Genomic DNA, 72,089 nt, shown 5'->3' with positions numbered 1-72,089 from the left:
GAACTTTATTTCCAAATGATATAAAAACTTTCCTAAAACGTTCTCCATACATATAAGGCAAATGTACTTTCAGACATATATGGAGCTTAAAGCATATTGAATTATTGATACAGAAAATCGAAACTTTTATTACACGAAGAAATAGCAATACAAACATACTTGTGCGTGCCCATACAAACAAACCTTACCATAAGGAAGTACAATATGTAAAAATAGAAATAACGATTAATTAAAGGTAGTACAATCTGCTGGAGCAAAGGAAACTTGCTTAGCTTGTAAATCATACCCGACCTCGAAATTAACCTGAGCAATGTTCCCAAATATCGGAGTACTATCCGTAGCTACCATTGCCAAGCAACTAACATCTTCCTCAATTTGCGTAAAAGTGTTGATTGCCTTTAACACCACTTCGGCCCCTTGAAATTGGAATGCAACGTCTGGAGGACTTAACTTCCCTGAATCCCCTGTATTGTAACAGAGGTCGTGACCTTCGATTAGGCTCGGTACCTTGTTAAGTCCAATGGCATCCTCCAAAGCATCCCTTAAGTCGTTGTAGATGCTCGATGGAAGCATTGTAAGAGTGGTACCAGAGTCGATGATCATGTCCATACCTACCGGGATTTGGACCGGGCTATCCCTACCCTTGACGCTAATGCTGTCGAGGGTAAGCTGGTAGAATGTGGGAAGTTCTCCTATTTGGAAGGGGGTTGACACTACCTCGGAGCCTTTTACATCGGCTCCAAAGGTAAGCTTGCTTGAGACGTCGGAAGTTAAAGGAGCTAAGCAGTAGGAGAACTTGTAGTTGATTTTTGAACCAAGTTGCGATATCAAGGAAGACGGGCCTGCCCCTAGTCCAACGACTCCCTCTCCTTGGATGCCAAGAGAGCCTTGTTGGTGCGACCCACACCCGAAAACGGATGTGGTCGAAAGACTCGACGAGGTACCATCAGGAGAGGGTAAGGTAAGTGTTTCAGTGGCTAAGATGCCCATAGTTTGAGTATTATCACCGTAACTATTTTGATAAGCACACAGTGATGATGACTCGTAACTGTTGTAATTATTATTATTAATCGAAGCACAACTAGTAGCGAGACCTGGTTGGGCGCAATCCGAAGAAGGGCAAGGGACTAAATGAAAGGACGAAGATTTGGATGGATCGAAGAGTGGAGATTGTTGTTGGAAACAATTGTTACAAGGTTGACATTGGACCCAAATAAGGTCACTACCCGTGTCTGCCACGGCTAAAAATTCGACTTCTGGGGTACCAAGGGCAATTTCCAAGAGGTATGATCCACCATTAGGAACTAAAGCATATGAATTTTCATCATTTAGGCTATAATATTTTGAGGATAGTTGAATATTGTGGCCATGTGATATATAGCCTAGGGGTGCTTTCTTTAGGCGCTCTTGTGGTGTCATGGAAGAGTTGTAGTAAGGCGAAAGTGGTGAATCGCGATGGATTAGATTGACCTTGAATACGCCATTAGAAGTGGCTAATTTTCGAGCCTCTACTGAGACCGAATAAGGGGGTTCGAAGAAAGAGGACGATGCTAGCAAAAGAATTAGGAAGATATTAGGCAAAGTAAAAGCATGCATGTTGTTTGCTAATTAAGTAACGTTTATGAAAATGCTTAATAAGTAAGAGATATGTTATGGTTAATTGGTTACATACATCGGTTTATATAATCGATCGTATCCTTGTCAAGGCAAAACCATACAATCTGCTCCACTAGTTGCAAAGTTTCCCTTGTTTACTATGCCAAGTCGTCTTTAGTCAAGGTCTCTGTTTTCTTGTGTTATAAGTTTCCCTCGTTTACTATGCCAAGTCGTCTCTAGTCAAGGTTTCTGTTTTCTTCCTTCTGGGTAGGGTCTGCGCAGGGTCTAGTAATACCTGGACTCGTATCTATCTATAACTTCTTTCCTATAACCATACCCTACCCAGACCATTAGGGTCTAAATTTTTAAGATCCTTACCCGGACCATATGGGTTTTGTAGGGTCTTACCTTTTTTTCCCATAATTTTTTATCGTCTTTTTTTAGTAAACGATGACATATATGTATATAGCATGCAATAAAAATAATGATAATAATATTACATGAGAACGTTATAATTAATTTGACAAATCATACAACAAGTATGAAAAAAATACTCGTAACTTAAGTACGTAGCTCAAAATATTTGTTTAGATATGAAACCCGTCAAAATGTGCGTTCCTTTGTATATTATCCTATGATCATTATACCTGTAGCAACATGCATTAAGCAATACACACCTGTATCCATATTGGTACCTGGTACTTTGAATGATATTTTGAATAAACAAAGTGCACATGATCATGGTGAACAATATAAATTGCAATATACATTTAATTGCCAAGACATAACTTTTATCATTAGAACTCATTGCGTTAATTCTTCATAATTTTGTCGCTATTAAAATCTTAGGAGGTTCCATAGCAAAAAAGTAATTTATATTTTAACGATACATACTTCGTATGTCTTTCTTTATTGACAAGTAGTGGAATCTTGTTGTATTTTGTTTTTAAAACATCACTATCATAATAACCTTTGTGGTAGAGATGGAAATAGGTTGAGCTGACACAAGAGTTGGTTAGAACTGACACTAAAATGGCTCGATTTGGCACAAGCTCGCGCTCAAAGTAAGTACATAAGTAGAGTGAAATGTCAAAAAGGGTAAAAATATTACTTCGTATGAAACAAAGTGTATGTGCTTTTAGCTTGTAAAATTAGTGGATATTCTACCATACCGTTAAAAAAGGGAAGCAACTTGTTTACTAACGACGTACGACGACCAAGACTTGCTCTTAAGTCGTTATCAAAAGAAAAATATATATATGAATAAATAAATAAAGAGAGAGACTTTCTTTCTTTCAAAAAAAAAATAAAGAGAGAGACGTGCTTCCACATAATCAATTATCGAACAACAATAAATTTTAGTTATTGTTAATGCTCTCAAATTTTAAATCGAAATCGTTTAACTGTCCGAAACAAACCGATCTATATGAGAACCGAACTAATTAAAAATCGTTTTTTTTTAAACCTAAAATCGACCCGAATCGTATATGAATGAACCCGAAACTGAGCCGGTCCGAATAACGTAACACCGTATAAGAACCGAACCAGTTCTAAACCGAACCAAAAAACAACCGAATTGTTTCTAACCCGAAACCGCTTTCAACCACCGTTTGAACCGGGATAAAAACAGTTTACACCGAACCGTTAACAACCCGCGACCTGTTTGCACCAAACTGTATATAAGTCGAATCGTTTATAAACCGAACCGCTTGCAAACCGAATCATTTATAAACCAAACCGTTTATAAATCGAATTAGCTACAAACTGCTTACTATAAAGAGAATATTAAAATCAAATTAAACAGTAAAAATTATAAAAAGGTGATATTAATAAAATATATAATGAGACAAATTTATAAAGATCACTCATGACTAAATTATGTTTTACTGTTTTATAGATTAGTAGTAATTTATGGTCAATGACCCCAAAAATGATAAAGGGACGGAGGGAGTATAAAAATTAAAGTTAGTGATGGTGTAGATCATTATACTACTTAAACTACACGAACAATGATATTTACCTAATCTTAAAATTACAACTCAAATTATTGATCCAGTCAAAATAATGTTTACTAATCTATAACTTTGTACTAATAAATACGAAGTATTTAACTATGAGATGGTTAGATGCTATGTGTACGTATGATCGATTGAACGAATCAATATTACCTTGTTATTCATTAATGTTTTCTTTCATTATACAAATCAAACTCTTTTGTAATATCTTCATAATTTTATGAAAATATATAATGATAAACGAGTCATTATTATCAGTCTTGTTGATTAATCAAGTATCGAATTACCAAATTGTAAATTTCGATTTCACAAGAACTCATCAAATCATGACTATGACACTATTAATTAAATGATTAAATCAGAAGCAGGTAATAACCTAGTTGTAAAACAATACTCCGTAATACATTAATACACTAACTTTTATAATCTACTTCGTAATAAACTAGTAAAATCAGTATGACACTATGACTAAACTTGAAACAAGACATGATATGTATTTATTAGATCAATGAGAATTTGTATATAATATGATGCCTAAATATGAAGTGATAATTTCTGGACTTAATATAAAACTTGTTGAGCAACAAAAAGTTGGCAAGTACTATCAAGTTTCAAAACAAAAAAATTTAATTGCCCGAATCCAAACGACTTGATAAACAATCGATTTTTTTGAAATAAAAAACCAACTCAAACCGTAATTTAGTAAACTCAAAATGGAACCGATCCCAATGATGTTAAACCGTATAAGAAATTAAGAACCGAATTAGTTATAAACTGAACCGAAAAAGAATTAAACCAGTTATAAACTAAACCGAAAAAGAACCAAACTGTTTCTAACCTGAAATTGTTACTAAATCGAAACTGTTTGAACCGGGATAATAACCATTTATATTGAACCGTTAACAAACCGCAACCTGTCTGCACCGAACTGTTTATTATCCAAACTGTTTACAACCCGAACCGAATTAAAACCGCTCAAGAATAAACCGAAACCGAATCGAACCGATATTATTTAAACCGAACTGAAACCGACCCGTAAGACACTTGAACCCATTTGAAACCGACCTAATTTAAAATCGAACCGAACCTGAACTGTCAAACCGTTTTGACAGTACTAGTTGTTGTTACGAGTTACGACCCATCTATCACTTTTGAGTAGCATAATAACTAACTTTATCAAATTATTGTGAACAATTAGTAAGTTGATTCTTCCAACAAGAATTGTTATGATTTACTCGATTATAATTGGATGGTGGATGCGTATTATAGTGCATCCTATAAACATCATATCATATCATATAACTAATATATAAAGCTAAAATTTTAGTCAGGCGACTGTTTATGCTAAATTTCGTCAAGTAGGATTTGATGTGGGATACGGGCTACGGATCAACTTAATTAAAATAAGGAGCATGGAATGCAGAATGTAAATAACAGAAAAATAAAGGGAGAGGAAGGAGACATGATATGGTGACGCGGAAAACCCCAATGAAGATGGGTAAAAACCGCGGGTGGCAATGAGGCCACCAATCCACTATAATATGGGCATAAAGCCAATGATTACAATTACATTGCATACTCAATATGTAGGAAATATAATGTAAATAAATACAAGTAGGCGTAGCAAGTGACTTTCATAGTACGGTAAGGAGGTATGCGGAACATTTGTGTTAGGGTTATATGTTTATATGGTTGCTCTTGGGGGAATAAAATATAGTAGATGGTTAGTGGACTTTACTATGGCATAGGAGAAGCTAAGCTATGAATTATACTAAGGTTGTATGGATTTTGTAGTGGAATACACATGTGGACAATGGACTAGGCTCATGGGGGTATTTCGTATGAGCCGCATGTAATAATAGTATGGGGAGGCTTGGCTATATCTCCTTAGTGGAATGTCTACATGGATATATATATGAGTAATAGTGTAGTTTTGGGGAGGTTAATACGTGGGATTGGAGTGGGTTTAATGAGAGTAAGGCTTCTCTATTTATAAGGCATTTGAAAGGTTGGAGGATAGTAGGGGTGAACTCCTTGAAAGTAGGAGGTGGCGGTTGACATCTTTACTTGGTCTTCCGACGAACTTGGACTTCATTAGGGAGTACATACATCGTAACAACCTTGAGTACTTATTCTTGTTGACCTATTATTTCTCCTTGACTTTAGGGACCACTACTAACTATCTTGACATGGTCTTGTATATCTTGGTCTTGAATGTCAACGTCGGTCAACAGTTGTACAAAATGTCCCATAACAATAGCCCCCATTTTCTTAGTTGGAGCACGGCGAAACTAGGAAAATTATACTTACTTTAATTTTGACTCCGTCTTCATTTCGATATTAGTATCATTGCCTTTGTGTCTTGACTCTTGATGCCTTCGTCATTGGTCTTTTTAGAGGTCATAATTTGTTCATATGTAAGCTTAAGTTGCTGCCATATCAATGTCAATGATGTTATTGGACGTTGTTCGTCGAGTCGAAAGCTAGTGTCAACTTTATTTGGAAGCAAGTGTCGCCAGGACGAAAGATGGTCGTCGACGGACAGAAGCATATGTCGTCGACGAATTAAAGATGTTCGTTGACGAACAGAAGGAGGTTGTCGACGGACGGAAGGCGGTCTCCAACGGACAGAAGCCGATGTCGTTGACGGACGGAAGCCGATGTCGTCGACGGACGGAAGCCGATGTCGTCGACGGACGGAGGCTAATATCGGTGACGGACGAAAGCTGATCGTCGACGGACATAATTTGATGTCGACGACGTCGGAAGGACTTTGTCAATGTTGAACGTTGGTTGTGATAATGGTCACGACGTTAGTCGGAGATTGTCAACAAATAATGAACTGGCTACAAGGCCAAAATAGGTGATTCGGGTGCTAAGACCATTGAAGAAAGAGACGATGTCTATGTACACTGGCGATAAAGCCAAATCTCTAATGTTGTAACATAGATTAAGTACTTGGACAATTAGATGATAGAATTACTTTAAATATGGATAATAATTATAGAAAGACAATAAATATACTTACTTTTGATCCTGCATCAACATGTCGTTAGAGGATAATATAATAATTCATTAATATGAAAGACATTAAATTAAACTAAACATGTTGATGATAGTGATGTTGCTTTAGGGTCGCTCAATCCGAGGGTAGAGCAATTGAATCGTTGTCATTATAGCAATAACCACGATGATACGTTAGCTCTTTGTTATGACCTATGGTGTCGAACTCGGCCCATTTAGGCGACAAAAACTCTTTTCAACATGGTGTCTGGCGACGAGGCCGCATATGTAATTTGAATGCAATCAATAAGGGATTTCTTAATGTGTTAACTCATTTTATGGCGTTAAGGCCAATCGGAAAACTTTGTTGCGATGTCCGACACTAAGTTTGTTGAATGTATTTAGTGTTCACACTTGGTGTCACAACCAAGTGGCGCTTTCGTCATAATAAATTCAGGCGTCAAGGCTATTAACATTTCAAACGTTTTCTTTGTACGGAGATAACATTCGATCGCTTTGTCTTGCACTTTTTAAAGTACAAAATATTTGTCGTATGTGATAACTTTTGTAACATCGTTGAGAACAAAGACTTGTGAGCAAATATAATCATTGCATGACTTTGTATCGGAGGGTAGTTCCTGATCTGCTGACATTGGACATTATGTGTCTATGTTACCGATGCATGACAAAAACAATTTAAATTAGAGAACAAAAAATAAATGTTTCATAGATAAAATATTGAAGACATGCAAATAAATAAAAGAATGTTTTTCTAAAATGATTTTTTATCGACACTAACAATACTCTACATGCTTATGACACTTTGTAGACTTAAGACATTGTATGTACTTTAGGACTTGCTCGTTTTGCAGTGTTTCGTTTGTCAATATGATCAATCGTTACGACCAATCCTTTCGGTGTACTTTTGAAGAATAACTTTAAAAAAGTTATACTATCGTTGTATGGCCATCATTACATTGTGCGCCAATACCCCTTGCGCCCTGGCTTCTGACGCTGAACACTGAGGATTAAACTGGTAGTTCAGGTACCGGGCGTTTGGCGTCTGACGCTAAGGTCTATTTTTCCCGGGATTCGTTTGCTACGATGTTCTTTAAGCGGCAGTTTTCCTTATCCCTTTTAGAGATGTCAGTGTAACTGACGCCTTTGTGAGTAACCGTTGTTTGGAGCTTTGGTCATGAACTTTTTTCCTTTGACACCGTCGTTCGTTGTATTTTTTGTGTCGTCATGACCCTTGATCATAATTATCAGATGTTCCGATCCTTTGTCAATGTCGCTACAACTTGCTGGTGTGACCCTTGGTTGTCATCGCCATGACATTGAAGTTCCCTATTCACACATGTCGTCATGATCTTTATTTACGTCATCATCTTCATGGCGTCGAGGTGTATGATGTTTTCATACATAATATTGAAATCGTTATGCTTAATCTTGGCGTCGAGTAACCTGTTCGTCATCACTCTAAACACTAATGTCGAATTTTTGCATTAAGTCATAAATAAATTGAAAATATGAATTGTAAACGATGCGTAAAAAGATTTAGATATTGCATATGATGTTGATTCATAAACCAAGATGTAACCACATGTTTCATCACAAGAATTACTGATAATCAATTAATAAAAATAAGTAAGCCAAATAACGAAAACATAAATTAACTATGTGTATTACTACATCAACAAAGATGATAGACATAACAAGTAAAACTGTAAGGCGGTAGAATCATGTCAATGACAATGCTTATTAGAAAATCAAAGTAATAATACGTTAATGAATATGATCAATGGAAATAGAAATAAATACTTTAAGCTAGGCAACAAATTAAAGAGCATGATCATGACAATATAAATGTAAAAACTAAAAGCGATAATCTGGTGTACCTCAATAGTGTCGGTGACTACCACGGTTTGTGACAAGATTGATGGAATTCGACATACATTTTAAATAATAGAAAGTTACCTTGATAAGAATTGATGTCATTTAAATCGAGCCCCCAATGTTGGATCACTCGGAAAGATTAAATCAGGTTTAGCCCCCGATGTCACATTCTAGATTGGTGAATTATCTACAAGAGCATTCTCATATATACCAACTCGTTTGTTAATTATTCATGAAATAATAACAAATAACATTATCCACCATATGTAATCGATAAAGCGTTAAACATTCATAATTACGTTAAGAATGAACCATTATCAAAGCATCGACAGTTAATCAAAGTATAATGATCAAAGCGTCAAAAACTAAGGAAAAATAATCATAATAACCAAAGCGTGATGTATCGAAGCATCAGGGATCAAATAACAAAATTTAATCAAAGCATTAGATTGATAATCAGATCATATTATCTTGCCCCCTTGTGGCAACTTCATGAAAAAATGCAAACAATATGTAATGAAGTTAGCCACAAAATATAATGCTACCGTCAACTTGTTGTTGTCGACGACAATACTCCGATGTCACAATCAATTAACATTATAAATCTCCACCTGTAACGTTACTTTATCTAAAAATACGCTTGGTACGACATAAATTAGTCATGATAAAATATAAAAATCTAAGTGCTACATAAGCTAATGTCATGAGTTATAAATAAAAGTCAATGAAATTATTTTTAGAATCGAATAGTCTTTATAATAAATCTGAATTTTGCATTTAGGCAAAAGCTTACTTGCATCGTCGTTTAAAGCTACATTTGTCTTAATGTTGTCGCCACTGACTGATGATATTAGGCTGCTGAGGACGTTACTAACTGGTGTCGTCGAAACTGATTGACGTCGTCGTCGACATTGGCTGTCGTCGTCGGAGCTGACTGTCGTCGTCGGAACTGACTGTCGTCGTCGGAGCTGATTGGTGTCGTCGTCGAAACTGGCTTTCGTCGTCGGAGCTGACTGATGTCGTCGTCGACACTGGCTGTCATCGGAACTGATTGTCGTCGTCGGAATTGACTTCCGTCAAAACTTTAATACTGTTTTATTTAGCGACAACATAGCCTAAAAATAATGTTAGTTAAACAAAAAATAATATTGTGAATGACGACAAACCCTGAATTTTTATGGCATCATGAGACCCATGACTTAAAGAAATGGTTTCCACAGCGTCCTTCCCTTTAAGTGTGATATTTACTTTTTGATGACGATATAATCTGTCATAGCTTAAAGAGACACAAAATAGTTAGTTAAATTAAACCACAAAAAAGAATATTACCAAATGTCTTGAGATCGTCAAAGATAATCGCCTATGTTGCAGCATATTGAGTTAAGTTTGCGTCGATCACCAGTTCTCGTCGCCGAGACCACGAACAAAAGTTCTTATAAAGTCGCTTTACGGGATTAGATATATCTTGATGATGGGAATGTGTTTGAATATGTTTGGAAAGGAACTTTTGTTGGGTTGATATTTCAATCTAGCTGTAGCCCCACGGTGGGCGCCAAATTGTTTATGCTAAATTTCGTCAAGTAGGATTTGATGTGGGATACGGGCTACAGATCAACTAAATTAAAATAAGGAGCATGGAATGCAGAATGTAAATAATAGAAAAATAAAGGGAGAGGAAGGAGACATGATATGGTGACGCGGAAAACCCCAATGAAGGTGGGTAAAAACCGCGGGTGGCAATGAGGCCACCAATCCACTATAATATGGGCATAAAGCCAATGATTACAATTACATTGCATACTCAATGTGTAGGAAATATAATGTAAATAAATACAAGTAGGCGTAGCAAGTGACTTTCATAGTACGGTAAGGAGGTATGCGGCACATTTGTGTTAGGGTTATATGTTTATATGGTTGCTCTTGGGGGAATAAAATATAGTAGATGGTTAGTGGACTTTACTATGGCATAGGAGAAGCTAAGCTATGAATTATACTAAGGTTGTATGGATTTTGTAGTGGAATACACATGTGGACAACGGACTAGGCTCATGGGGGTATTTCGTATGAGCCGTATGTAATAATAGTATGGGGAGGCTTGGCTATATCTCCTTATTGGAATGTCTACATGGATATATATATGAGTAATAGTGTAGTTTTGGGGAGGTTAATACGTGGGATTGGAGTGGGTTTAATGAGAGTAAGGCTTCTCTATTTATAAGGCATTTGAAAGGTTGGAGGATAGTAGGGGTGAACTCCTTGAAAGTAGGAGGTGGCGGTTGACATCTTTACTTGGTCTTCCGACGAACTTGGACTTCATTAGAGAGTACATACATCGTAACAACCTTGAGTACTTATTCTTGTTGACCTATTATTTCTCCTTGACTTTAGGGACCACTACTAACTATCTTGACATGGTCTTGTATATCTTGGTCTTGAATGTCAACGTCGGTCAACAGTTGTACAAAATGTCCCATAACAGCGACGAGGTAGCGACAATTGGCGTTCTAACTTTTCGCCAAGTGTCGCGCCACGTAGGATAGAGTTATATAGAATTCAATTTGTAGGATAAAAATGTTAATTTAAAATTCTATTTTCAATCAAATTTGGATAGAATTTTAGGATAAAATTGTTAATTTAGAATTTTATTTTTGATAAAGTACCAATATTTCATATGTATAAATTAAATTATAATTTTATTAGAAAAATTATAACACTCATAAATTATCATATAAATTTATTTTTTGTATCATAGTATTTTTTTGGAGCGAAGGAATTAGCTCAAAATGCACCACATCCATTATTTATAATTATATATTCTAAGCAATTAAAACAATATACTTTACAATCTAATATAATTTTATTACTGTGTGTAGACCTGTCAATCGGGTCGGGTCACGAGTCATTTCGAACAGGGTCATTATTTCAGGTTACGGGTCAAGAAATGTTTTTCACCAATGTTATTATTATTAGTCATTACATGCCTACTATATAGTTTAAATCATCACAAAAACACATCAATTCCTAACTAATTTTGTATCAATGATATGTTTTAAAATTTGAAATATAGATTAAAAATTTATCTTAAAATTCAATAAACAACCCGGGCATCGCACGGGCACAAAACTAGTAACTAATATATAAAGCTAAACTTTTAGCCAGGTGACGAGACAACGACACTTGGCGTTCCAACTTTTTGCCAAGTGTCGTGCCACCTAGGATAGAGTTATATAAAATTCAATTTGTAACATAAAAAAGTTAGTTTAGAATTTTATTTTCAATCAACTTTGGATAATTTTAGGATAAAATTGTTAATTTAGAGTTTTATTTTTGATAAAGTACCACTATTTCATATGTACAAATTGAATTATAATTTATTCAAAAAATAATTAGATTATAAATCTGATAAATTATCATATAAATTTATTTTTTGTATCATAATATTTTTTTTGGAGCGAAGGAATTAGTTCAAAATGTACCATATCCATGCGGTTTATAATATATTCTAATCAATTAAAATAATATACTTCAGAATCTAATATAATTTTATTACTGTGTGTAGACCTGTTAATCAGGTCGGGTCACGAGTCATTTCAGACAGGGTCAAGAAATGTTTTTCACTAATATTATTATTATTAGTCATTACATATCTACAAGTTTAAATCGTTACAAAAATACGTCAATTCCTAACTAATTTTGTATCAATGATATATTTTAAAATTTGACATATAGATTAAAATATATCTTAAAACTTAATAAACAACTCGGGCATCGCACAGGCACAAAACTAGTTAAGTATAAAATCAATAAACATGAAAAATAAAAACATAAATACAGTTTGTTGTTTATCTAAACCTTTGTAAAAATAAAAAATAAAAATAAAATAAAAAGAAATAAAAAGAAAGAAAGAAAAAAGAAGAAAGTTTTTTCGGATTGAAAACGGATGCAACTTGAGCCTTTTCAATTTCTCATTCCAACACGAAATAAAATCCACTTAAAATAAAGGGTAAATGAGATTCGAAACGTAATTTTTTGCCACACTAGCTCTAATTAACATTTTAGAGAACTAATTAACTCATCCAAAATTTATGATTAATTGATACACAGTCTATGATATAGTACGATATTAATAAAATTAAAAATTTGATAATTTTGTAACTCTAATAAAACTTTCCATTGCCAGATTGCATTTTTGCATCGACCTCCATGAGTAGTTTAGGCTCAATACACACTAAAAAAATTGACATCACTTCCAAAACCCAAGTTTATGTTCGTGCATTTCATTTAACTGAAGCGAGTCTGACCATGAGCTTTGGAGGTTTTGTAAGTGTTTCTACTTTCTAAACTGCTCATTTTTTAATACGAGTGTATAGATAACAATTTTATAAAATATTTGTTATTCCTTGACATGAAATCCAATCCCAAAATAAGTCAATAATTTTTATTACACACACTCAAGCTCATCATATATATGAGTATATGACCCAATTTGATCTAGAAAGTTTATATTTTGTAAACAAGTTGTTCATAAAGTTAATTAAAAGTTACGTTATAAATGAATGTATTTATACTCATGTTAAATCTCATTTACTAGCTTCAAAAACTGTACAAGCTTGGCGCGTTTTTCATATACTCACAACATAATTGTTCTTTGGGGACTGTTCACATTTACTGAACTAAGTTGAACTGAACTGAACTAAACTGAATTGATTGTAGCTGAACTGAAATGAATATTTTATAAGAGAAGGAAATTAGGAGCTGAACTGAACTGAAATTAAGTAATGTGAACAGGCCCTTAATCGACCTCAAATTCGATTTTTTATATTGAATCTCCATTTGTTTACACCCCTACATAATTATCACCACGACAACACGTACTTGCATTATTTAATTTCAAATGTAAGTTAGAAAACACGCAGGAACTTTATTTAATATCCAAATGGTACAATAACTTTCCTAAAACGTACTCCATATATAAGACAAATGTACTTTCAGACATATATGGAGCTTATAGATTTTTGATGGAGAAAATCGAAGAGTTCATTACATGTAGAACTAGCAACTAACAACAGAAACATACTTATGCCCATACAAACAAACCTCGAAATAACGATCAATTAAGCTAGTTATTACAACTACTTAATTAGTACAATCTGCTGGAGCAAAAGAAACTTGCTTAGCTTGTAAATCATACCCGACCTCGAAATTAACCTGAGCAATGTTCCCAAATATCGGAGTACTATCCGTCGCTAACATTGCCAAGCAACTCACATTGTCCTCAATTTGCCGAAATGTATTGATTGTCTTTAACACGACTTCGGCCCCTTGAAATTGGAATGCAACGTCTGGAGGGCTAAATTGCCCTGATGACTCTGTATTGTAACAGAGGTCATAACCTTCGATTGGGCTCGGAACCGTGTTAAGTCCAATGGCATTCACCAAAGCAGCCCTTAAATCGTTGTAGATGTTACTTGGAAGCATTGTAAGAGTGGTACCAGAGTCGATGATCACGTCCATACCTACCGGGATTTGGACCGGGTTATCCCTACCCTCGACGCTAATGCTGTCGAGGGTAAGGTGGTAGAATGTGGGGCGTTCTCCTATTTCGAAGGGTGTTGACACTACTTTAGACCCGGTTACATCGGCTCCAAAGGTAAGCTTGCTTGAGACGTCGGAAGTTAAAGGAGCTAAGCAGTAGGAGAACTTGTAGTTGATTTTTGAACCGAGTTGCGAGATCAAGGAAGACGGGCCTGTCCCTAGTCCAACGATCCCCTCTCCTTGGGTGCCAAGAGAGCCTTGTTGCTCCGTCCCACACCCGAAAATTGATGTGGTCGAAAGACTCGGCGAGGTAGCATCAGGAGAGGGTAAGGTAAGTGTTTCAGTGGCTAAGACGCCCGTAGTTTGAGTATTATCACCGTAAATACACTCATATAAACAGGACGATGATGATGATAATGACTCGTTGTTATTGTTATTGTTATAATTATTTGAAGCACAACCGGATTTAAGGTCTGGATGGGTGCAATCCGGAGAATTGCAAGGGATTTCATGGTAGGTCGAAGATTTAGATGGGTCGAAGAGTGGAGATTTTTGTTGGAAACAAGTGTTACAAGGCTGACATTGGACCCAAATAAGGTCACTACCGGTGTCTGCCACGGCTAAAAATTCGACTTTTGGGGTACCAAGGGCGATTTTCATGAGGTATCCTCCGCCATTAGGAACTAAGGCGTATGATTTCTCATCATTTAGGTTATAAAATGATGAGGATAGTTGGATGTTGTGGCCATGTGATATATAGCCTAGAGGTGCTCTCTTTAGGCGCTCTTGTGGTGTCATGGAAGAGTTGTAGTAAGGCGAAAGTGGTGAATCGCGATGGATGAGTTCAACCTTGAAGACATTATTAGAAGTGGCTAATTTTCGAGCCTCGATTGAGGATGATGCTAGCAAAAGAATTAGGAGGATGTTAGGCAAAGTAGAAGCATGCATGTTGGTTGCTAAGAAAAGTTAGGGCCAATGGCTAATAATAGGTATGTTATGGTTAAGTAGTTACACGGTTAACATGGGTTTATATAACCAAAGTTTATGATCATGTCCTTTTCAAGGCAAATAGATGCCTACAACATACTACGCAATGCAATTTGCGAGATTTGCGTCGTTTACTATGTCTAGTGTAGTCAAGGTCTTTTGTTTTCTTGTGTCATTCCACCTTGTTTTCATACTACTTTACTCATGTTAACTAATAAGGTTAATTTGCCAAAATTGCACCTTTAATCTTTAATACTCTCTATGTTATTTCCATCCTAAGAGGTTCATCAATAACAACATTTGTTCTTCAACGATAAATATAATGTATAACCATGAATTTTAATTTTTAATTTGCATAAATCATAATTGTCATATGGAATGTGGCACATTTGTCTTGATTTCTAATTTGCAAATCTGTAAGAAGTAATAATAATTTTTTTTGTAATACCAAAAAAAAGGGTGAATCTTTACAATAATCTATTACTCCGTAACAAAAAATAAATAACTTAGAAAATATACATTTAGAGTAATTTAACTACATTGTCATGATAATCTTTGTTGCTTAATTATTTGTTTATTAGCAACAAAAAAAAAATACACGCTCAAAGCAAGCACATAATTAGGGATCTTTTACCAAAACGGCTAATTTGACAAAAGTATTTATCAAAACGGCTAATCATAAAATGTAATTCTCAAATTAGCTAATTTATTAACTTGGAAGGAATTATCTATTTTTTATTTTACTTTGAACTAGTTTGGTTCACTTTATTGATTTTTTTTTTTTTTGGTTTAATTTTAATTTTCTTACAGATTTTTTTAAGTTGAAAATTTTATGCAATATAAAAAAAAAAAAATAGAGTATGTTAACAGTGGCAGAATCCTAATTTCAATCCAAAAAAATCCCTAATTTTTCGTCTAGATCATATCAATCACAAAAAATTTGGAATTTCAAGTAGTATTGAATTTTTCAAGTAGTATTGTTGTATAAGACTATTACAAATTATACAGCGATAAGGGAAATAAAGTATTGTTAATTTTATTTTATTTTTTTTTAAATAAAAAGAGTATTGTTCATCTTTTTCGGAGCAAATTCAATGATTCTATGGTCGACAATTATATAACTCTAGTTATTTATAATCAAAACTTGATTATTCCTACTTGCTTTCTAAATTTTAGGCTTTTATCTTATTCTAATGCACCTTTTTCACCCTGTAAGTGTATTAGAAACTTTGGGCCTTTAGACCTTAATATATTTCTATATTTATGTGTTAAAAAAAGAAAAAAAAAAATTCTTTTTTTTTTTGTTGGAAGAAAGTTTGGATCATTTTTTTTTTTTTTTTGAGTGAACGTTTATGTTGTGCAACTTTTTAGAATTTTGAGAATTGTTGCAAATATATTATGTTGAATGTTATTGTTCAAATTAATGATATTTTAAAATATTGCATTAGATTTTCCCAAAGAAAAAAAAAATCCACAATATAATTAAAAAAAAACTAATTTTTTTAAATAAAACCAAAAAATTATATATAAAAAAAAAAAGTTAAAAACCTATAATGTGAACCAAACCGGTTCAAAGAAATGTAAGAAATAGATAAATTAGCTAGTTTGGGAATTAAATTTTATAATCAGCCGTTTTGGTAAATACTTTTGTTAAATTAGCCATTTTGCTAAAAGATCCCATAATTAGATAGTGCGAAAACTACAGTTAATTAGTGGACAGTACAATTAATAATTAAGTACGAAAATCTTAAGGTCGAAGTAATTAGTCTACAAACGTCGACCAAGACTTCTTGGCTTGCTCCCAATAAGTCACGGTATATATGTTCAATCGATAGAAAATAATCCCACTGCTACTTAGTATGAATCCAAATATGCTATACGCGCTTACTTTAATCATCATTCTAAAAGGATGGTGTGAAAAGACGAAATTGTTACAAATTATCTATAACTTTTGAGTTCTCCTCAAAAAAAAAAAATCTATAACTTTTGGAGTAGCATAAAACTAAACTTTGTCAAATTATCTTGGACTTATTAATAAGTTTTTTCTTCCTACAAGGTTCTGATGATAAGTTTAGATAATTTTCTGTAAATTATTGGATATATATAGGATTAAATATTATACGTGGACTAGATTTATTAACACTTAAAAAGAGGTCCGCTTCACTTCACCTTAAAAATTAATATTCACTTAAAATAATTTCAGTTTTGTAAAAATAAGACCCCGTTCACTTCATTTTATTTTGTTGAATTGAAATTATTTTTACTGAAACAAAATTATATTTGCTAAACTTAAGTTAGTTTTGCTGAACTTAAATTAATTTTACTGAACTTAAATTAATTTTAATATTCCATTTTGAAATATAAGAGAGGATAATGGATCGGAATACTTGCCAATAACTCGTACTAATTGTTTTTTGGTTGAAATTTTAGTGAATTTATGTGTGACCACTGACCAGACTCTTTAACGAAGATTTATAAAGCATAGTACATTCTCAATAGCTAGTATAGCTACATTATTGTTGTTTTATACTTGTATATTATAAGACCCACCTCCTATCAAGACAAGCCTTTCTTTTGTTACATTTCACATTGTTTCTTGGCACCTTTACTTCACCCCTTCATTTCAATCCACTCATTGTTACAATCAAAATACCTTTCTGTTTCTTTTTGCAACCCTACAATCATAGATAATTTCTTCTTCTTTTCACACACAAATCAATAGTGACTATCAATGGATATTCTTCTGTTTTTTTTTTTTTTTTTTTTTTAAAAAAAAAAAAGATCTTTGCGTGAATATGTAAACCATTAAAATTATATCCGTTCAAAAAAAAAATATGTAAACCATAAAAAAAATGTCTTTATGAGATATACCATTGTTCATGAATATGTAAAACATGCATCACTACATTAGTACAGTAATAGATTAATAGAATAATATAAACATAAAACTTCCAAGATCATCCTTTAATAGTATTTATTTTAGTATCGAAGTAGATTAATAGAAAAATATGAACCTTGAAACCTTTTTGTGGAATAGTATTCATATTGAAACATTCCATATTTTTCTTTATAAATGATAGTGTGATACATGAATATATTGCAACAACTTTGATTGAATTTAATACTTGGTGCAATCTGTTGGAACAAATGATACCCTTTTTGCTTGTAAATCATATCCAACCTCAAAGTTAACTTGAGCAACATTCCCAAATATGGATGTATGAACCATATCATCTGTAGGTACGATTGCCAAACAAGAAATAACAACATTCTTAGTTGCTACCACCCTAAAACTGTTTTCTACCTTTAATACAACATCTGCCCCCTCAAAATGGAACACTACGTCCGGAGGGTTGAGCTCCCCATCCGAACCCAATGATTGTCTTGTTTCGTAACAAAGGTCATACCCCTTAACCGGCTTGGGCATTGGGCTAAGACGAATGGCACTCGTTATAGCACTTTTAACACCATTGTACACTTTAGGTGGTAGATAAGTAAGAGTTGTACCAGAATCGATGACCACATCTTTGTGGTCCATGGGGACCGAACTATCTCCAATAGTAATGGCATCGAGAGTGAGGTGGTAGTGATATGTAGAATGATCCCCAGTAGTGAAGGGGGTTGATACAACTTTGGGGCCTGTTACATCGGCCCCAAAATTGAGCTTACTATTGACCCCTGAAGACTGGGGTGCCAAGCAATATGAGAACTTATAGTTAATTTTTGGCCCAAGTTGTGAGACTAGGGATAATGGACCGGCCCCTAGTCCAACAATCCCATCCCCTTGGTTACCAAAATAACCATAATTGTCAATTCCACATCCAATTATAGAGGAAGGGTATGAACTAGTTTGGGTCGTAACATGATTATCGACTGGAGGGAAGTTTAACGTGTCCGTCGCTAGGATACCAACACTAGTTGTACCATCTCCATAGGTTACACCATAAATACATGGTAAACCATCACTTTTGGTGTTATTAGAGGGACATCCACTAATAACATCAGGATGATCACAAGATTGAGAGTTGCAAGGTATTGTATGAAAAGTGGAAGATTTTGTTGGGTCGAATAATGGTGATTTTTGGGGAATACATATGTCGCAAGGAGAGCATTGCAACCATATAAGGTCACTCCCAGTATCGGCATTGGCTAACAATTCGACTGGTGGAGTACCAAGAGCAATTTTTATTAGGTAATCCCCTCCATTAGGGACTAAATTTGAATTAATGCTATCTTTTTTCTCATAGTATGTAGACGACGGGTGAATCCTATGGCCATGTGAGACTGAGGGTCTAAGGCGCGCTTGAGGAGTCATGGAAGACTCGTCGTAGTAGGGAGAGTGAGGAGAGTTACGATGGATTAGATCCATCGAGAAAACATGGCTAGAAACTAAGTTTCTAGCTTCAACCATGACATGATAATTAGGTAATTTTAAGAGTAAGGATACTAGCATAATATGGAAGATCATATTAGCCAAAGCTAAAGCATGTAATAAGTAGGTCATGGTTGAGAAAGAGTGTTTAGGCTGTGACTTTGCATAGTTAGTATATGGGTTTTATTTATAATGGCTAATGATCCATGTTAAGGTAAGTCCAAGTCAAGGTCTTCGTTTACTAGCAATTAGCTGGTTAAGTTTTCAATTAGTTGAAGTGGTCTATGTACGTACACGCTTAAAGAAGAAAATATAAACACTGTGATTATCAATTAAATATGACAAGACATACATACAAAGAAATTAAGCTTTACAAAGAAATTAAGCTTGACAAAGATACATGAAAAGAAGGTAAATTTATTACACGGTAGCTGAAACTGATAAGGTGTAAATATCGGTAAGGTAAATTAATTACATCAGATGCTAGGTTTAATTTGGAAGAATATATTTTTGTAAGTAGCTAAATTCCTTAATAAATTGTTTGAATTTTAAGAATAGAGTGTGTTTCGGGTCATTTGGGTCGAGTTCCTTAATTAAACCTAGACCTGGCAAATTAAACACTTAATATCGATAAGGTAAATTAATTACATCAGATGCTAGGTTTAATTTGGAAGAATTTATTTTTGTAAGTAGCTAAATTCCTTAATAAATTGTTTGAATTTTAAGAATAGAGTGTGTTTTGATTGATAAAATATAAAAAGTTAATAATAATTTAATAAAAAAAATTACTAAAAATGTGTTTTTGTTCTTTTTGTCACAAATTAAGGTGCTTATCAAACAATTAAATTATTACAAACAAAAAAATTATAATGTACTAGATTAATCATATTAGTCTTTATATTATACAATGATGATTTTATAAGAAATTACACATTAAAATAAAATTTAAACCAATGAAAATTAAAAGTTATCATAAAAATAGTTAAAATTCCCTCCAATTGACCGTCTCACAATAAAACTAACGTACACCCGTCTTACACAAGACTTATTGAATTAAAAGCCCTAAACTTAAGACATTGTGACAAGCCATACAAAGAGAATAACGCCAATAGTGAGAATTTGTAAAAAGACATATAAACATGGAATTACGATAAAAACAACATATATAACGGGGAAAAAAATTTAAATTATCGAAATATCATGATTAATGCATATGTTTGAAAATCGGGTGGTATTGCATTTGATTAATAGGGAACAAGTTAATGATCCCACATTGAAAGAATATCTGATACCATGTGGTAAATATATGATAAATATAAAAGATATTCTTTTAATGCGGGATTTCATTACCACTACACTCCCCCTTTAGTGTTTTAGTATGGGACAAGAGAGTGATCACATGTGGGTTTGTTTTTGGGCTCAACACTCCCCCTCGCATGTGAGCTATCCATAATTTTTGGCCCAATATACTTTAGCCATTAAGGCCCCAATTGTGAGATCATGGGTCTGGCTCTGATACCATGTCAGATTTAGGGCTCAAAGCTTGAGTCCTTCTCATTGATCTCAAATCATATAAATAGAGTACATAGCTTCCTAATTAAGATAATATCACAAGATATTCTACATATTATCTTGAGTCAATCAAGCCTATAATTAAGGAAATTATAATATATGATAAATATAAAAGATATTCTCCTAATCTTTCCTAACAGCTTTTCAGCTTGAATTGTAGAAGTTGTCTACACTCTTGAAAAAAAATATATAAAGTATAAATTCTCCAAAAAGACGGATATACGTTAATTTTTTGTAAGACGGATTAAAGTTACCTTAAAAGTATTTAAAATTACCCTTTATACTACATAAGTTATCATTTTTCTAATAATAAATTTATTTCCAAAAAACTTATTATAATGTACTAGATTAATTATATTAGTCTATATATTATACAATGATGAATCTATAAGAAATTACACATTTAAAACAAAATTTAAACCAACGAAAAATTAAAAATTACCATAAAAATAGTTAAAGTCCCCTCCAACTGACCGTCTCTCAATAAAATTAACGTACACCCGTCTTACACAAAACTTGTTGAATTAAAAAGCCCTAAACTTAAGACATTGTGACAAGCCATGTAAAGAAATTAACGCCAATAGTGAGAATTTGTAAAAAGACTTATAAATAAGGAATTATGATAAAAACAACATCTATAACGGAAAAAAATAAATTTTAAATTAATCGAAATATAATGATTAATGCATATGTTTGAAAATCGGGTGGTATTGCGTTTGATTAATAGGGAACAAGTCAATGAAATTATAAGAACGAAAAAACAATAAATAAGGTTTGAGAAAATATTTGGTAGATAATTTGTGGATTTATGTGTGACTAGGTTCTCTAACGAATATTTATCAAAATCCGTAAATTCTCATTATCTACATCATTGTGTTCTAAGACCCACTTCCTATCAAGAAAAGTCTTCTTTTCGTTACATTTCATATTTCTTGGCACCTTCACCCTTTTACTAAAAGCCGGTCATCGAGAAAACCAAATTACTTTTGTATCTCTTTCTGCAACCATTCAACCATGGAAAATTCCTTCTTCTTTCTACACTTATCAATAGGGACCCCTTTATTTAGTACTCGCTCCGTTTCACTTTATTAGTCTCATATAAAATCAATCACAAAAAATAAGAGAATGAATAATATTTGGAATCTTACATTTTAGTAAAAAATTTGGTTAATTAATTCTATCTTATAAATGTTCTAATTTTTTTTCTTTGGAAAGCATCAATTACAATGCTTGTTTAACGTGAGGAATTTCATCAAATGTCATGTCATCAATCCACTAATTGGAGTGATGACCAATCAAAATATTTAATTACTGCCATGTCATCAATCCAATAATGGGATTAAAAATTATAAGACCGAATTAGGAAAATAAAAAAAAAAATAAAAAAAAAAAAGGAATAGATTCAATATGGGTAGATCAATTTGAAACGCCCAAAATAATATGTGAGACTAACATTATGAAACGGAGTGAGTAACATTTTCCCAATACTAATAACATTTATTGTGTTTTTCAAAAAAAAAAAAAAAAAAAAAAAAAAACCATTTAGTGTGAGGTAATAATGAAATGTAGGAGGATCCCCAGTTGTAAAAGGTATTGATAAAATTTTAGGGTTAGTTACGTCGACCCCAAAGTTGAGCTTACAATTGACCCTTGTAGACTCAGGCGCCAAACAATATGATAGAGCTTATACTCCGTAATTTATTTTTTGTCCGAGTTGTAAGACTAGGGATGTTTGGGTATCAAAATGAGTCCCAGGATTTGTTATTAAATGGGGCTCAATGATCTTTAAAGCCTTTCCTGGCCTAAGTAACAAAAAACACCAATTTAAGGTATACGACGGGTGAATTCTAAGCTATACCCATGTGAGACTGAGGGTCTAAGGCGCTCTTGAGAATCATCGAAGACTCATCGTAAAAGGGAGAGTGTAGAGAGTTACGATGGATTAGATCTATGAAGAAAACATGGTTAGAAACATTGTTTCAAGCTTCAACCTTGACATTGTCTCAAGCTTCTACCGCGAATTGATAAGGTAGTTTTAAGAGTAAGCAAGCTAAGCTAGCATAATATGTAGGATAATATTAGCCAAAGCAAAAACATGTATGCAGCCAATGTAACTTTGTATAGTTAGCATGTAGGTGTTTATAAATCAATAAATGTTAAGCCAAATTCAAGTCAAATACTTCAGTCACTAGCTATAAATTATGCAGTAGATGCTTAACTATGCTTTCAATTTGTAGAAGTAGTGGCAACACCGGAAAAATAAATAAATAAAATTCTGGTCCGGTCTTCGGTCCTCACAAATTGTGGATTCCGGGTTTCCGATCCGGTCTAGGTAAAAACCGGAATGGACCGGAATGTGTATTTTTGTAATTTTTTGGGTGAAAATTTTAAATTTTATGTTTAAATTTCTAAAAAATTTAGGTACAAAACTTGTAATTTATAAATTCTAGGTGTAAAATAGGAAAACACGCAAACAAAAACAAGACGTTAAAAATGTATGTATATATTAAGATACTAAAATGAAAAAGAAAAATAAAAAAATAATGTAATCGGTCCATTCCGGGCCAAAACCGGACCGAACCGGAATAAATAGGTCTAGACCGAAACTCGGACCGGTTGATTACGGTCCGGTCCCGGTCCCCAAAAAAAATTGGTTCCGGGTTCCAGTCCCGGTCCGGTTTTGAACCGGTGCACAGCCCTAGCAACGCCGGAAAAAAAAAAAATCTCGTTTTAAGACAATATGATAAATTGATAACTGAAAAGCCTAAATGAAATTAATGTCAATAAATTTGATTTCATTAAAGGAAATATAAACAGAGAAGTACGAAAGAAAGTGCATATATAATGAAAAGAACATCTATAGTCTATAGTTAGTATTTAAAAACACAAACCATACATTACTCATATGCCATATGTCACCAACTCATATGCCACATACCACCTTCTTTATCAAAAAATAAAGTTCATGTCTTTATGCATTCTGTAACTTGCAAATTTAAGTAAGGAAATTAAGCATTTCAACTACACCAAAATAAAGTCGTAGTCTTTTCATCTCCTAAACTTCCAATAAAGTAATAGTTTAAAAAAAAAAAAAAAAAAAAAAAGTTAAGCTAATTAGTCCACGTTATATAAACATATGTATAAAGTACAATAAAACAATACTGACTTATATAACAAAAATAAGCAACACATTAAAAGGAAAATATTCTAAGTAATAACCCGTGCATGGACGGGCCAGAAGACTAGTAATAAATTTATAAGGAATCACATTTCTCTTATATGGTGCGATAAAGCACATGTCTTTTGTGATCCTCTTTCACCTTTTTTTTATAAATCACAAATGTGAATGGATATTTATAAAAAAGGTAAAGGCCTAATAGTACACAAAGAGAAATCAACGAAACGAAAAAACATAAACGAATACATATAAGAAATAATATAAAATAAAAAAAAGATGCTTATAAACAAGCACCCAAAAAATAAAAAGTTTACTAGTAAAGCAGCATATGGTTAAAGTTGAATGAGGCCTAGTATTTGGTGCAGTCTGTTGGAGCAAATGAAATTTGCTTTGCTTTTAAATCATACCCAACTTGATGGTTCACTTGAGCAACATTCCCAAACAAGAGAGAATCATCTGAAGGTACAATTGCTAGACAAGTTAGATTCCCAAATTTCCTGAAAGTATTAACAGCCTTTAACACAACATCAGCCCCTTTGAAATGGAACACTACATCAGGAACACCCGAGGGCAGGGTCTCGTAGCAAGGGTCGAGAGCATTTTCAGGGTCTGGCACAGGGCTGACTGTGATAGCACCCTTCACGGCGGTCTTAATGCTGTCGTAGATGCTAGTTGGTAGGAAGGTTAGGGTCGTGCCAGAGTCGATTATTATATCTTGGGCTACCGGTACAGAACTATTCCCTACACTAATGCCATTGAGGGTGAGGGAGTAAAATGTAGGAGAGTCTTCGGTTGTAGCAAATGGAGTTGATACAACTCCGGGGCCTGTTACATCAGCACCGAACTTAAGCTTGCCAGCGACAGTGGAAGACAGAGGAGTCAAGCAGTAGGAGAACTTGTAGTTGATATTTGGGCCTAGTTGTAAGGCTAGTGACAATGTTCCAAGTCCGAGACCAACGATCCCATCCCCATGGATGCCAAGTCGACCCTGTTGATCAAACCCGCATCCAATAATAGAGGATGGAAATGTTGATTGTGTTGCATCATCTGAAGGGAAGCTAATGGTTTCTGTACTAAGAAGACCGGTACTTTTTGTGCCATCACCGTATATGGCTGTATATACACACGACTCATTATTGCTGAAAGAGTTTGGAATACAACCACTATTGAGCTCTGGATAGTTGCAGGATTGAGGGTTGCAAGAGATGGGATGATAAGTCGAAGATTTGGTTGGGTCGAACAATAGAGAACCCTTCTGGAAACACCGCTGGCATGGTGAGCACTGGAGCCATGTAAGATCACTCCCAGTGTCAACAACAACCATGACTTCGACAGGTGGGGTACCAACGCCAATCTTCATAAGATAATCCCCTCCATTTGGGATAACATCCGTCTTAACATCCTTTTCATCAAAAAATGAAGAAGACAGACGGATATTATGGCCAAGCGAGACTGAGCCAAGGGATGCTCTCCATTGACGTTCTTGTAATGTCATTGAAGAGTCATAGAATGAAGAGATTGATGATGAATCACGACGAATGAGGTCAGCCTCAAACGACACACGAAAATTCAAGTTTCGAGCTTCAATTTGGATAGGACTCAATAGTTGTAAGAAAAATGATGCTAGCAATACTATCAGAAAATAGACTAAAGCATGCATTTTGAATATTATTGAGAATGACAAAGATAAGAAACTAAGGTAGGCTTGTGATATTTGTGGATAGCATATGGTTTAAGCTTTATAACTCGACTATAAGCGCCAAAAGTTGACTCATACAGCAGTCATTGGTTGTTTTTACTTGGAGTTTTATGTAAGAATGGCCTACAATTGAAAAGTATACGGAGTTCTATCAATCAACCACCGAATTGCGAAATTAACGTTTGCAATTACAGGTATAAAACTTATTATGTGAACTTGGTATACTAATCAATTAGGAAGGAACTATGGAGATAATTATGTAGACTTTGTGCAACCGAAAAAAGCGAAAAAATGTTATACGAAGTATGTACTTTCATCTTAATAGATTGTATCTTGTGCATGGTACAATGATGTCTTTTGCCCATGAGCTTGTAACTTTTAAGCATAAGTGAAAATAGAAATACTATTGGTACCATGCAATCATGCATTAGGAAACACTACTCACAAGAACATTACATTAATGAATAATTCACAAAAAAGCTTAGTTCAAACTTAGTTTAGCATGAACAATAATATAGAAATAACAAACGACCCAAACTCAAAACATTACGTAAATAACCCCCCCTTTTTTTTTAATTTTGGAGAATAGCTTTAGAATAGTAATAACATACTTTTCAAGAAAATAAATACCAGATGCGAACCCTTGTCCAATCTTTTGACCATTCGAAAGCAGTACAGCTATATGCCCCTTTTAACTGGTAAGTTCAGCAGAACATTCTCAAGCATGCAATCACGCGCGAAGGGGGAAAAGTATAAAATTCTGAATATTGAAAGACTTCACACAGCAGACTTGAGAAATCACTAAATCATGCAGTAAATCACGCTATGATATTACAAATCAAAGAATCGCATAAGCTATGCAGGTAGTATATAGTATTTCGCAAATCTCTGCCTCTTACTCAACTTAACTATGCCCTGAGCTCTGAGGTTCATAAGACCCAACAAAAACAGCTGGAACAACGCCAGTTCCTCAATACAACATATAGATAACTCATTATAACCTAGACAACTTTCCAAAATTCATTTTTCCACGTTTTTGATACACATACGAATCAAAATATAATGTACATGGCCCACCAAATGGGGTAAAATGGATAAAGGAAAAGGAAAGAGGAATGAACAAACCCGTTTCTGATAAAACTTGGAGACCAAGGAGCCACCATATGTCTTCGTTGGAAGAATTTGAAGAACAGATTACCCTAACAGGATAGAGGCTAAGGACTTGAGGAGTCAATCTGCTATAATCAGTAAGTTCTTGAGCCTAAGCACTTCACTTGAATAACATTGAACCTCACAAATTACGTGGAAAGTTACTGATTTGCCCTTCTTCCAAAACATCTTTACCATTTACCTTGTAGCCTATTCTTATGCGCATTGCCAGGGGTTTCTGAGGAAAACAAAATGTGTCATATTCTGCCCCAAAACATTTCCAAGAATGGGATAAAGAGCTCAAAAATCTACTGAACACATATCATTTATGTTGAAGAAAAAAACTACTCCCTCCGTTACATATTACTCGCAACAAAGGAATATTTTATGTCTCACAAATAATACCCCTTTGTTGCGAGTAATTCGTAACGGAGGAAGTACTTAAAACATCAACATTTTTAAAGCTTCAGAAATGTCAGTAAAGTCATGAAGTAGACTGGTGCAATTACAATTATTCAATAGTTTCTATATAAAGGGTCCAAACTGTTTATTCTGAGCACATTATTATGTTGATAGTTCGTAGAGTCTCATACAATATTTATAAAAAGAACTTGATAACCCTTAACCTCAAACGGTCAAAACCACAATGTATGGGGTTTAGAAACTTAAGGGGGAGGTGGGTATGACTCATACTACCACACTGCTAGGTATCCAAAAAAAAAAAAAAAAACACATTCCCGATAAAAAAAACAAACACAAAGTATTAAGAATCAAGTTCCAACACCATACCACCCTAGTTCATTCCTGATTCTAACCCCATACCATTTTGTGAACCACACACACCCCCTTAACATGTTTAATGAGACAAAAAGAAGGTAATAAGCCATGCCCAAATGTCAAGTTGTCAACAAGAGTGGATAAGAAAAAAAAATCCCCATTGTCATCACTTCATCACTTGGGAAAGAAGCTCATTTATTTCATATGTTAGAGCCTACTTTCAATTTCCAAATGCAAGAAGAAGTGAAGAACACTACCAGATTTTAGCATGTAAACTACTGCGTAATGGACTTCATAAACTCATTATGTGAAACTTATTTTGAAAAAAGTGTTAATAAGTTTGAACTCCATGCTTCTTTATTAAGCTAAATAAACACAATCGTATACAAAATCTTCAGATCACCTTTTAGACAGCTTATACTGACCATAAAATGCCTCACTGACATTTCCACCCAAACATCTTAGTTCTTTTCGCGACATAAATTGAAATGATTTGTATCTAGATTCTACAGAAACGGCAGGATAAGTAAATTAAAGAAGGCAAAATCACAATACCTTTCCATGCTGACTGTTTGTAATTCGCATAGTCTGAATGATTGAGCCATCACCACTTGCAGGAAGGGTAGTACTGCTAGCTGGATCAAGGTGCAGCTGAAGAAACTGAGAACAAAAAACATCAATATGAATCAGAACTCAGAAGACTGCACAGAAAGCCATGATTGTGTAAACAGTTCAAGAGCAATTTTCAGACATGTGGCTAAAATTGAAAAGATTGCAGACACCAATAACTAAACCAAACAAAACACTTGAAAAAAAAATTCTATAACAAAACTGTGAACCATCTGTCCTAATTCCTAGGTCTTGGAGTGAAAAGACATTGAATAAAAGTATAACGACAAAGCAGCAAAACAATCTTCAAACCCAAGAAGCACTAGAAAATTACAACAGGGTAACAGGCATGACTACAATGCACTTTTCATCTATCCTAATTCTGGAATCAGAAAGCATTATATGAAAGTATAATTACAAAATAGTCAGAAAGCATTATATGAAAGTAAAATAACAAAGTGGAAAAACAATATTTGAATTCAACAATTGCAAGACTTATGTCCAATAAATCACATTAAATGCAGACTTGCAAGCCTGAGCGTACATAGAAGCAAGATTACAGAGTTCAGTATATTTCATGTATTACCTTGGGAACTGCAGCTTGGAATAGGAAATCAGTATAACTGTTGGCTGATAAATTAGCAAAAGTAGCTGTGATTGACGTCACCTGTGGGCTCCCAGCAGACTTTGAAAAATCAAATGTCATTTTCAGGGAGCTGCTCTCAAATGCAACCATTGATGGAAATTGCGGACCATTGATCTCTGAAATTAAAAATAGCAATCAGCAAAAATGCATAATGCTCAAGTAAGTGATGGAACACAAATTAACATGGAGAATATCTTACCTAATGTTGGCTGAGTGGAAGACAACCCGTCTAATAAATCCACAATAGGAGCAGCTCCACCAGGAGAAGAGACTTGTGCAGGCATGGATGAAATTGATGACAATCCTTCCAGTGGTCCTCCGGAACTTTTGCTTTCTAGGCTTAGAGACAAAATGTCGGGAGTTGATGAATTATTCATAGCAGGGGGGCTCCCGATTGATAGCAGATCCAACAGGGCATCCGTTCCTGACTTTTGAGTACCTTTAAATGAACAGGATAGATATTAAACATGCATGTGGAGATAATTATCTTCCATCAACAACATATGAAGTTGGGTTTTATCTTATAATTTTCAATAGAAAGTTCACCGTCCTTTAAGACTGAATGGAATCAATGGAAATATCTCAATATTCACATTTTTCAATTATTAAGAAATTTCATCTTACCAAGCTAAATGTCAGCCTATTGAAAAATCAAGATTTTCAAAAGGTTGATTTCAGCATCATACTACCATTTTTTTCATATCATAGAAAAAAGCCAAGGTTTAGTGAAACAGACAAAATAATTTGATCACATTTTACCGACCAAATTTATCTAAAAAAGCATAAGAGTCCATTATTACATTAAGAGTTTGCAGAGCCAGATGTCAATATTACAGTTAGCTCCTGATCTGAAAACTAACCTGACTGTGATGGTGCTGGTGCCAAATCAACACCAAGGAGGTCATGCAGAAAATCACCTCCACCAGAAGAGCTAGGTGCAGGAACATCATCCGAGCTTAGATCAAGTAAGTCAACAAGGGGAGCAGCAGGCTTTGAAACCCCGTTTGGAAGATTGCCAGGACCATTGGAACTAGAAACTGCTGCTGGCAAAGAGCCAGCCCTCCTTCCACTGTATGTTGCCTCATCCAAAACAGGCATCCTTTCCAACAATGCAGATCTATATATACATTTTAGAAGCACTGTGAGACTAACATTCTTCAACTATTAAAATCTAGTCCAAAAATAAAGCACATCAAATAGGGGGAGAGGTCTTTTGGGATATGAAAGCAATGCCAAGAGATACCTAATATTTTGATGTTTTTCAATAATTGAATTAAACTCGAGAGCTCTCTGCTGTAATTCAAGGAGAAGGCTTCCTTTGTAATGCACAAGTATATCCTTTATCCTCCTGCATATGACATTCAGATAATCGAATTTAGTTTTATTACTACAATTCTACCACCCTTGTAGAAGTAACAAAATCTTGGCAAAAATTATTTCCATGGCCTATGAGTTCCTATACCATTTTTAGGAAGTAGAAACTTTTTATGCAACAAAATAGTCATTATTAGTGAGATAAAACATATTAGTAAGAACACGCTGAAACAAAACCATGCTCTTTGTTCTCAAAAAAAAAATTTTAAAAAAAAATTTTTTTAAAAAAAAACAACTAATTCTTTTCTATAAAATAAAGTACACGGAAAAGAAACTACTCGAAACATTTTTATGTTTGGTTCAATATGAGTGAAGACTGCTGTGTAAGGGCAAAGGGTGAACTAAGATAATACAGATGATTATGCGCATACATAACTAATTCAAAAAATTGACATTTATTCACAGACATTCAGAATTTTTATATTCTAAGGAGCAAGAGATGTTTCTGTATAATTCCCAAATGCTTAAAGCAAACAATGGTCATATATCTCTCACTTAATTGTTCTTTTAAAATTTAGTAATGAAAGGTTCACCCCAGCTCAAGAACAAAAAAAAACCTCTCATTCTAGAAACCCACAACCATTACTGCCACTTCATCCCGCAAGGGTATAGTAGATTAGAGATTCAACTAAGGACTCCTCGGCAAAAGGCACATCAGAAATGCCATACAAACTATAGCTCACTGTTAATACCTCTCAAATAATACCCATATACTTCAAAATATAACCAATTAATCAAAGATTTGAGGCTTGTCCAGCGATTGGCACTAACAGGAAAAATTCATTTAAATAAACTAGGCCAATTGCAAAAAGAATCCCCTTACTGGGAACAAGCAGGAAATCGGGAAGAAAGCTTCAGCAGAGAAACCAAACACATAGCACGAGTGGTAACATCCGAGTTGTGACTCTTGATAGCATTCTCAATTGCATCCACTGCATCAGATTCGGTTACCTGCTCAGAAAACCTCAAAATTATTAAACCAGCTTTGAAAACACACAATCACATAGTGAATTACCAGCACGATCAAGAATAACAATCAAGGATAAAAAAAATATTAAAAATAAAAAACATTAACTATTATAATAACAATATGAAGTAAAAAGAGCATAGTATATTTGTCAAGGATATTGTTGTCATCAATCAGACATACTAAAACTTTATGCAATAATCTAGACAGCATAAGAAACAGGTAGAAAAAAGAGTTGCAATGTGATCCTTGTGTAGGAATATATTCCTGCAACTACAACACAACAAAAGGAATCCACACCTAGAAAAAAGACAAAACAGGGCTATGTTTCAAACCAACAGAGTAAGATACTTTAGAACAGAATGAACTCACAGTTATTGGGTCCTCTGTGTCTAGCATCCCAATATTGTTGACCAACATATCACCATATTCTCCAATGCACCAAACTGCCACTTTGACAAGAGTTTCCTGAAGTAAAAAGCAATAGCTGAATGTTATTATTCGTCAAAAAGAAAACAGGATGACAATATGAGCACTTAATTTATAATAACAAAACAATACCTGCTCAGTTGATGCTTGAAGAGCTCTGTAAAGGGACCTAACTGTATACCCATGGAGACTAACAGCATTACTTATAACAACAATAAGAGCATGCCACACTTCATCCTTCACATAATTGCCAGCCTGCTAAGAAAGCTGCAACGATCAATGCTCTGGAAAAATGAGGAGTACAGACGAGCATAACACACCCCCATGATAAAGGAAAATAGAACTGGCTTCCTATGAAATGTTAAGTTTTAGGTTTTACCTCCCTTCTGCATATTTCCCCTCTATTTGAGGGTTGGTCTAGTTAACAAAAGAAAATATTGAGAGTCTAATTCAAACAAGGGAATGAAAAACCCATCATCAAAACAGCTATAGATATGAAACAGGTTTCCCAACCTTGCTAAAACCCCATTACTGTGACCAAGCAAGTGCATACCTCACAAAGAACCTTCAGCATTTGATCAATGTACCAAATCTTATCTGGTGAAAACCTAAAACAACAAGAACATTCCCCAAATACATTTATCAGCCAAATTATCATTTAACCAAAACACAGCCAAAAGACAAGAGTGACAACTGACAATATACATACACTTTCTACTAAATTGACTTTTCTATGAAAAAAGTGCATATGATAACCATGGAAAACTATCATGTTGCATGTACCTAATAATTAATTTATGATTTCACAGCTACCAAAAAACTATTTACTATAACCCCCCCCCCCCCCCCCCACCCTTCCCCCTTTTTCTTCCTAATATAACAGGCCACATTTGATCTTTACATATTATCACTAATCTCTATATTACATTATCACAAATATTATAAAAAAAGATAATTTTGCAATAAAAGATTTTTAAGAAAAAGTTAGAGATACAATAAGTTTTATATCATAACTCCATACAAGTTTTAGCAACTTAGGGTCAAAATTTAGTACGATTTAATCACTTAGGTCAATGGGAAACCAGTAGGATTAGCGGTATTAATTCTATAATTAAATATTTGTAGCTTTATATGTATTTTCCATTCTATGTAAGGTTTCAATTTTAAAATTTTCAAAAAATGTCCAAGAACTCTTACTTAATTTAATACTTAGCTAACAACACACAACACAAATAATATTTATGCTGTCACAAACCCAGAATCATGATTTCCCCCTTTTTTCTTTTGATTTTTTTTTTTTTTTTTTTTTTTTTTTTTTTTTTTGAAGCAGGGCTATTTGCAAGAAGGTAGGTGTGGCAGGCAATCAGAAACGAGGTTATTCGCAAGAAGGTAGGTGTGGCAGGCATTGCAGACAAACTAAGGGAAAATCGTCTACGTTGGTTTGGGCACGTAAGACGGAGACCCGAGGGTGCACCGGTATGAAGAGTGGAAGGGTGGGACCATGGAGGGGTTAAACGAGGGAGACCGAAAATGACTTGGTTGGAAGGAGTTAGAAAGGATATGAAGTTTTTGGATTTGCATGAGGATGAGGCATTGGTTCGTAAGGGATGGAGGAGGAAAATCTTTGTCGATGTATCACACGGAATAATCAAATTTGGTTCATGTAGCCGACCACACTTATGGAATCAAGGCTTTGATTAATTGATTGAGCAGGAAAATTTGCATTACTAAATACTGTTAAAATAAAACAAAGCAGAAGCACACAAGAAGAAATTAACAACCCAGGCCCTTCTACCTAACACCCACGGCAAGCAATGGCGGAATGGCCTGACTGGTGAGAAACTCTATCAGCAATCCAACAAACACATGACCAAGATTCATACTCAGACAAATTACAATGATAAATATCATCTAACCACGGCAAAAAAAATCATAACCTAAGACATTTCCTGGTTTTGGTACTATATGTTTGGATAGGAAGATCGGGAGTAAATGTGAGGGAATCTGCCTTGTCTGGATATGAAATAGGGAAAAAGAAAGGAAAGGCGTTATATGAATTTATTTCCCTTCCTCTTTTAACAAACCAAATCCCTCCACCATTATATAGACATGGAAATGGGAAGTTTGCTCTTTCCCTCCCCTCACCTATCTTACTCTAACTTCTCATTTCCTCCCCTCCCTTTCCCTCCACAAAAGCTGACCAAACACACTATTAGATCTTTATTATTTCAATACTTCCTTAAAAATTCCCAGCTCCAAATAGTTTTGAAAGACACAGAAGAGCTTAAGATAATGGAAGGATTTTATAATATGGGGTTCTTCAGTTGTCAAACTGGCAGCAGCAGCAGAGTTACTGACACATCATATAGAGAGCTGCTGACAAACTGGCAGCTCTCTATATGAGGTCTTCAGTTGTCAAACTGGCACCAGCAGCAGAGCTGCTGACTTATCATATAGAAAGCTGCTGACTTATCATATAGACAGCTGCTGACATATCATATGGAGATAGGCAAACTCTTAAAAAAGAGTATCAATTTCTTAATTTAAAAAGATACTTCTCCCGTTGAATAACACAGCAACACTTCTATATCGAGCAAGTTTTAGACATGACTAACCATGCCCTTACCCAAATAACTAACAGGGGAAAAAAATTTAAAAAATAGAACCACGTAAAAAACAACCCAGGTAAGTAACACAACCCCACCACCCCTACCTCTTTCAAGTACCGGCTTACTGCCTCACCTACACCACCTTCAAGAGCACCAGCTGCCGCCATCTTCAAGACCAATCATCCTACACCAACTTCAAAGCCACACAGCAACTGCCCACACCATTCACCCCAACCCCCACCTCCTTTCCTTCAACCCTAGCTAGTCACCAACCTGCTTTAATTCAAAGCCACCAGCACCATCAACCACCATGAACACTCCAACCCACCCTAGCGACCTAGCCACACTCAAATACCATAACCACAACAAAAGAAACCCAAACTACTTTTGAACGCATACCTTAGCAACAAATCGACCCTGTTTTGGTTAAACTTGCCTGGAAAGGACAGATTTAAAACTTCAGATCACATTTGACCACCACAGGGTTGAATGGCTCGAATCTCAAAGAAAAGAGAAAGACCGCGTTGAAAAGAAACTGGGAAGCATGAGGGAAAATCGCAGGTGATGGGGGAGAGTTGGGAATCAAATGAAATGCAATATGGGTAGAAATGAGAAGAAAGGAAGGCAGCAGAAATCTGAAGAATATGGGAGGGCTTGGAGGCTGTCATAAAGGAGCAGCCTTTGAACTGACAGACCTCAGAGGCTAGCAGGCCTTAAGTTGCATTGTTTGGGGTCATCGATGCTGATTGGCTAAGGTTGCTAGAGAGGTGGGTTTTAAAAGCAGGTAATCAAAGGTATGTATAAAGCATTTTATAAAACAAAAGAGAATCTTACCGCTATCAGATATGAATCATATGTTAAAGTTAAAATTACTACAAATTAGGAAATTTCTGTCACAATTCACAAAATTTAATCAAATAGCAACAGGGAGGTAAAAAAAAAAAGTGTAAAAATAAACTCAAGTTCAAGAAACTAAAGATTCAGATTTCAACCTCAGATAGTAACACTGGCCTAAGTATACTTATATAACAAAAATTATACACTCAATATAAGTATACTTACTTGTCAACAATGGAGCAGACTCTGTCTGTAAGATCCTCCTTAAATTCGAGGTCACTAACTTCCAAATAGTCAATTAGCTCTTTTGTCAAAGGCTTTACATTACTCTCATTCACTAGAAGATACACAAGTTCAAGAGCCCTTTTCCTGATCGAAGCATCTGAATCCTGGAAAGAAATATTAATTAGAACTCAGAAGTCATTCTCTTTTTAAAGATACATGATTGACACATACCAATCATCTAATTGCAAAAATGTGGCAGTAAGAAACTTATCTAGAGTAGAAGACAAGAAAATGACAAAATATCCTCTGTGCAATTATCTTATTCAATACACAGAAAAATTGTTACAAGTCAACAACCATTGGCATTTAGCATCTCTCCACAGACCATATAACTTGGCCATTGCAATGATTTTGGGGCCCTGTTCTAAAATGAAAAAATGGGCCCTTAATAATTTAAAAACATACAAAATTTTAATTTTAACCTATTATTTACGCCATACACATTTTGATAACCCTTATATATTGGGAAGATATTTAGCAACTTGATAAGAATAATTATGAAAAATTAAAATTAATTGCTTAAATGCTTTGCCGTTGTTACGAAATACGAATCGTTTAATTTAATTTGGCTGAAATTAGCTTTTTTACGTTGAAAATTCTGGAATGTAGAAATATAAATTATAGTTTCATGGAATGGAATTGATGTAATTGTGAAAATACTAATTTGAATTGACTGAAGAATATGAAAAGTGTTAGAAATTAATATGGGAGCTTGGATTAATAGAGGGAATATGTTGTGCATTACAAATAAGTTGGTTCTTGAGAGTTGTAGTATTAAAAAAAATTAAATAAGAATTGGAATTAAAAAAAAAAAAAAATTAGGCCCTCTATTAATCGACGCCCTGTGCTAGGGAGCACTTTGCACTCCCTATTCTACGCCCATGCCATATAATATATATTAATTACATTTTGACCTTGAGATCAGAATTGTAACTTTTAAAACAATCTCTAAACATTTAGTTGGCCATTGGCCTTCAGCAATCATCACCCTCACCAAAAATTATTGACAGAATCAGAATCTCACCTTTCAGGTTTCAGCTATTCCCTTTGTCCTAATGTCCTTTAGTATATATCAAATTTCTTTCTGCATCTATTTTAAATAGCCTTCTCTGGATGTCTTAAACCACTTGTGAAGTATCTACTTATAATATAAAAGAGTAATGAGAATTCTAGATGTTGAGCAGGTAGAAGTACAAAACTGGTTGATAAAAGAGTGATGTGTATTAATATAACCAAAAGGCTGTGCCAGGAATGCCTGGATTTTTATAGAGGATGACTAAATAAAAATTGAGGGGTCCATACTTGTTATAGGACACACAATTACATAATGCACATGAACAATCATCAACAGATGCAAAACAAGTTGCAAAATAAATAAAAATACCTTCACACATTCTAAGATTGTCGCTCGATGCCTCTGTACTGCTTGAGCGTCAAAATTTATAGCCCTCGTCAACATATTTAAGGCAACATATCTGAAAATAATAATAATAACCCCTTAAAATGACTTTACAATAACCAAGATAACAAAGCAAGTGAAAGAGCACAATTTATTTTCTTTTATTTGACTTAAATCATTTTCATCTCAAAAATTGAATGAAAATCATACAGAAAGCATATTGGACCAATGCACAACATATGGACATTAGAGCTGCATAAATGCACTCCTTAAGCAACTGATTAGTAAAGAAAAGATTCACGCAAAAACGGTTGACGATAAAAGCTACATAAATCAAATACAAATTTTCAAGATTGTTTTATCTTCTGCTGGGATTTATCCACGCATTTTACCTCACATGATTACAGCTTAGCATTAGAACTTACAATATAGAAAGCCAACGCAAAACAATAAACCATTGTACTATTTACTAGCCATGCTACAAAGGTGAGGAGGAGGATTCCCAGCAAAACACTGTCAATTGTAGAGGGACAATATCTTTGGATCAAATGAAGAAGATATTGCCTCGTCAACCAATACTCCAATAGTTATTTCTTAAAGGCAGCAAAAAGTAAGCTAGAACAAACTTTTGGAACAAATAAAGTAGAAAATGACCAAACAGAAATTCAGGATAACTTATTACACAATCTAGACACAGCTTAACGTCTGACAGAAAGAGAACACTGAACAGAAAGAACAACAACGAAAATTAAAAAATATATACCTTATATTATTGTCCCTGTTTGATAAAAATCTTCCAAGAATATTAATGGCTAGTACACGCAAACCACTATTATCTTCAATGTTCATGATCGTTTCCACACACTCATACAGGATTGCATTTCCCGCATTCTTGTTAGACTCCGTTTTTGTTGCCACCTACATAAAATGTACATAATAAAAAAAAGGAATTATAATCAACACCTTATTGCATACAATATGATAAAGAACACAGCAACATAATTAGATGAATAAAATAGAAAACCCAATCCAGTGTAATGTGGACGAGAAATCATAAATGTGATCAAAACACTTCAAATGGAATTTAGCTCCATGACCTCCAACTATATGCAATTAAGAAACACCTTTTTGATGCAATAATCTTACAAGAATCAACCCAGCTTGACAAGATTCATTAAAAAGAATCAAAAGTGAATTGAAGGGGTGTACGCATTTAGGGAAGGATTGGGCACCTGCTACTCATTTGAAGTTCATGAATTCAAATTCAGAATGATGTTGACATTCAATTCCAAATCTAGAGTTTAGAAAATACAAATAATTTGGATTCCAGAATTCTAAATTCACCATCAAGTTTGACATCATAGGAATTTCAACTCTAGAATTGAGCACCACGGCAGCAGCCAATGCTTCCCATCCACTGCCACAGTGTGCATTCCTCCACTACCGTGAATTTCAACCATTAATTCTTGTTTGTACCCATGATAATTCAAGATCAAGAACTTAATGAGAGAACCCTTCAATAAAATAACAGCCCACAAAAGAAACCCATAAACCCATAACCCCACCATTTTCTCATTCTCATGCCCACTTTCTCTCTCCTCTAGCGTCAAGTCTAGTGCCCTCACTACTAGCGCCTACGTGTTGAATCTGCACCTAGCAATGGTCAGTGCAGATTCTGTAACTGGTGTTCCTCGCAACATAAAGATGGCTTGCTTGAAAAACAAATCCATGGTGTCAAAAATGGAAGAACAGTGGGAAAAGTTGAAAGTGGGGTGAATGAGTGAGTCAGCATAGTCATATGAGGAAAAATTGGAAATAGCCAGGGGTAGTAGATGGAATTTGAAAATGAGAATTTAAGATGAATTTTCAAATTCTAATTTTGGGCTTGTTTTAATAAGAGTGGAAGACAAATCCAATTCCAAATTATATGTATCCCCCAACAGCTCAATTGAACCAATTCTAGCATTTGAAATAAAAACGCTCATCCACCAACAGGCCAATAGGATATTCTCTTTTGAACAAAGACTAACCTAATTGACCATTATAAGAGCCAATTCAAAAAAGGTAAAATTAAACATTTCTAATGACAAAAGTTAGGAATAAATTCACAGCTTTTAAACATCAAGACAATCCAGAGAAGCCCTGCTGAAAAGCTAGGAATATTTTTTTCTGCCAAATGTCTTCTAAAATCCCCATCCAACTTCTCAATCTATTTGCCTTTTGAAGACTATTCTTATTTTCACATTATAATTACTTACATGTTTAATCCCTGCCTTTGCTACCTATGTTCTCTATCCCCCTCCCAACAAGAAAATATTGCATGGTCCCTGACCATTATCCCAAACACAATAACTTTGGGATAATGGTCTGGGATAAATCATATAATCCTACTAAACTCATTTGTGTTATACTACCTCCGCTTCATATTATTTGCAACGATGTGACATAAAGTAGAGAGGAAAAATATGTCTAATCGTTGCAAATAATATGAAACGGAGGTAGTATTTTGTTTATTGAGGCGAACATTATCTTTATTTTGACCCTAGCATGGGAGGATTCAACTAGGTGAACTAGAAGAATATTAAGGAAGACAAGGAGAAGAATAAACAAACCTGCGCAAGTAAGTCATTCATGCAGTCACTAGCGTCAGCGTCACCATGACCCAAAACACGCAAAAATCTCAGTAATCTGATGTGGAGGAAAGGATCAGTAATTCCAGCAATATCATACTCTGGAGCATATGGACTGTTGACAAGGTCCTTTAGAACTTTCACCACAGCATCAGTGCATTTCTAGACGATCAAGAAAACCAAAATGGTTAGATTACAATAGACCGGAATAGAGCTTCCTCCACCTCTCCCCATAAAGAAGGTATTGGGGGGGAGGAAGATTTGTAAATATCTCAAATTTTTTTTTTTTTTTGACGGGACTACAGACCACTGAATGTTGCACAAAACAAGAAACACAAACCCTTGAGAAATTTCAAAGCTAACAATGGATTAGATAATTTACTTAGGTACACCATTTTTTAAAACTTATCCAAATGATTAGTACATTATAAAACTAAAATTTGTGATAGTGGCCAAAAATAAAGCTAATACAAGCAGACATGCATCAAACAGCAACTGGATTCCATAACACATAGTTATTATCCTCTTAAATTGGGAATAGTTGTAGCAAGATTATTTCAATCGAGAAAGAGCAGTAAGCCCAAATTAATCAGGTGCAATCAACAGTTTTAAAGCCAACTTTGTCTAGTTATCTAGTATTCAGTATCCAACTGCATCTTCACTGATAGTTCATAAATAGGATGAAAACCCCTTTATTTCCAATAAGGACATAATAAAGACCAAAATATACCTTTCTGAAGTACTCAAGTGCATCTTCGCTGGTATTACATAAATCCGTACAGAGTTGCACTCCGGTTATCAGGACTCCATGGTGCTTTTCTTTCAGCAAAGAAGCAGCAGGATTTATGAAATTCTCCGCCAGATCAGGGACTTTCTTTATAATCCGGATTGAGCAGAGTGCTGCCTATATCACATTGAAGTTGCTATTCAGCTTATAATGGTTTCAAAGTCAATGGCAACACCAGGAATAAGGCATGCATTGTAAATTTCCTACTCAGCATGGAATATTCATGCTTATTACTATAATGTAAACATTTCAGAGCAACTTAAATGGAGAAAATTGCAGCAGCAAGCACCACAATCACATCTTTAACCATGTAGCTCAAAAATATAATTTCAAGCTTATTTTTCAACGGACTTGACTCACTTGAGTATACATATAGGCATATAGCATCCGCTCAAGCCACACAGACAGATGTTGACGCAGTAATATTCCAAAATCACACTCAAATGAAACTATGATGTGAAGTTATCATGACTACTAGAACATGACATAATATGTAGTTAAGATTTAGGAATCATTATTCATTAAAACAAGCAACTATGAACTAAACATGAACTGAAACGTTCGTAACCATATATCTGCTTCTAAATATACACATGTTCACAAGTATCTATTTCAGATAAGATCTTACTTTCTTGCGAACATTTGGATCCCGAAATTGAAGCAATCTCTCTACTTCTGGAGCAAGGTCACGTGCCATTTCAGCGGAGCATATATTCCCAAGAGCACAAAGAGCAAGCCCCACGATGTACTGGTTTGTGTGGTTGAGATCTCTATAAAAAGTTAAGGATGATGCAACGCAGGGTAAACAAATACAAATATAATAAAAAAATTTAGGCACGCATGTTAGTATGATTCAGGAACAAAAGCCACACAAAAACCATCATGGTATCAGGATACTGTTTTAAAGAATTTGTAACCAGCATAAGAACTTCTTGTCTTTCATCAAGAAGTAACATGAGTCCCAGGTATCCTATTCTTTTTTCTGGAAATCCAGGAGCGGCAATTAACTTCAGGCATTCCATTTGCCCAAAATGTGTAGGGTAACCAAGCATGTGAATAAACATGAGTTTGGCCATGTTTCGATGCCGGTAGTCTGCATCATTTTCACTAATGGCAGCACGGATAGCTGCACATTCTTTTCTGACAACTCCACGTTCTTCTGCTGCCGTTTTACAAGCGCGTATAGCACGAATCATGTCCCTGCATTAAGATAGCTTGTTTAAAGATAGATTACGACAGAAAATAAAAATAAATAAAAAAAAGAAATAAAACAAACCAAAAGAAATAAACACTTAATGATCAACAGAATGGTGGATAAAGGTTAATCTCCTAGGCATGAAGATGTACTGCACAGCCAGTGATCAACATGATCATCAATTGGAAAAGGAAAGGAAGAAAGAGAGGGAGAAACATTGCATGTAATCATTCCCTCTGATTTTTTTTAAAAATTTGTAACATACTAATTTTTGCACTATTCTCATGTCTTCATTTGACCATATTTTTCCGCAAATATATAAAAACAATTGTCATCATTTAATTTATTTTGAATTTATCTCTATGTATATTTTCAAAATTTTAACTTTAAAGAATTAGTATTTATAGATGATAACATAAATTTATAGTCAAAGTTTTGAATGGGTCAGTAAAAGTCAATATGGAGGAATTGGACAACTACAAATGGGAGGGAGTTTGATTCATTAGTAGTTAGAAGATTACACAAAGACATCGATTCCCCTAAAGCTCATCCCTTAGCTAACTCATCCAGCACAATAAAAGGTGACACTGACACATCATAGTTTCATACAATGAAAATGATAGTAAAATACAAACTGTAGAGCATTTAAAGGGGAGTTTAAGTGAACAATTTTTGGATTCGGTATTGAATTGGATCAAACTAAACCATACAGAAACCGGGGGAAGGGGGCACACTTCAAACCCAAGATATGGGGTTCCAAGGTATTGAGATCCCAAAACCACCGCCATCCACTAAAATCAATGCCATTGTAACCACAACGCCAGCTGCCAGTGTCAGGCCTCTCAATCCCTACTCATGCCCTTTCTGCCAAAATATTGCCCTATGTTACTTGGACTCGGGTACCCATGTCCGATACGGATACATGTCCAAGTGTCCAACCTGGCTATTTTTTGAAAAATTTCCATGATTTTGAACTAAAATGAAGTGTCCAAGTGTCCCACCCATGTCCGAGTGTCAAGGGTCCGACACGGGTACGTGAGGTGAAGCCACCTTCACCCCCCCCCCCCCCAAACAATGCCAGTCAACAAATTCTTTAAATGCCACTGGATGGCAGCATTTCAGCGATCAACTAGCGCATCAGAAAAAAGGAACAGCAATACAGCATAACTTCATAAAAATAGTATCCGAAAAAGCAACATCCCCTACTATAAAAGGAGCCCACCCACCCACCCACCCACCCCCCACCCCCCCCCCCCCCCCCCCCCAAAAAAAAAAAAAAAAAAAAAACTAATTCACACTGTAACTCTCACCATTCCAAGCTTTGTACACAAAGAACATTCGACCAAAGCAAAGTAGAGAAACTAGGGCATGACCACATGAGTACTACAACCATCTCATAGGAATACAAAATCCAAACAAAAATAATCCTAGATGAAAATTTTAAGACGTCAATCTATTAAGAAGATTTGCTATGAGAATCCTTTTAAATGTTTCAAACTGCTTGCTAATTGATGCATCCCTCAAACAAGAGTTGCTATACCCAATCAACTTGTTCATTTCTATGCACTGATTTCAGGTCCCAATAGTCACTTTATATAAGCAAGAAGGATTGGGCATGGCTTTCATATTGCCAGCAATGGTCAACTTTTCATGGATATACTTTGGTTGATTTACTATTTTCTTACGAATGATATGACAAAATTCAGCCAACAATATTTGCAGCTTGGAGTGAAAATTTCTAAACTTCTTCAGCCCTTTTCCCCTTGCAATACTCATTGAAGTGATTACAAAATTGCATAATCTGCTAATAGTCCATCCCCCAGATCACCTGTCCTCACTTAATAACAGCAACTTTGACCCACACTGACAGTCTGACATAGTTGATCAGCCCCCTGTGAATAAATGTGATTTCTCTAAGTTACAGAATAATCACTAGGGAAACTGTGGTAAGACTGCATAATATCGATCAACTGATTGTACCCTACTATAATGAAAAATCCTGAAATGGGTTGGCGGTTAGCATTGGCAACATTGGTCGAGTGACTAGCAGTTTGTGACTATGTTGGTCTAGTATTAGGCTTATAAGAAGAGTCTGAAAAGCGTGCTCAGCATCAATATAATGAAAATTCGCATTATATCCAAACCCCAAAATACTATCCCCTTAAAAGTACATGATTAGATGCTTTATCACATTCATAGACCTCGATTTGTCGACAATTCAACATTGCTACCCCTAAAACATCCAACATCTAAAACTTTCACTCTTCCAAATTGCCCTGTATCTTAAAATGAAACTAGAAATCCCTCTTGAATACAATTAACTCCAAACTCATCAAAAAATTAACAAACTCAAAAAGAAGTGGCAAATTCAACTGAAATGAACCATTAAAGATCACATTTCGTTTCTTCCAATTACACTTTCAACTACAAAATTAATTCAGCCTCAAATTAAGAAAATCAAAAAACCCATATAATCAATAAAAACACAAACAAAAATGTTGCAAAAACAAAAACATAAAACTCATAAAATAAAATGGTCTAAAAACTTGATCTACACTGAAATTAAAACATTGGTATAAGAAAAACTCACCTCAAACGGGTTCCTGATGAAAAGGGATTCATGATTGGGTCCAGTGTTCCTCGATTCGATTACAGAAAAAATACAAACCCAACAAAATTCAAAGAGTCAAATCGAATCTGGTAAGCAGAAACCAGCGATCAGAGTTGAAATTAAAGGGATCAAAGAAAAATCAGTGAGATCTAAGGATTAGGAGAGAGAAAAGTAAGAATTTTGGAATGAATTTTTGATGGGGTTGTTCTAATTGTGCTTATTTTAGTTGGGGTTAAATGGCATTTGGGTGTATTTATATTCTTTGTTGAGAAGACAGAGAAGAGTTTGAAACTGTTTCTCTGTAAATTGAAATCACCCCAAAAAAAAATGGAAGAAAGAATGAAAGAAAGAAAGCACAAAGATGTGTGTCTCAGACTCTCAGGAACATGGGGGTTATTGAAATTAAGTCACCCACATATAATACTCCATAACTTTTCTTTTTCCCGTAGTTTACTACAACTAATATATGAAACCCGTGCGATGCACGAATTGTAAGTATTTTTGTAAAAAATATTTTTCATATTTATGTGATTAAAATTGTTATTATATTAGTTTTAAGATGAAATTCCTAATCTCAAAAGATAATATTTTGAATTTAATTAATTTAAACTTTAAAATCTCATTCGTCAATTTTGCTTACGTGGCATTTGAATTATTCAATTGTAAAAGAAATTAATAATCTATTATTTAATTGACTACAACTTAAATTTATAATCCGCGCGCTAAAAAAATTAAATCCTACGTGACTCTCTAAAAACTCGGGAAAAAACTCCCCTTTATAAAAACTCTTTTTTTATTTTAAAGGTACGTAAGAAAAATAAATATTACTCCCTCCATTCCTACTTCTAGCATTTATTCTCACATAATCAAAAGAACTAGGAATCTAATAAAGGGACGGTGGGAGTACTTTATGTCAAATCGTTGCAAATAATTTGAAACGAAGGTAATATTATAGTCTTCTTTCCGAGAGAGCCCCAATTCATTTTCAAGATTAACAAAAAAAACGTGTATCTAGTGGCAATTTCGTAAATAAATCAATATTAAATCCCAGTGAGCATGTCATTTTCGTAAATAAATCAACATTAATGGGTCCATATTTGACAAAAAATTTGAGTTATTTACTTAAATACCACTAGATAAACGTTTTTTCGTTTATCATGAAGATGAACTTGCATTTTCTCCTTCTTTCCTAAAGGAATTCCTAATACTAAATGTTCATACTAGCTAGGTACGAAATGGCCCATATTAGCTATTCAAACATCAATGGATGATAGAGATTGAGTATGAGAACAAACTAGAAGAATTACCAACATCAATGTAAATACAACTAGATACTAAATGGCCCATATTAGCTATTCAATCCGCTGCGTGATTTGCCTCTCGGTAGACGTGCTAGATACTCCAAATGTGAAATCGCAAAATGAGAGAACGAGTGTCTTCGATTATGTTTCGGGTGTTTTTTGGATTTCCTGGGATATCGGTCACGCTCTTCAGGCAACGAGACGGTCCAACCTGCAAAACAACGAATATTCCGATCAACGGAATATTCACCTCCGACGATCAAGTCAGTGATCAGAACGGAAAAGGCTAGAGAGAGAAAGTAGAGAGAAGGTGGAGCTATTTAATGCTCTGTTGTTTGTAAATGTCTTAATCCCCCCCCTTCATAAATGATTGGGGTATTTATAGGGGTGGGACTCGTGCCCCTTTCTGGGGTTTGTACCCTAGATTTACGTGGCGTGATTGGCTGCGCAATCAGTGAATGCCACGTGCTACTCTGGGGGCGCCGTTTTGCGGCTTTCATTGATATCTCTCGGGATTTGGGCCCTGACGTTGTTAGGGCTTTCTGGCGTGCTGATTATTGAGGGAACACATGCCCTTAACACGTGGCATCTTCTCATGACGACACGTGTCACCCTCTGACTGGGCCACGTGTCGCGACGTGACTGGCCTGAGGCCTTAAGGGCTCTGAATTGCGTGGCATCTTCCCGTGGTGACACGTGTTACCCTATAACTGGGCCACGTGTCACTATGGGATTGGTCCACGTATACGAGGTATTTTTACCCTCAACATTTGCCCCTCAGAGGGGGCGGCTCGTACGCCTACAGGCCGACTCCTCTGATCTCAAATAGCCTTGGTGCGTACAAGTGTATTAGGGTTTTGTTAATTTTCTGTCCGCCTGACAATTTTAGAGTGAACGCCTGTCTATACAAATGGCGCGGACGAAGGTAGGCCGTCTTGCTTTTGGGGATGTGGCCGTCTTGCCATTGCGGAGAGAGCTTTAGCTCTGCCAACTTCTCTTTGGACGCGTCGTTTATTAGGTCATCTTCTTTTCCGCCTAATTTAACGGAGTTGCTCCTTGTCCCTCCAAATTCTAGGTCACATTTTCAAATTGTAACCGTTCAGCTTTGTTAGGCGGGAAAGATGAATTTACTGTCTTACCCCCATAAATTTTGCCTATATATACAAGGGGTTTGACTTCATTTTGGCACTTTGGAACTTTACATTTTCTAGAGAGAAGTCAGAGCTTCTAGAGAGAGAAAGTGTGTTTTCCTTTGAATCTTCGAGAGCTCCGCCGTGTGTTTGAGTTTTCCGGGAACATTTGTTGAATTTTCCGATCAACCTTCAAGGCTTCCAATTTTTCAACACGTACAGAGGTAGGCCGCCTGCTTTCTTTTCCTTGCATTTTTTTATTTCTTTGTTCATTTAAAATCTGGCTCAACACTCGGCTTCGTCCGTTTCTCCTCATGAGGCCGGTCGTTCGCCTGAGACTGAGGAGTCTAGAGTGGACGGAGACGAGTTGTCTCCTTCATGGAGTGGGTAAATTTCTAGTGCGTACCAACTCACATCCACCCATTCTTCTCTGTCCCTGCAGTCGAACATGGCACGGACGATGCAGACGCATGATCGTTATGCGGCCAGAAATCCAGACGGAAGTCTGGTGAACCCTAGGCCTCCATATGACCCAAATAATACTAACTTAGAGACCCCCTCTTCCACTCCTACGACCGCTTCCACGGGCACTTACTGCTCGGCCGTGGAAGTAACTTCCTCGTTCGAGGAGCGCCAAAGAACTCAAGGCGCTTCTACTACGGGGGGAACGTCCGGGCGAACTCCGGGGTTGAGGTTCCCCCAATATGCCAGCTCGGTCATGGATGGGGCCGAGTTGCTACTCTGTGAAGGGCCTCCTTCTTCTTCTCGGGCGGACGCTGATACGTCCGTCCCCACTCCCTCAGAACTCTATCTCCGATATGGCAGGTCGGACAGACCAAGAACGGGGGTTTCAATTAACGAACCGTCCGACCTGCCCCCTCGCAGAGCACCTCCTACGGGGAGTCAGGCGGCCAGTGCCAAAGATAAAGGCAAAAGGCCGCTTGAAGATATTGTCTCTCCTCGAGGCAGCCATAGTTCTAGGAGCCGCAGCTCAGCGGAAGCAGCCGATCTGGACAGAGTGTTGTCTTCCGAGTTTGGGAGCGTTCCTCAGCGAGATGAGGATGAGATTGAGAATGCGGCCGAGGGCAACGCGGCGGCCGCTGAGGGTGAAGAGGTGATCGAGGAGGATGTTGCCAATATTGACAACTTCAAGGATCCGTTCGCCTGTACGGTGGGTAGCACAGCCTTGGGCTACCTAAACTACAAATTTGAGGAATACAAGGCATTCCTCCACCTTGGGGAGGGATTTGAGATCCAGCCTCCAAGGAAGTCCCGCGCTTTGGCCGCTTGGGAAGAAGAGAGGCCGCGCCAAAGATCCTTTAGCGTCTACAGGGCGGCCTTAGACGTTGGACTGCGTTTCCCCCTCCATCCTTTCGTCCGCACAATCTTGGACGAGTATGACATAGCCCTCTTCCAGCTGATGCCAAACAGCTAGTTGAACATTTTTGGGTACTTAGTGACGTGCATCTGCAAAGGCTTCAAGCCGGACTTCGCATTTTTCTGTGAGATGCACTCACTGACTAAGCTGGACGCGGATACGGACGGCTGGTTCATCTTGAGCACCACTAGAGACTACATGATGGTGGTGGACTGCGTATCTAAGTGGCGTGACTGGAAGCACCGATTCTACCGCATCAAAACCAAGGATGTTGAATTCAACTTGGACGCGGGGACCTCAAGCCTGATAAGCCACCCGTCCACCCCAGCCAGGAGTACCAGCTTGAATATTTCAAAGTCAAGCGGGTGAAAAGGAACGGCAAAACTGAGCGCGTTCCAAGTAACTGGGTCCCTTTATCCAGCTGGCTGCGGGATCCCACATTTATGTCCGCCTATGGCCTGTACAAGAACCTGCCCCAAGGTGGACGCATGGACACATATTCTTACACATACACAGATTATTTGAACTTGAAGAATTTTCTAACACTTTTTCCTTTTCTCTTTCAGCTGAGGCATACAAGATGCTTGACCCAGAGCAGAAAGGGGAGGTCAACATGACCGAGATTTACTTGGCTCGGTACAAGGCTCGCCAGAAGCTGTACGAGCAATCTAAAGGAGTAAGTAAACCCATCTTGATTTCTTCTTGTCGTCCGTGTATGTATTACGGAAGAGATCTTCTTCCTATCTTGGCACGGCCTATCAATTATATTATCTTGCTCTCTTTTTACTAACTTTTGCCTCTACAGCTGGCCACTCCAACCCCTCGGTCCAAACGGAAGCAGTCGTCCCCTGCGTCCAAGACGGACCAGGACGGTAAGGCGTCCAAACAAAGGAAGACGGTCGCGTCCAAGACCACTTCCACTTCTGCGGCCAAGACGACGCCGCGGACTGCCTCTAAGCAGTCCAAAGGAGAACAACCCCGGCTGAGCGATAGCGGGGCCTCCAAGTTCATAGATCCGGCCGCCACGCCGGGTCATGTTAGGTCTGAGAAATCGGACGATAGGGGTAAGTCGACCCCGGCAAAACCGACCGGGCCTGAATTGACTCCGCCCGTTCAAAGAGTCAAGGAAACTGATTGGCTGGAGGCCACTCAGTCGGCCGGCGACCAGCCTGGCCGGACGGGAGAAGAGGGTGACGAGCCTGCGCCGCCCCCGCCCTTCACTTTCAACCTTCCTACCCCTCCAAGCTTCTCTGACGGTCCGTCCAAGTAACTTTGGAGTTTCTATTTCGTTTTTTCTTTCTTTTTTTACTGAGCTTACATTAAACTCTTTGCGTCCGCATACAGATATTGCAGAGGAGATACACATGAAGGTGTCCGGCCAGTCCCTTACTGGGGCGGACAGGAAGGCCATGCGGGAAGCCATGACCCGGGCCGTCCCTGCTGAGCAGCGAGATAAGCTGCGGGGGATACATGAGGGCTTCCTCAGCCCCATGATCAATTATAGCTCTGAGGTAACTTTTACCCTCACATGCACTTAGTCAATTTTTCACTCTTACTTTGCTTTACACGCTTACCCTGTTCACAGCTCTTCCTGCGGCTGAATGCCTTCCTGGAATGGAAGGATAGGGAGAATGAGCGGCTGAAGCATGCCTGGGCCCAGATTCGGAAGGCCCAGGATGCCGTTACTGGGGAAACGGTCGTCCAGCGCCGGTATTTCAAAACCCAAATCAACGCCCTGTCCGACAAGGCGGCACGACAGGCTGAAGATTTGGTGAAGCTGGGCGAGGCCCTTCAGCATGAGTCCGTGGTCAGAGATGCCATGAGACAGGAGAGGGATCAGGCCCTGCTGGACGGCCAGCGCTGGAGGGAAGGGTTCGAGGCCTCCGAGAAGCTTCAAAGTGGTGTGGCCTTGGCCCAAAAACACTTGAAGGAGGCCTTGGATGAGGCGGACGCTCTGAGAGCCGAGGTGGAAAGTTTAAAGAAGTCCGTTGAGGACTTAACTCTCCAATTGCAAACACCTCGGGCCCCCAGTGCGGATGAGGTGGTCCGCATTGAGCAGAATGCTGAGGACAGGCTGAAGAGCCACTTCTTTAAGGCTTTTGAGCTTATGGTGGACGAGGGAGAGGCGGCCTTTTATCAGGAACGCTTCACCAAGCGTCTTAACTTTGTCTGCCTCAGAGAAGAGGCTAAGAAGGCCGGGCAGCCTTCACCTGAGCTAGACGTCACGCCAACTACCTCAGAAGAGGAGGAAATCGAAGAAGTGGCGACCAGCAAAGACGGTGAGGCTGAGAGCAAGGGGACGCCTGCTGATGACGCGTCTCCTTCCGCCGTTCAAGAGCTCGGCCCGGGCCAGAGTCCAGCTTCTACTCCAGCCGCCCCGTGATTTCAGCCTTCAACTGCCTTTGTCAATTATTTTATTTTTGTTTTGTGTCTGCCGCCTTTTTGTGCGGTTTTATGTAAAGCACTTTGCCGCCCTTTGAGCGGTTTTTTTATAAATTCAGCTTTTCAGATTTTGCTTCAAATTTTACACTTATGTTTTTTCATTTTCGTACGCGTACTTTTTCACGTTTTTGTATCTTCGTACAATTGGGGGGTATGCCCCTTTATTCGGCGTTCGCCTAGTCCATATTTTGGGTGGTTTGATTGACTTGGTAGAATTTATACCTTAGGTGGTATGACTTCTAACAAGTTAATCAAATCATAGTAATGATTGCCCTTGGACTAGGTGGTACGCCGAATCAACACATTATTTACTGTTCAATTGACTTTATGTGAGTTTGTCCGTTGAAACTATCACTCGAACGCACTCAGAAAATTTCAAGTATGATCTCAACTTAAAATTTTTAAGTTTGGTCGGGCTGGAATGCCTAGGTACGCCCTTGCCCCATTAAATAGGTTTCACAGGGTACCTTACCTTTTTCGTCCGCCTTAGTTATGGGCGGACGTGTACATATGACTCGGGGTCGAGTTGCCCGTTTTTATTTTATTTAATTTACTTTTGTTCTGCGACCGAGTTGCTGTGTTGCAAGCAACCTACTCGCAAATTTTACGCGGCGTATCTGTATAGGTTATGACCATGCAAATAAGCATAAATTAAATGGAAAATAATATAACAATGTTTGACTTTTCATTAATTTGTCAAAATTACATTGTTGTGGCCGTACGGCTTACATTGCTCGGTCAACAGACCTAGCTGTATACACAACTTTTGGCTAAGTACTTAAACTTAAACATAATATCCTCATTTGCTCGTCCCACAGCCTCCATCTTCCTTAGGACCAGATCTCCCAATTTTATCGGCCGCTTTGACACTCGGCGATTGTATGCCCTTATCATCCGTAGACAATAGATTTCGTGTCTAAGCGCCGCGTTGCCCCAAGCTTCAGGAAGGAAGTCTAGGGCGGTCTTCATGGCTTCCCAATTAGCCGCTTCATCATATAGCATCACTCTAAGGGTAGGCTCATACATTTCAATTGGGAGGACAACCTCGGCACCATAGACCAGGAAGAATGGGGTTTCTCCTGTGGAACTCTTGGCCGTGGTTCGTATGGACCATAGCACATTGACCAACTCATCAGCCCATAGGCCGCCTGCCCTTTCAAGCTTGCGCTTAATTCCATTGGAGATCAACTTGTTGTATGCCTCTACCTGCCCATTGGCTTGTGGTCGGCCGACTGAAGCAAAGCAATGAGCTATGCCTTGGTCCTCCAACCACTCTTTGGGTTGAGGTGTTTCGAACTGGGGACCATTGTCGAACACCATAGACTGAGGAACGCCAAAGCGTGTAATGATACTCTTCCATATGAAAGCTGAAACATCCGTCCACTTGATGCCCCGGACAGCCTCAGCCTCTACCCACTTTGTGAAGTAGTCTACCGCTACAAACACATACCGCCTTTGGCCGGACGCTGGTGTGTACGGTCATAAAATGTCCATCCCCCATTTGGCAAAGGGGGGCGGACTACTGATGGCCGAAAGACTATTGGCGGGTCGGTGGATCAAGGTTGCAAACCTCTGGCACTTGTCACACTTCTTTACCATTTCCATGGCGTCCGACTTTAAGCTCGGCCAGTAGTAACCCAGACAGGCAGCCTTTTCAGCCAAAGCTCGTCCTCCAATGTGAGAGCCGCACTGCCCCTGGTGAAGATCGTCCAAGACATCATGCCCTCTCTCAGGAGTGATACATTTCAGGTACGGCTTCACAAATGCCTTTTTAAACAACTCTCCTTGCTTAATTTCAAACCAGGCCGCTCTTTTTCATCAGCCAGCTCTCTTTAGGATCGGCCGGGAGTAATCCGTCCTTTAGGTAAGATATGATCCCGTCCATCCAAGTGGAGCTTCTATCAATGTTATGTACTGGCTCAGCATCAATACTCCTCTTTTCTTTTACTTCCCAAAATACCGACCTGGGAGTATCACATGATGTCGAGGATGCTAACTTAGAGAGGGCATCCGCCTGATGATTGGACGAACGAGGAACCTGCTGTAGAGTAAAATGATCTAGGCTCTTAGCCTCCTCTTTTACAATCTTCAAGTATTTTATCATAGCCGGCTCCCTTGCCTCGAAGTCACCATTCACCTGGCCGACTACAAGTAGGGGGTTCGAGCATACATCAATTTTTGTCGCTCCTGCCGCCTTACACATTCTAAGGCCGGCCAAGAGGGCTTCGTACTCGGCCTCATTATTAGAGGCTTGAAACTGGAATCTCAGAGCATACTCAAACTTATCTCCCTCAGGAGACTGACATATAACACCTGCACCACAACCAGTAGCTGTTGCACTACCATCCACGAACACTTTCCAGATCTGATCTCCGGCCGTCTGAAGATCCGGCCGAGTCATTTCAGCTAAAAAATTAGCAAAGGCTTGCCCCTTAATTGCTTTTCTTGGCTCAAACGCATCGTCAAAGCCTCGCATTTCCAAGGCCCATTTAAGCATACGACCGCTTGCCTCTAGAGTTGTAAATGGCTTCTTCAGAGGTTGGTCTGTGTAGACCACAATTGAATGTGCCAAGAAGTATGGCCGTAGCTTTTTCGATGCCATGTATAATGACAAGCCAAATTTTTCAATAGGGGGATACCTTAGCTCGGCGTTATGGAGTACGTGGCTAATAAAGTAGACAGGAATCTGGTGGCCGTCCCGTTCAGCAAGTAGGACGACACTTAAGGAGTGTTATGAGATGGCAAGATAAATAAATAGCTTCTCGCTCTTAAGTGGACTGACAAGCCGAGGCAATGTATGTAGATGGCCTTTTAGCTGTACGAATGCTTCCTCAGCCTCCTCTGTCCACTCAAACATGGCTTTATTTTTTATGGTTTGAAAGAAATAGCGGCACTTATCCCCTGATCTTGACAGAAATCTACCAAGTGCTGCTAAACAGCCGGTCAATCTTTGGACTTCTTTGATTGTCCTTGGTGACTTCATATCCATGACGGCTTGGATTTTTTCAGGGTTTGCCTCAATTCCACGCTGATCAATTAAAATCCGAGAAATTTACCGGACTCAACACCAAAGACACATTTCTTTGGGTTTAACATCATCCTATGCCGCCTGAGTTTGGTGAAAGTTTCTCGTAGGTCCTCCAAATGGTCGGCCGGTTCTCTTGACTTGACAATCATGTCATCAATGTACGCCTCCATATTCCGACCGAGCTGATCTCTGAAGACTGTATTAACAAGTCGTTGAAAGGTAGTTGGGGCATTCTTAAGGCCGAATGGCATAACTTTGTAACAATACAACCCCTGCTCAGTTACGAACGTTGTTTTCTCTTGATCTTCTTCCCATAATGGAATTTGATGGAATCCGGAGTATGCGTCCATAAAACTCATCAGGGCATGCCCGGCCGTCGAATCAACTAGGCGGTCGATTTTGGGCAAGGGAAAGCTATTCTTCGGGCATGCCTTTTTCAGATCAGTGTAATCCACGCACATTCTCCAAGTTCCATTCGGCTTCTTCGCAAGGACCACATTGGCCACCCATTCTGGGTAATAACACTGCCGAATGAAACCGGTGTCCAGAAGCTTTTTGACTTCTGCTGCTGCCGCCTGATTCCTCTCTTCTCCATGATTCCTTTTCTTCTGGCGGACAGGTTTAATGGTCGGGTTTACGGCCAACTTATGCACGGCCAGGTTAGGGCTTATACCTGGCATCTCGCCAACATCAAATGCAAATACATCTTTGAACTCTCTCAATAATTGAATTAACTCATCCCCAAGCACACCCAAAGCTATAGTGCCCACACTAACCGTCCGACCTGGTTGATCGGGGTCAAGCACTATATCTTGGTGGCTGCCGGCCGGCTGAGGTCGTAACTCTCTTTTGGCCGACCGACAGTCATTAGCTGCTATGCTTGCTCTATCTTGGCCGCCTTACGCTTCTGGCCGACCTGGTGTGTTGAGAGTGAGGTTTCTTCTTCTTTTGGCTCGGACGATTTTGGTCCGCGCTGTGGGCTTAACCGCCAACTGATTACATTCCTTTGCCATCTTCTAACTTCCTTAGATTGTACCTATTTTCCCGTCCGTCCTCTCAAACTTTAGCAGCATTAGGTGAGGCACAATGACAGCTTTTGCTGCATTCAGTGTAGGACGGCCGAGTATGACATTATATCCAGTCAGTTCTTTCACAACCAAGAAGCGGACAACCATATCCCTTCCTTCCCCTTTTTGCCCAAATCGGACAAGTAAGTCTATCCGGCCTACCGGGTGGATGACATTCCCCCCAAATCCGACCAACGGGTGAGTGATGTCCTGGAGAGCATCCTCTGGGAAGCTTAGATTTTTCAAGGCGGCCAGGCTGATGATATCAGCCGCGCTACCCGTGTCTATCAATATTCGTCCGACCTTCAAATTGGCTATCTTCATAATGAATACCATGGGATCATTGTGCAAGTCTTTGACCTCCCCCCGATCGGCCTCACTGATGATTACTTCGGGGAAGGGTTCAGCCTTCACTGAGTCCATCTGCATCACCTTTCCCAGGTTCCGGGCGTCCTGCTTGATCCCTTTCATAGTGGGACCGCCTGAGGCAAATCCTCCTGATATCACGGCCACAAAGCCTGAATCAGTGTTGTTGCCATCATCTTCCTTATCTTTGTTCTTATCATTCTTCTGTCTTTGCTCGGACGTGTTGTTTGTCCGTGTGTAAGTGAATTTGGAATTCATCACATACGAATTCAGCATGCCCTTCTCGGCTAACTTGTCCAGCAGTCTCTTCAAGTTGATACAATCGTTTGTGTCATGTCCCACGTCCTTGTGGTAATGACAATACTTGTTCTTGTTCCTATACTGAGCCGAGCCTCTCAGCGGCTGTGGCTTCTTAAACTCAAACTTATCCTTGATTTTCATCAAGATAGAATAACAATCCTTGTTGAATTCAAACTGAGGCTCGTACGCCTTGACCTTCTTGGACTTCTGTGGCTGGGCATCAGCCACCCAGACTTCCTTTCTCTTTTTTCCTTCTTTCTTTTGGCCGGCCGAGTCTTGCTGAGAAGGTTTTTTCTCAGCCCCCTTGGCCAGCGCTTCTGATTTCGTGAGCGAACAAAAGTCCGCTGCCTCAATATAAGCTTCGGCCTCCCGCAAAACACCTGCGTATGTCCGAATCTTTTTCCTTACCAGGTCAAATTTAAAACCATTGTGCCTTAATCCCCGGAGAAATTCAGAGTAAGCCATTTTGTCCGGCAGATTATGAATTTGGGCTTTTTCTTGGTTAAATCGTTAGACGTACGAGCGTAGGCCCTCATTCTTTCCTTGGACGATTGTCGCCAAGTTAAGGCTAGTCTTTCGAGGTGGTATGTTGTATGAAAAATTTCCCACAAACAGCAAACTAAGAGTAGTGAAACAATTGATACACCCGGCCGACAAACTGTTGAACCAATCCTGCGCCACCCCTTTCAGAGTGGTCGGGAAACATTTGCACCAAGTAGCGTCGTCTACGCTTTGCAAGTACATCAGGTTCCTGTACGAGGTGATGTGTTCTTCTGGGTTGCCCGTGCCATCATAGGCTCCCACAAGTACACTCTTCACCTTTGGCGGCTGAGAGGCATTTAAAATATCTTGCGAAAACGGGGGCAGCTTATCTCCCAGAGTAAGTAGGCGCATCTGTCAATCGATGGGCTGTGGTTGCACGGACGGTACAGCCAGGTAGGGAGCCTGTCTTTACACCTTCCCATATGGCCCATATTGTCCGTATGCTTGGGGGTTCGGCTGCATCAAGCCATTGAACCCCTGAGGAGGTTGATATTGCAGTGATTGGGCTGGAATAGGAGTTGGAGCATGGAAGACTGGAACAGGAGTTGGGGTGCGGACTGCCTGACTTCCACTGGAGATGGCCGTGTTGGTATGTTGGGAAAGAGAATGATGTGAAAAATCATCCGGCATAGTTGGGGTTGAGGCCGTGTCCGAGTAGGCGGCGCGCTCCCGCTGCTTATGCCGAAGGTAATCTCTTGCGTCCTTCCATCGTCTGAACGGCTCGGGCTCCTCTCTTCGAGGCTGCCTACCCCTCCCCCTAGCCGACTGCGTTTTCGCCAGCAAGTCAGAGAAATTAGTCCGCGGTACTCTCGGGGACCTTCCAGTCGGCCTTCAAAAGGGAGTGTTTCCAGCGTCCGTTGCATGGACTACTTTGATGTGTGTCTTCTTTGGAGCCCTCTGTTCCTCTCTCCTGGGCGGCTGCCTAGAGGTAGATCAGAGGCTCCATTGTTTTCAATTTCTTTTCTGAGTTTGTTAAGCGCGACCTTAAGAGAGGCTGCGGTAACAGGGGGGTCATCAGCTTCTTCAAATGTGGCTATCAGAGGATCGCTAGTACGGATCGTAGGGATTAAATCCTCTACATGTCCATCCTCGCCAAGATTAGGTGTCTGACCGTCTATCGCCATAACGTACGAGTATCCCCACAAACGACGCCAAATGTTTCGGGTGATTTTTGGAATTCCTGGGATATCGGTCACGCTCTTCAGGCAACGAGACGGTCCAACCTGCAAAACAACGAATATTCCGATCAACGGAATATTCGCCTCCGACGATCAAGTCAGTGATCAGAACGGAAAAGGCTAGAGAGAGAAAGTAGAGAGAAGGTGGAGCTATTTAATGCTCTGTTGTTTGTAAATGTCTTAATCCCCCCCCCCTTCATAAATGATTGGGGTATTTATAGGGGTGGGACTCGTGCCCCTTTCTAGGGTTTGTACCCTAGATTTACGTGGCGTGATTGGCTGCGCAATCAGTGAATGCCACGTGCTACTCTGGGGGCGCCGTTTTGCGGCTTTCATTGACATCTCTCGGGATTTGGGCCTTGACGTTGTTAGGTCTTTCTGGTGTGCTGATTATTGAGGGAACACATGCCCTTAACACGTGGCATCTTCTCATGACGACACGTGTCATCCTCTGACTGGGCCACGTGTCGCGACGAGACTGGCCTGAGGCCTTAAGGGCTCTGAATTGCGTGGCATCTTCCCGTGGTGACACGTGTCACCCTATAACTGGGTCACGTGTCACTATGGGATTGGTCCACATATACGAGGTATTTTTACCCTCAACAGATTACATACTCAATCTGCCAAGTAACTACCCAAAATGTCTTTTATTGAGTTAACGACTTATAGGTTATCACTTTCAATTATAATGTTCTAAATGGCACATTGAATAGCTAGTTGGACTCTTTTATGAAGAGTAGTAGCTTCCGCTATCAATAGTTTGGCGTCACTAAGGTTAAACATAGGTGCCTTAAAGAGTGCTCAGATGATGATTCCTTGTGCTGTTAAGTTGTTACGAAACGAAATATAAAAAATGAGTACAAAGACGTTGTTGGGAGGCGTCTTTCATGATATAAGAATGCATGATAGGGATTGAGTATGAGAATAAAGATTATGGGACGATCTCAAAATGGGAGATCCCATAGAGAAAAGGGTATTTAAGCGACTTCTTTGGTGCCATTCGCTGAACACAAACCGCGCTCGGTGGTAAATCCTAAACTTGTCAGTTTCATCATGGTAGATAATATCATTTCTCTTTCCAAATACTTCAAATGAATACTCTAGAGGGCCTAACTCGGCCCGCTAACCTAGGAGGAGCCTTCTCCTTACCTTAAAAAATTACCAAGCAAATTTTGGTCTAGTGGTAAGTTTTTTTATCTCACAACCAAAAGGTTGTACTAAAGGCAATTTGAGAGTGGGGATTCTCTTACCTTCCTCCCTACTCCCAAAGGACCTACCCCGCTAACCCAAACTGGGTTGACCCGTGATTGGTTTCGGGCCGATAAGTCCCTTCTCCTTACCTTTAAAAAAAATCCAAATAAGGAAGATAAATTTCCTTAAAGTGTTTGGGTGTTTTCTTAAGTACACTAATATTTCGGTTAATTTTAGAAACAAAGTTGAGCAATCTAGCCACTTTTTGATAAGGGGAGATTCCAAACGTCTTTGGTTATAGTGTAATTGAGAAAAAGATGATCAATTGTTTCAAGGGAAAATGTTGAACGAGATAATGTTTCTTTTGTGAAAAGGTTCTCGAACTGCGAAATTGTTATGAAATATTTGCCAAAGGAAAATTTGGAGTTTGAGAGTGGAAATTTTTTATCCTTGTTCTTATATTCTTATGCTACTAGTATATTTAACCAATAATTAGTATATGAAAATATACGTGAAAAAAAAAATAATAAAGTTCATATTATGAAATACGCCATATAAATTATAATTAATTTAACAAGTTATTTTGGTTTTTTATATCAGTATAATATAAATATACGGTCAAAGTTAATACTACGTAGAAAAATTGTGCAAAAGAATTAAAGATCAATTCGTTTCAAACATTCTTTAACAAGGGTTATTATTAAAAATTGACAAATGTTGATGATTTATTTAGTAGGAGTATATGAAGATTAAAGAGTAGTTAGTAGAGTAGTTAGTATAAGTACTCTCTCCATCTTTTTAAATCCATGGACACACTTTCATTAAACATCCTTTTTTTTTTTCTTTAAGCATGTCATTGTTTATTTTTCCAAAAACTCTACACGGAAGCTAGTGTAAAAATGGATGGAGTATTTGATTCATACTCCCTTCCGTTCTTTTGAATACCTTACTTGGGATTTTATATTATTCATATATAAGCTTTAACTTAGTTTTTATTACTAATATGTATCATAAATAAATGTTATCCAGGTTTAGGCTTGTTCACTTCAGTTTAATTTTAATTCAGTTCAGTTCAGCTTCAACCAGTTTAGTTTAGTTCAGCTCTAATAGTTTATTTTAGTTTAATTTTAATTCAGTTCAGTTCAGCTTCAACCAGTTTAGGCTTGTGATATGCCCTTAGTCACAATGTATACTTTAATAATAATTTTTTTTTACGATTTTTGTAACAATATCAAATTAAATATTCTGATGATCAAAGTTATTGCAACTGTACAAGTCCAAGTACATGCATTTAAGAAAACACAAATGGGGTAAAGTGTACTCATTTTGACTTTCTGCACTATATATATATATAATTGGAAAAATTGCTGGCAATAATCTGAAATTTGCCTCGTCCACCCATATTAATCCCAACTTTCGTTTATTATGTATCACTCCCAACTTTAGGGGGTATCAATTTTCATTGCACCCATTTTACCTGAAACCGATTTAGGAGGTTACCTTTAGGGAGTTGAGAAGTTTCCCTCCCTTATTACTGCCACGTCAGGTTTCCCTCCCAACTACTCTCTTTACTCTCTCTGCAACTCCCTCCCTTTCAATTACTTCTTCATTTACTACAACAGAGCATCCAAAAAAAAAAATTTCTCAAATTAACGCCATTATTGAAGCTTCAACCAGAATTGTACTACACCATAACGTCACGATCTTCGATTTATGACAAGAAGAATCACCACGCGTTCTTGGGAAAGTGACGAACTTCCATTGGTGGTAAGTTTTTTAACCCTAAATTTCGATTCAATTACACTGAAATTGCGCATAAATTATGCAACTTTATCTCAAACCCTAATGAATTAAATTGGGAATTGATGAATTTAAGTATGAATATAATATGTATTTGTTAATTATGGGTTCAAATTGTTGTGGATCGTAATTACTTTGTGTTTTGCTGTTGTTTTGATTGTTTAACTTCGAACTGTACATGCTTTGATTTAGTGTAGTCTTGATTGTAATGTAGTTGTTGTTAATTTAGGTATGGCTCCAACTAAATTTACCTTGAAAATGTGGCATGGAGGAGTGTTTCAGAATCTTGACAATGGTGAATTGGTTTATATGAATGGTAAAAGTAGAACCTTTAATGTAGACCCTGATCATTTGTGTGGTTTTTATCTGTTAGAGTTGGTTATGAAGTGTGGAAAGTATAAGGATAGAGTACAGGGGTTTGTGTACTTAGTTCCAGGACTGAGTTTGAAAGGTGGGCTGAGGAGAGTTGATGATGATGACAGTATGAGGGAGTTGATAGATGTTTCAATTAATAATAGGGCTGTTAAGGTGTATGTTGTGCATGGTGATAATGACCCAGTCCTCTTCCCAAAAGAAAAGTATCCTACCTCATAAAAAAAAAACCCAAAACTGTGACACCCAAAAAACATTTCTGTAAAGAGGGGACCACCAGTGAGAACAAGTCCAGGGAACAAAAGTCAGCCTCCCTTGACTATTTCTGAACCTTACCAAAATACCCTTGACAACTCATTAAATGCCAAAGTAGATGCTCCCACCCCTTTTGTTGCCATTCCACCCACCAGTACTTTAGCCACCCATAGTAGTATCAAAGTTAAATATGTCATTAACCCTAAATCAACAGCCTCTCCCCTTCTTTCAGCTTCACAAACTAACTCTGAGCTTGTGAACACTTATGAGTGGGAAGATTCAAGACCTGATAGCCCTATTCCTATAAATGAGCTAATCCCAACTGATAGTTCTGAGAGTTACAGAGATGATCCACCATACCAGCCCCCAGAACCAGAATTAGATTTGGACAAAGGGAAATTAAAAGGTCAGGTTCAAGCAAAGGGAAAGGGACAACTTTAGAGAAAGGAAAAGGGGTAGCCACTTTTTTTGGTGAAGTGTATTCAGATGTTGATAGTGATGCTGGTGAGGGTCTTGATGCTTGTGAGAGTAGAGCAGGGGAGGAACTGGATGATGGTGAGGGTCTTGAACAAGAACCTGAAAGAGGTGAAGAGGTACAAGGGTTGGATGATTTAGAGGTTGAAGAAAGGGAGGAAATATTGGATGAATAGTTGCAGTTTGAATCAAAGACTGAGGATGAGGAGTACACTTTAGCTAGACAATGGGTTAAAGATACCATAGCTAAGTTACTTGACAATGCTAGGAAAAGCCAAAATGAGGCAGTTTAGTGTTTGAATTTAAACAAGGAGGGAGAAGAAAGGGTAGAAGTTGGTGAGGGGACAGGAACTGAGGTAGGTGAGGGTTCTGGTCCACAGAGTAACTATGAGCATAGTGATGAGGAGGTGCATACTCCACCTGACAATGGTGAAGAGGAGCTGGAACCAAGGAGGAAAAGACAGTCCAGCAAATTAGTGTCACTTGCACACACTAATTTTGGGACTTTTCATTGGGGTGTAGGGCAGAGATTTGCAAACAGAGCTGAGTTTAGGAGTGCAGTAGCTAAGTATGGGATCTTGCAGGGCAGGGATGTGTATTTCAAAGTCATTGACAGTGGAAGGCAACAAAGATTAGGTGTGTGTTGTGTTGAAGGTTGCCCATTTTATGTATATGCTTCATGGGACAGTAGGAGAGCTTGTATAGTGGTGAAGACTATGAAAGGTGAACATTGGTGCCAGAGGAATATGAAGAGGAATAGGCAGCTTAAGTCAAATTGGGTAGCTGGACAATTCCTTGAGGTATTCAAGACAAGGCCTCATTGGCCTGCAAAGGAAATTCAAGAGTGTGTTAGAAAAGCTTTCAAGATGTTGGTGAGTAGGGACTTTGCATACAAGATTAAGTACCAGGCTCATAGGATGTTACATGGTTCTATGCATGACCATTACAACAAGCTAGGTGGTTACATGGCTGCATTGGAGAGAAGCAGCCCTGGTACTAGGTTGGAGTTGGTAACTGATTGTGAAAAGGAGCCTCCTACTTTTAAGAGGATGTTCATATGCTTTGAAGGGTTAAAAGTGGGGTGGCAGGAGGGTTGTAGGAAGGTGCTTGCAGTAGATGCTTGCTTCCTTAAGACTTTTTTGGGGGGGTCAACTTATGTCAGCTGTGGGAAGGGACAACAATGATCAGATGTTCCCAGTATGTTGGGACATTGTTGAAGGTGAGGACAATGACTCCTGGGAGTGGTTCTTCAAGAAAATTCAATCCACACTAGATCTGAAGGAAGGGGAAGGCATGTCAATCATTTCAGATGAACATCAGGTTTGAACGCACTCACTCTCATGCTGTTTTGCTTAGTTGCATTTGTTTGAAAATGAAGTTTACATGTTTAACTTGGCCTCATGGACAGAGTATCTTGCATGGAGTGTCAACTGTGTTGCCAAATGCAGAGCACAGGCACTGTGCAAGACACATGTTTGCACACTGGCACAAGACATACAGGGGAGATGAATTGAAGTTGCTTTTTTAGAGGACTGCTAAAGCTTACAGCATGGCTGATTATGAGGAGAACCTTGAAAAGCTAGGAAAGGTGAATGTGGATGCTATGAATGCTTTCAAAGCCCACAACCCCAAGCTATTTTTCAGGGATTTCCTTAAACCTGACATCAAGACAGATGCCATTACAAGTAACATTGATGAGACATTCAATGGCTACATCATACAAGCCAGAACAAAGCATTTGCGGTACTGTCTAGAGGATATCAGAACAGCTTTGATGCAGAGGGTTGTGCTGAAGAGACAGGCAATGATGAAAGCCACAACCATGCTTTGTCCAAGGATTCAAGAAAAGTTGGAAATTGAGAAGCAAAAGGCAGCTAAATGTGAGGTTATGCCATCATCTGAAACCCTATTCAATGTCACTTATTACTTGGACCAGCTAGTGGTGAATTTGGAAACAAGGAGCTGCACCTGCAAGAAATGGGACATGCTTGGTATTCCATGTTGCCATGTAGTGGCTTATATTTATTACATAAGACAAGAAGCTGAGCAGTATGTTGATCAATGCTACCACAAGGCAACCTACCTCAAAGCTTATGCAAGTATAAAACTAACTACCTGAAAACTATTTACTTTATAACTTGGTCTTTTATTTTGTATTTATTGTGTGTTTGTATGGTTTAGGATCTATTCCACCATGTGAAGGGGAAAGGCATTGGCCTAAGGTCTCCTTGCCAGTTGACCCACCTCCAATTAAAATTGGACCTGGGAGACCTAGGAAGAACAAGATCAAGGATCCTTTTGAAAATCCCAAAAAGGCAGGAACCATTACCAGGAATGGGGTTGAGATGACCTGCTCTTTATGCCACACAAAGGGACATAACAAAAGAAATTGTCCTGAGAAAGACATTAGGCAAGCCCCTCCTCCAGCTGCTAAGAAACCTAGAGGGAGGCCAAGGAAGGAGACTATAGTTGCAGAAGCTACAACAACTTCTCAGGCTGCACCATCTACTGCCCACCACTCAATGACAGTACAACCTACTCAGCTAGGTAGAGGTGGTAGGATGATTCACTTGGGAAGGGGTTTAAGAGGTGGAAGGCCAGGCTCTAGCTTTGGTAGGGGAAGTGGTGATGCAAGTAGATCTGGTTCTGCAAGGGGTTCTGGTGCAGCTGGGGTTATTGGTGCAGCAAGGGGTGCTACTGTAGCTTGGGTTGTTGGTGCAGCAAGGGGTGCTGGTGCTGCAAGGGGAGCTGGTGCAGCAAGGGGAGCTAGTTATTGTAGACACCAAATTTTGATCTTACCTTTGTAATTATCATTATTAATTATCTTTATTTATAGTTATCGTTTTCTTTGCAAATAATTATTATTATTTTGCTAATTATTTTTATAAACTTAATGACGCTCGTTTTATTATTTAAAACAAAGAAAACGAGTAATAATAATGATTTTTATTCATAATTCCCAAAATACATGTTATAATTTGTACTTCTTAACTACTAAATTACAAAATATTGAAGTACAACTAACACTACATGCATTTCTACCCTGCTCCACCGAAGTAATTTTCGGCTTTTTACTTATGGATTAACAAGTAAATTAATACAACCATTAGGAGGACCACTAGCCCCACAATGTACATGAAGTACACCCTTATCATCCTCATGTCTTCCTCAAAGGTGAAGATAGGCTGATCTTCCTGGTTTTCTTGAAACATGGTGTTTGAGTTTAATGGTGGTTTTTGTTTGATTTTTTCGGGTAAGAAGGAAGATGGAAGAAGATAAGAATTAAGTGGTGAGTGGAGATTTTGGATAAGGGTAATTTCTTTTTATAGTAAAAAGTACGTATTTTAGACCGTATTTTTTTTATACGTGTATGTATAATAATCGTATAGTATAAAATAAATATTTTTTTTTCTTTGTCTCGCCAGGGGAGTGTGTCATTTTCCTTATAAGCAAGCATTGTTTAAAGTATAGTTAGTATATTAATATGTTCACTTAGACAGTTAGAATTTTTTTTTTTTTATTTTTTTTTATCTAGTTTTTTTTTTATTTATTTTTTTTATTTGTGCACTACCCTATTATATGACCAGTTTACCTAAGCTATAAAGTCTACTACTCTAAAGACTCATGTCCAACCAATATAGGGAAATGACAAACATTTCCACACCTAAATGAGTACTACATGTTATAGTGCTAAAGGGGCCCCCTTTCATGTACGCTTGTTATAATATCTTTGTCTTTTTGTCCCGCAGTTAATACTTGATCCGATAAATATAAGTTCGGACCAAACCCATTGATATTTATCTAAGGATAATTGAGTATTGTATGGATGAGAATAAAAGAGGGATACGTATATGGGTGTGAATGTATAATTGCACGTATCGATGAATAGTGTTTGTTCCTAAAAAATAGGATCGTGCTTCATATCATTTCAATGATATTTTGCTTTTTTTGAGAATTCCTGTAACTTATGGGCTCTAACTTTCATTTCAATGAAAACAAAAATGAATTCTGACATTCACGTTTTTTTTTTTATTATTCTTTTTTCTTTTTTTGGTTTGTTTACTCAGTATAGTTTGTGTATTCTTTTGTCAGTTTTGATAAGCAATTGTCCATAGTAAAATAATGTCACCTTTTTCTTTATCCCCCGCGGTTAATATTGTATCCAATAAATTTCAATTTGGACCAATTGCATCAATATTTATCTTACGCTAGTTGGGACAGCTAGATTTCAGACATGTCATGTATTGCATTTCACTATTCAAAACACTATTTGACACTATTCAAACACTATTTGACACTATTCCAAATAGTAATTTCCGTTACGTTAATTTGCTTTGCCGACGTGAATTTGGTCTTCCGTTTTATTTGTTTTTCTGTTGTTTTGATCTAGTTTTGTATCTTTTGCCTTTGTTTTTTACGACTATGATAGATATAAATTTGTGTTTTAATAGAGTAAAGCAAGATAAGAGTTTATCTTTTTTTTTAGGTCATTTGGTCAAGGGAATATATTTTACTCTTGACCACCTTAAATTTATGTCGTATGAATTAATATTGTATGATTTTATATGGTGTATTTTCACTTTGACCACGTCAATTTTATGACTTATATGGATTACTTTATTTTATACTTTTAGTAGGGGTCGTTGTTTGTAATGCTCGTATGTATACGATTTTGTCATATGATTAGATGTTCCTGGGTAAATTTATATGTACTATCTAATAAGGGCAGGGGTTATTCTTCTTTTTTAATTTTTTATAAACTCTGAAATATTTTGTCCAACCCTATTAGTATGGTAACCTGATGTCTTTGTGTAACTTTCAGAGCTGACATCTCAGAGCTGATGTTTAATTTATAAGTGTTGTTTTAGTACCTTGGTGAGTATAATAGTCACTAAATAAATTTAGGTACTCTGTTATTGTATACCATGTGAGTATTATTTTGAGTTGTGACATGACTTGGTCATATATTTTATTTTTGTAATACCATGGCATTTTAGAACCTTTTTATTATATGAATATTAGAGTTGATTTTATTACGATTTTCTTTATTTTATCAGTTTAAGTGTTGTAAAACAGATTAAGTAGTTTGTTACATATAAAACGAAAGAATTTAATATCAAGATTCTCATTATTACCAAAATCTTGATATTTACCAAAATAATCCTTGAATTTTAATTTATTTACTTTTCTATTTACAAATTAACCCCTTTATTTTCCTATAAATACCCCCCTAATTTTCAAGTTAAAAACACATCAAAAAATTCTTACAACTTCTCTCTCTAAAAACTCTCTCTAAAAATTTCTCTTCTAATCTTTGTTTTAGTCAAAATCTCTCTAATTTAGCTTTATTTTTAAGTTATTAGCTTATTAAAAGCATCTTATAATTAAGTTGCTATTTCTATTTTTTTTATTTAAGTATTGTTATTATCTTTAATTTCTATAAAAAAAACACAAAAAAATATTTCAAGTTCAAGTATTGTTGTTATTATTATATTTGTTAAAAATATTAGTTTAATTGCTCAAGTATCCTAGTCTATATTAAAAAAAAAAAAAACTAAAATTTTTTTTTCTCTCTTAAGATTTAGTTTTATTTTTCAAGATTATTTTCTATAATTAAAAAAAAAAAAAAAAAGTTATGTAGCTTTATTTTGCATTAATTTCTTTTAATATCTCAAAATTCCAAAAAAAATCACTTAGTCTCTTTATTACACTTTAACTAAGGAGTAATCATCTTTTCATTCTTGATAAGTAAGAAGGGTTATCCAAAAATATTGCTACATTTAGTTCAAGGTATTATCTTTATTCCTTTCTTAATTTCCTTAATTATTATTATTAAGCTAACTAATGTGTTTGTTTTCATGTGGTGTTACCAATAGGGGTAATGACGATATTAGGTGCTAAATTAGCCCTAAATATTTCATTACTCCACATTAGAAAGCCAAGCCTATTGGTGAGGTGATAGATTACAAAGTGGGGGGGTTGATTGCATTTTGCATTGTATCTCTTTATAATGCATTTTAAATATGAAAGGTTAATGCATTCACGTGACTACCTAATATTTTTTTTTTTTTAAAAGAATGATGTATTTCTTAATGTGAACTTAAAGACCTAAGGAATTAAGAGTTTAAGCAAAGGTTGTTCAAGAGTAAAGAACTACTTACCACGTTCCAAAGATGGCCTATGAAAGAACCTTTACGACCAGAATCAGTTCCAGTTCCTTAGCTCAAGTAATAGAACTTTTCAAGAGCTTTCCAACCATATCTCACAATAATTTTTTCGATTTTTCTATGATTTTTAATGATTTTTTTAGTTCAAACTATCAAAAAGATGAAATATGCACGTTTTTCTCTTAATTGCTTTTTAAAATTTTTATTAATGGTGGTATGAAACCTACATTACACTATATTATATATATACTTCTTAACTTATGAAGTTTTAATGAAAATGTCTTTAATCTTATTTTAAAAATGATTTTAGAAATAAGAGTTTTGACAAGCCTTAATTCTAAGTGTTATTTTAAGAAACTTTAATCTTATTTTAAAGATGATTTCAGAAATAAGAGTCTTTAATTCTAAATGTTGTTGTTTTAAAATCTGTAATCTTAGTTTTTAAGATACCTTTTGAAATAAATGATGTCTTAAGGACTTTAATTTTCCTTTAAGACTTTAGAAATAAAAGTTTTAACAAATTTTATTTTTCTTTTATAATTTTGTGAACCTTCTTATTTCAAACCCTTTTGTGAACAAGAATGAATCATAACTTTGATTGTTTGTTTTTAATAAGTAATAATAGTTAATATGAGGTTATGGTCTCATTTCCAAACATGAGGTTAAGATTAATTATTTAGTTGTATAAGGTTGTAACAATTATCCATCTCCACAAATAGAAATAAACTTATATCCCATCATAATTACCCAATGGATTAATTGACAATCGGATATGATTAAATAGTTTATTGTTCCCTTTTATTTGGAAGTAAGGCTTAGACAGGTGTCGTGTTTTATTTGGTCAATTCCGTTAAGCCTAAACACATAACCCTTAAAACCTTACAAAAATTAACCTTGAGTGAATTTAAACCCAAAGTGAGATTATATAGTGAACCCTTACAGTTTCGCTCCAAAAAATACCTTGACCCACTTAAAAGTCGTCAATCGGGATGCATTTGTTGAATTGTCTTGTTTAAAAGACATTTTTGGTGATCACTAATCGGGGTGATTTTCCTCAACCAAGGTGGTTCATTTTACTTTTATGAGTGAATCCGTCAAAGGTCACTAAAATCCCACTTACGAAAATGACATTTATGTCAACAACCCAAGTTAAAAACCCAATGGAATTGGTTATTTAAAACATGGCATCTGTCCGAACTACGAAGGTTTTGATCCGTGAGTGAATTCAAAATCTCACTATGATCGGTACGTAGTGCAACTTTGGTGCTCAAACCTACCTTGTATTAATTTATTTTTTTATGTGGTTAATATGTCTTAAAACTTGATTTTTGACAACGCAATAGTAAGAGCCCGTTCCATAGAACGGAAGAGAAGACGAGTTCCAGACGTTCGATTCTCTTAACCTAAACCTCGAACCCTGTGCTTTATTTCCTATTATGGAGTTAGCAGTTGATTTTTATTAAGTTTTAATTTCTTAAAATTAACTGTTCTAAAATCCGTCCTTATTCGGATAAAAATAAGGTGGCGACTCTAATTTTTGTTTATAAGTCTTATCAGACACTTAAGTGGAACCTTTTATAGACTAATTTCTGTCCACTAAAAACCAGGTACCACAGTGATGTAAGGGGAAGGGGAAGAGGTAGAGGCAGGAACCAGGTTCCTGTTGTTGCACCTGATGGGTCAGCAATAACTTCAGTAAGTTTATGACATTGCAACTTTTCTTCTTCTTTTTTTTTTTTTTCTCAAAACCTAACACTAAAGCCCATGTTCTTATGTTTTTATGGTTTGTCCTGTTTGCAGACAATAAGGCAGCTGAGATTAACAACAACAAGGTCAGGGCAAACTGGTGAAGCTGCAAGGCCAGGGCACAGATCAGCTATGGCTTGGTTCCAAATGAGTCAGTCAGGCCAGACCTCAACCCTGCATCAGCCTACTCAGTAGTGGGTGGATGTCTCACTTAGGCATAGTTATAAAACTCTGTTTTAATCAATCTTTGGGGTGACATTGTTGTGTTGTCTCATAATTTGCAAACAATGTTTATGTGTACTGTATTTTGCAAACAATGACTATAACTTTGTAATATTTTGCACTAGCTAACTACTTATCAATTATGAAATGCGAATGATATTCACAACAATGTTTATTTATTCATCACTTGAACATCATACATTAGATTGGTTAGGTGGCTAATAAACAACAACTATCATAATCCCTAAATTAAGCCACCTAAACCACCATCACCAGTACAAAATCAATTTTAAGTTTTCAAATAAACTAGAAAGATTGCAAAGAAAATCCAAGACACAAACAGTGCAGGTGACAAATTTTTTTCATTCCTAGTAGCCTTCATTAGTTCAATTCTAGTGTGGGAGAGCTCCATTTTTGTATCATTCAATTCCTCTGTCTTCATGTCCAATTTCTTCTCCACAACCTTCAATTTCTCTTTCATGAACTCAACTTCCATCTCCTTCTCAACAATTGAAGTGTCTTTCTCAAATAGCTTAAATCGCAATTCGACATCACCTCCATTGGACACATTAACCCACTGGAAAAACCCACAATCACCAACCTGCAAAAGTAAAACCCCCAATTTAATTGAAATTTAAAACCCTAGTTCATATAATTCCACACAACAATTGAATTTCATTGACAAATTGAACTCACGGGCCAATTAGGGCACCCAAAGAACTTCATCCCTGCGTTATCACCACTTTTCACCTTTTGCACCACTGCAACAGCCCCACATCTGCACTTCAATCGTGACGAAATCAACCCAGCACCCCTTGAAGAAGAAGATCCACTTGACATTGAGCGAAATTGGTGAAAAGCCTTGATTTTTAATTGATTACATAGAAAGGGGTAGTAAGAATGTAGAAAGGGGTTTGTTTGTTGAGGAGAGACAGAGGACAGAGGTCAACCCTTCTAACATGAATTAAAAAAAAAAGATCCGTTGGAGATGCCACATCAGCTATGAACATGCTACATCAGGTTGCTTAACTTGTAGGGTGCAATGAAAATTAATACCCCCTAAAGTTGGGAGTGATACATAATAAACGAAAGTTGGGATTAATATGGGCGGACGAGGCAAAGTTCAGATTATTGCCAGCAATTTTTCCTATATAATTTACTTTGACCTATATTAATGATTGTTTTTACTAACATCATGCACCAAAAAAATGATTGTTTTCTCATCTAATGCCTTCAAACTTTTTAAATATTCAACAAATGTCCTCGAGTTTTTCAAAATTTACAAAATACCCTTTATTTTTTCAAATACGTCAAAGTATTTTCAATGACAAACTTTCATTAGCTCATTAGAGTTAATTATGACATTTTCCATTTAATGATTGATTTTTCATTCAAATTTTTAGATAAATTTGGAAAAATTATTCTAATAATCCCACATTGGGCCGGTTTGTTGTTAATAATCCCACCATTGGACTATTATTTAATAATTCCACCTTTATAGGGGTTCTTCTTTTATAGGTCCCTAACCTGTTGGTAACCAATTTTGATAAGTTAATATGCCACGTGTCATTCTGTAATTGGTTGAAAAAAAAACTAAAACAAAAAAAAAACCCAGCAGCCACCCCACCCACCGTGAAACCCTAACCCTCACCCTAGCCCCACCAAAAACCGACCAACAGCCACCCTAAACCCTTGAAAACGGCCAAAGCCCCCAATACCAGATGCCACCCAGCCGACCAAAAGGCACCCCCCGAAATCACCCCCTAACCCAAATCCCACCCCGAAACTACCATAACCACCCTCTGGAAAAACATCGAAAACCTCCTCTCACCACCAAAAATCATCAAAAAGCCCCTTTATCCGCCAAAACTCTTACCCAAGCCATCCACTCTGCTCTTGACGGTTTTATCTCTCGTTTTTTTCTTAATTCGTTGATATTAAGGGCTGGTTTTTGCTTCATGGGGGTGAAAATAAGGGTTCCGACGCCCCAGCGGTGGGGATGGGGAGGAGGGCTGCCGAAGGTTGGGGGTTGGCTGTTTTTTTTTTTTAAAAAAAAAATCTATTTTTTGAAATTTTTTATCAGAATTTTTTTAAAGGTTTTCCTTGTTGACCAATTATTTAGTGACACGTGTCATTCAAATAAGAAAAAAAAATGGTGTGGTCACAAGGGACCAATAGAAGAAGATCCCCCTATAAAGGTGAGATTATTAAATAATAATCTAAAGGTGGGATTATTAACAACGAATCGGCCAAAGGTGGAATTATTAGAATCAATTTTTCCTAAAATTAAGTATTCTAATTAATAAGGTTCTTATGCTACTTAAAAAAAAGTATTATAATTAATTATCAAAGAAAAAAGTTTCTTATGTTACTAAGAGTCTGTTCACATTTACTGAATTGAGATGAACTGAAATGGGCTGAACTGAACTGATTAGAGCTGAACTGAATATTTTATAAAAGAAGGAAATTAGGAATTGAAGTGAAGTGAACTGAACTGAACTCAACTGCTTGGAGATGACATGAATTGAACTGAACTAAAATTAAGTTAAAGTGAACATACCCTAAGTTTAGTACAAGTAGCTTTTTCTTCGTGCTTGAGGTTATTAATAAGGTCGTTGCTCAAGATTATCTTCTCCCGGGTTTCAAGTGGGGATTTAATTTGTGATTTCAAGGATGGAAGGATTTATTTATGGGTTCATATTAGATTTTAAGGACAGTCCAATGCAAACGTCTGTTTTATTTGCGTTAGTGATCTTTTCTCCTTCTATTGAAGTGTATCCTATTAAAATAACTCATGTAAGTGTCTCACATAAGACTTTCTCTCTCTAAGCTGAGACTTTCTCTTTCTAAGCTCGATATTCCTCTGCCATGTCGAGAAAGAAGGCGAAGAAGGATTCGATCGGAGGGGAGGGAAACATGCAGCAGTCATTGGATGATGGTGAAAATAGTGATGGATTTTCACGGCAAGCTCA

General features: G+C 37.1%; 2 protein-coding genes and 4 pseudogenes across 3 annotated transcripts in view; 1 reads left to right on the top strand and 5 right to left on the bottom strand.

Moving 5' to 3' along the window:
• Positions 1-1,662, bottom strand: part of LOC145641783 (aspartic proteinase CDR1 pseudogene) — a 1,676-nt pseudogene extending 14 nt beyond the window's left edge.
• Positions 1,663-13,407: 11,745 nt separating this feature from the next.
• LOC145556342 (aspartic proteinase CDR1 pseudogene) lies at positions 13,408-15,028 on the bottom strand (annotated as a pseudogene).
• Positions 15,029-17,876: 2,848 nt separating this feature from the next.
• Positions 17,877-19,543, bottom strand: LOC145556240 (aspartic proteinase CDR1 pseudogene; annotated as a pseudogene).
• Positions 19,544-24,122: 4,579 nt separating this feature from the next.
• LOC145556148 (aspartic proteinase CDR1 pseudogene) lies at positions 24,123-25,839 on the bottom strand (annotated as a pseudogene).
• An 823-nt stretch (positions 25,840-26,662) lies between these two features.
• LOC145641772 (AP-1 complex subunit gamma-2-like) lies at positions 26,663-44,570 on the bottom strand. 2 transcript variants are annotated; one of them, XM_081692724.1, is made up of 18 exons: positions 44,137-44,570; positions 41,249-41,551; positions 40,980-41,121; positions 40,295-40,468; positions 39,547-39,726; positions 37,698-37,852; positions 36,920-37,010; positions 35,476-35,639; positions 32,358-32,412; positions 31,937-32,062; positions 31,748-31,843; positions 31,232-31,359; positions 30,278-30,382; positions 29,895-30,151; positions 29,234-29,473; positions 28,975-29,150; positions 28,335-28,439; positions 26,663-27,240 (listed from the first exon to the last, which is right to left on the bottom strand). In XM_081692724.1, the coding sequence occupies exons 1-18, from the start codon at positions 44,166-44,168 to the stop codon at positions 27,145-27,147; spliced, it is 2,625 nt and encodes an 874-aa protein (XP_081548850.1). In that variant the 5' UTR covers positions 44,169-44,570; the 3' UTR covers positions 26,663-27,144. The 2 variants fall into 2 exon arrangements, with proteins under 2 accessions (XP_081548850.1, XP_081548857.1); XM_081692731.1 differs by having other exon boundaries at positions 31,937-32,059; positions 44,137-44,569.
• Positions 44,571-71,856: 27,286 nt separating this feature from the next.
• LOC145556052 (uncharacterized) overlaps positions 71,857-72,089 on the top strand; it is a 10,196-nt gene continuing 9,963 nt past the window's right edge. Inside the window, exon 1 of the mRNA XM_081617757.1 lies at positions 71,857-72,089. This exon is cut by the window's right edge and continues 229 nt beyond it. Within this exon, the coding sequence (XP_081473883.1) occupies positions 71,986-72,089 (104 nt within the window). The 5' untranslated portion in view covers positions 71,857-71,985.

The sequence above is a fragment of the Chenopodium album genome, chromosome 1 (assembly GCF_948465745.1).
Source record: "Chenopodium album chromosome 1, dcCheAlbu1.1, whole genome shotgun sequence".
NCBI classification, from domain to species: Eukaryota; Viridiplantae; Streptophyta; class Magnoliopsida; order Caryophyllales; family Amaranthaceae; genus Chenopodium; species Chenopodium album.
Note: the sequence above shows the minus strand (reverse complement) of the source record. Positions and strands in the feature narration are given on the sequence as shown.

What these genes read in the sequence shown, in the direction of transcription:
- LOC145641772 (XM_081692724.1), bottom strand. Translation starts at nt 44,168, where the DNA reads ATGAATCCCTTTTCATCAGGAACCCGTTTGAG. An exon ending in GAAAAACATCAAAATATTAG is followed by an intron (nt 30,152 to 30,277) that starts GTATCTCTTGGC and finishes ATGTATATATAG; the next exon opens with ATCTGCATTGTTGGAAAGGA. An exon ending in ACCAGCACCATCACAGTCAG is followed by an intron (nt 29,474 to 29,894) that starts GTTAGTTTTCAG and finishes GTTCATTTAAAG; the next exon opens with GTACTCAAAAGTCAGGAACG.